Here is a 72,089-nt window from a genome sequence, read left to right on the forward strand (position 1 = left end):
TATTAAAGTTGAAGAAAAGACTATCACTTATAATGTTGATCCTATTGTTCCTACCGCTTATATTGAGAAACCACCTTTGCCTGCTAGAATAAAGGATCATGCTAAAGCTTCAACAGTGGTTCGTAAGAGTAATACTAGAACACCTGCACCCCTTGAGCAAATTAAAGTTGAACCTAGTATTGCTATGGTTAAAGATCTCTTGGTCGATAATATTGATGGGCATGTTATTTACTTCTGTGATGAAGCTGATAGAATTGCTAGACCCGATACTAAAAATAAACATAGATCTGTTGTAGGCATGTCTGTTATTTCTGTTAAAATAGGAGATCATTCCTATTATAGCTTATGTGATATGGGTGCTAGTGCGAGTGCAATACCTCATTCTTTATACGAAGAAATTATGCATGATATTGCACCTACTGAGATAGAAGATAATAATGTTACTATTAAGCTTGCCAATAGAGATACTATCTCACCGGTTGGGATTGTTAGAGATGTTGAAGTCTTGTGTGGGAAAATTAAATATCCTACTGATTTTCTTGTTCTTGCTTCCCCACAAGATAACTTTTGTCCTATTATATTTGGTAGACCCTTCTTGAATACTGTTAATGCTAAGCTAGATTGCAAAAATGATGTTGTTACTATTGGATTAGGGGATATGTCTCATGATTTTAATTTTGCTAAATTGTGTAGACAACCCCATGATAAAGAATTGCCTAGTAAAGATGAAATTATTGGTCTTGCTTCTATTGCCGTGCCTCCTAATGATCCTTTAGAACAATATTTGCTAGACCATGAAAATGATATGTTTATAAATGAAAGAAGGGAAATAGATGAAGTATTCTTTAAACAGGGACCTATTTTGAAACACAACTTGCCTGTTGAAATTCTAGGGGATCCTCCTCCACCCAAGGGTGATCCCGTGTTTGAGCTTAAACCATTACCTGATACTCTTAAATATGCTTATCTTGATGAAAAGAAGATATATCCGTTATTATTAGTGCTAACCTTTCAGAGTAGGAAGAGGAGAAATTATTGAAAACTCTGAAGAAGCACCGTGCTGCTATTGGATATACTCTTGATGATCTTAAGGGCATTAGTCCCACTCTATGCCAGCACAAAATAAAATTGGAGAAAGACGTTAAACCGGTTGTTGATCACAAATGACGGTTAAATCCTAAGATGAAAGAAGTGGTAAGAAAAGAAATACTAAAGCTTCTGGAGGCAGGTATAATTTATCCTGTTGTAGATAGTCAGTGGGTAAGTCTTGTCCATTGTGTCCCTAAGAAGGGAGGTATTACTGTTGTTCCTGATGATAAAGATGAATTGATCCCACAAAGAATTATTACAGGTTATAGAATGGTAATTGATTTCCACAAACTAAATAAAGCTACTAAAAAGGATCATTACCCTTTACCTTTTATTGATCAAATGCTAGAAAGATTATCCAAGCATACACATTTTTGCTTTCTAGACGGTTATTCTGGTTTCTCTCAAATACCTGTGTCAAAAGAGGATCAAGAAAAGACCACTTTTACTTGCCCTTTCGGTACCTTTGCTTATAGACGTATGCCCTTTGGTTTACGTACACTAGTAGAAAAAGGGTCAAATGTCAAGCACATTAGTGCCGGTTTGATTTTGAGCCGGCACTAATGTGTGCATTAGTGCCGGTTCCAACGGCTAGCCGGCCGCTCTCATTAGTACCGGTTCGTGGTGAACCTTTAGCACCGGTTCGTGCCACGAACCGGTACTAAAGTGAGTGGTGGCAGGATGTTGTCAGTCCGGGGCCCCTCCAGCACCTTTAGTACCGGTTTGTGGCACGAACTGGTGCTAAAGGTCATCCTACATAAACCCTTCGTCCAACCGAGCTCGCTCTGTTCTTCCCCTTTCCCCTCTCCTCTCTGTTCTTCCCCTCTTCCTCTCGAGCTCATCACACATTTTGCCCAAAATTTGTCAAGATTTGAACGCCCCCATCCATTCAAATGATCACAAAGGTTAGCAACTTTGTCCTTTCCTCTCTCATTGCTAGATTAGCTCTTGCAATGCTTTGTATATTGATTAATTTATGAGTTTAGTAAATTGGGAGGAAATATATGTGTTAGTATTTGATTTATATGCAATTTGAGGTCAAAAATAACACTTAGTTTGCATACTTAGTGCCTTCTAAATCTCCGTCGTAACCACAGTCGATCGCCTGCACCGTTCCATCGCCGGCACCACCTTGTGGTGAGCCTCTTGTTCATGAATGTTTTACATTACCAAATTGATGTTTGTGTGATTTGGATATATAGTTACTCGTATAATTATCTTACCCGTGCGTTGTTTGTTATACATAGTTCCATGGTTTTGATATCCGTCCCCGTCGGCCCTCGTCCTTGTTATGATTCGGATGTGGTATATTCTCTTTTAAAACTAGTTGTTGCATTTCGTGTTTATGACAAATTATGCCCATCAAGTTGACATAGATATTTTTGTCTAGGAGGTTTGTGAACCGGAAATTCCAACCGACCCTATTGTCGAGAGGTTAAATTTAGTTGAAAGAGAAAATGAGTATTTGAAAGAAAAATTGAAAAGAATTGAGGGGGAGAAGATGGAATTGGAGTTGCATGTTGCCGATGTCATCGATGAGCACAAGATCAAGATGGAGAAAATGCGCTTGAAGATTAGAAAATATGCCATTGATAGTGAGGCTTGGTATCATTATGCTGTTGGATCAATTATTACCTTAGTTGCGATCTTGATCGCATTTGTTGTTGCATTTAAATGCTTTAGTTAGAGAGTTATTCGTTTGTTGCATTTAAGTCTTGTATGAACTTTATGTATGAACTTGTATTAATTTGGTCTATTTGGTGTTGTGTAATGAAGATGAGCCGACAATGGATGTACGATGACCGATGCTCTCTCGAGTTCATTAATGGCGTGCAAAATTTTATGCTTGCGGCTGAGGCAAACAAGCGGCGGATGGTTTTATGCCTTGTCCATGTTTAGTCTGTAAGAATGATCACAATTACTCTATGTCAAGAACCATTCACGTCCACCTGTTTAAGTCCGGTATCATGCCCCACTATAATGTTTGGACCAAGCACGGAGAAAGAGGGGTTATGATGGAAGACAATGAAGAAGAAGAGGACGACGACAGCTATACTGGCCATGGGTTCCCTGAATATGATGATACAACAATGGGGGAAGAAGCTGAGCTGGCAATGCGGGAAGAAGCTGAAGAAGAGGCATCACATGAGCCCGCTGATGATCTAGGTCGGGCCATTGCCGATGCAAAGAGAAACTGCGCAAGTGATTTGGAGAAGAAGAAGTTGCAGCGCATGTTAGAGGATCACAAGAAATTGTTGAACCCGAATTGCGAAGCTGACAAGAAAAAGTTGGGCACCACACTGGAATTGCTGCAATGGAAGGCAGAGAATGGTGTATCTGACAAGGGATTTTGAAAGTTGCTGGTAATGATAAAGAATATGCTTCCAAAGGACAACGAATTGCCCGAGAGTACGTATGAAGCAAAGAAGTCTGTCTACCCTCTAGGGTTAGAGGTGTAGAAGATACATGCATGCCCTAATGACTACATCCTCTACCGCGGTGAGTACGAGGATTTGAACGCTTGCTCGGTATGCGGTACATTGCGCTATAAGATCAGGCGCGATGACCCTGGTGATGTCGAGGGCGAGCGCCCCAGGAAGAAGATTCCTGCCAAGGTGATGTGGTATGCTCCTATAATACCACGGTTGAAACGTTTGTTCCAAAACAAAGAGCATGCCAAGGCGATGCGATGGCACAGAGAAGACCGTAAGAAAGACGAAAAGTTGAGAGTACCCGTTGACGGGTCGCAGTGGAGAAAAATCGAGAGAAAGTACGGGAAGGAGTTTGCAGATGACGCAAGGAACGTATGGTTTGGTCTAAGCGCAGATGGCATTAATCCTTTTGGGGAGCAGAGCAGCAACCATAGTACCTGGCCGGTGACTCTATGTTTGTATAACCTTCCTCCTTGGTTGTGCATGAAGCGGAAGTTCATTATGATGCCAGTGCTCATCCAAGGCCCTAAGCAACCCGGCAACAACATTGATGTGTACCTAAGGCCATTAGTTGAAGAACTCTTACAACTGTGGAATGGAACAGGTGTACGTGCGTGGGATGAGCACATGGGGGAAGAATTTGACCTAAAGGCCTTGCTGTTCGTGACCATCAATGATTGGCCTGCTCTCAGTAACCTTTCAGGACAGACAAACAAGGGATACCGCGCATGCACGCACTGTTTGGATGATATCGATAGTATATATTTGGACAATTTTAGGAAGAATGTGTACCTGGGACATCGTCTATTTCTTCCGAGCAGGCATCCCATAAGAAAGAAAGGCAAGCATTTCAAAGGTGAGGCGGATCACTGGACGAAGCCTCGCCACCATACTGGTGCTGATGTACATGATATGGTCAAGGATTTGAAGGTAGTCTTTGGAAAGGGTCCTGGCGGACAACCTGTTCCGAATGATGCTGACAGACGCGCACCCATGTGGAAGAAGAAATCTATATTTTGGGACCTGCCCTATTGGAAAGACCTAGAGGTCCGCTCTGCAATCGACGTGATGCACATGACGAAGAATCTTTGCGTGACCCTGCTTGCCTTCTTGGGTGTGTATGGGAAGACAAAAGATACACCTGAGGCACGGGAGGACCAGCAACGTATGCATGGAAAAGACGGCATACATCAGGCTCATGCCAGCTACGGTCTTACCAAAGAAGAGAAGGAAATCTTCTTTGAATGCCTGCTCAGTATTAAGGTACCGTCTGGCTTCTCGTCGAATATAAAGGGAATAAGAAACATGGCAGAGAAAAAGTTCCAGAACCTAAAGTCTCATGACTGCCACGTGATTATGACGCAACTGCTTCCGGTTGCATTGAGGGGGCTTCTACCGGATACCGTTCGATTAGCCATTGTGAAGCTATGTGTATTCCTCAATGCAATCTCTCAGAAGGTAATCGATCCAGAAATCATACCAAGGTTAGAGAATGATTTGGTGCAATGTCTTGTCAGTTTCGAGTTGGTGTTCCCACCATCCTTCTTCTACATCATGACGCACGTCCTAGTTCACCTATGCGAAGAGATTAACGTTTTGGGTCCTGTATTTCTACACAATATGTTCCCCTTTGAGAGGTTCATGGGAGTCTTAAAGAAATATGTTCATAACCGTGCTAGGCCTGAAGGAAGCATCTCCAAGGGCCATGAAAATGAGGAGGTCATTGAGTTTTGTATTGACTTTATTCCTGACCTTAAGCCGATTGGTGTTCCTGAATTGCACGCTAGGAGGGAATCAAAAAATATGTATGGACGGACATTCTCTCACTAAAGCACACTACAAAGTTCTACAGAATTCCGCCTTGGTGGCTCCGTATATGGACGAACACAAGAATTTTCTACACTCCAAACACCCGGAGCGGTCTGATGACTAGATTACATGTGAACAAACCAGGAGTTTCGCCGGCTAGTTGCAGACACGTACCATGCATGACGCCTCTATTGAAGATGACCTGTACTCGATGTCCCAGTTACCATCTTCGAATATAATGACTTTCAAAGGGTACGAGATAAATGGTAATAAATTTTACACGATCGCCCAAGATAAGAAGAGCACCAACCAAAACAGTGGTGTCTGCTTTGATGCAACAATCAGGACTGAAAGGAAACATATTATGGTTACATAGAGGAGAAATGGGAACTTGACTATGGATGTGGTTTGAAGGTCCCTTTGTTTCGGTGCAAATGGGTCAATATCACACGAGGCGGGGTAATGGAAGACCCGCAGTATGGAATGACAACAGTGGATCTCAACAGGTTTTCTATGATGTGGCACAAGTTTTCTATGTGAAGGATATGTCTACCAAGCCGAGAAAAAGAAAAGATAAGGAAGCGAATGCATCATACGACGAGCCAAAGCGCCACATAGTTCTTTCTGGGAAGAGAAACATCGTGGGAGTGGATGACAAGACAGACATGTCAGAAGATTGTGAAAAGTTTGATGAAATTGCTCCATTCACAGTGAATATTGACCCGAGCATCTAGTTAAATGGTGAAGATTTTCTATGGCTACGGTGCAAAGGGACACACGTGAAGAAAAAGTTTCACACCCAAAGATCTGGGATGTGATCGGCTTCACTATCATCACTTTCTTCTGTGTTTCACACCCAGGAGGGAATCTCTGTAATAGTTAGGGTAGTTATGTGTTTTGGCATTTGAAACGCGAAGAAATTTTATGTGCAAACAAATTCTTTCATGCATTTACTGATTTTTTCAGCTAAATGACCCTGAAATTGAAAAGCATTTCAAATGAACTCAGAAAAGGTTGAAAGTTGGCATGGTATCATAATTTCACCCACATAGCATCTGCAAAAAGTAGAGAGGGTTACCGCAAAAAACTGGATGCACTTCGTGTACAAAATGGACAATCTCTTTCGAAGTATCAGGGTTTCGGAAGAAAACTCATCCGTTACAAAGGCATTTCATTTTTTAAATAACCTAAGCATTACCAAATTGAATATAATGATAAAACACACTAATATTAAACATAAGAAAAAAGAATCATTGAAAAATCTATTTTCAAAGTTAAGTTATTCACAAACTAATGATTCACACAAATTTTAAATAATTCAAAATGTAAACTATTCAAATTTGTAAACTACCGGCACTAATAGAAAGTTTGTAATTTTTTGTACCTAAAGCAAAAATATTCATAAAGAAACTCTAAATACAGCAAAAAACAACTCAAAAATAAATAAAACAAAAATAAATAAAGCAAAAAAATAAGAAAATAAAAAAGCCCGCCTACTGCGGCCTGCATACGACTAGAAACCCAACCTGTTGTTGGGCCAGGATGCAGGCCCGCAATGGCCCAGTAGGCCCACAGGGCAGCACAGAACATTTAGGCCCAGTAGGCCTGCTTTGGAGAGGAGCTCGAGAGAGCTACCGCACTGGGGCTTATAAACCAGTGCGGACGCCCGTCGGCTAGCGAGGTGGGACTAAACATGACGCACCGCACCTGCGCCAGCGCACCCCCTTAGTATCGGGTGGTGGCTCAAACCGGTACTAAAAGGGGATCTTTAGTACCGGTTGGAGCCACCACCCGGTACTAAAGGGTGTGCGCTTCCCGCCGCTTGGCCTGGCCAAAACAGACCTTTAGTACCGGTTGGTGGCTTCAACCGGTACTAAAGGTTGTTCTATATAAGGAAACACTTCAAAAAAACTCAGTTTCTCATCTCTCCCTCAGCTTCTTTCTCCTCTGCCCCGTCGCCGCCGCCCCTCGCCGCAGCCCCTCATCGCCGCCCCCCCTCATCGCCGCCCCCGTCGCCGTCGCCGTCCCCGTCCCCGTCGTCCCCGTCGCCGCGCCCCGCCCCGTCGTCCCCGACCGGCCCGTCCCCGTCCCCATCGTCGCCGCCCCGTCCCCATCCCCGTCGTCACTGCCCATCTCCGTCCCCGTCGCCGCGCCTCGCCGGTGAGCTCCTGCCCCGGCCGCCATGTCCACACACACACACACTGTTATAGAAATGTTATCTATTTTTCTATTTTTTTGTTAGAGAAATGTTAGTTATATAGAAATGTTATAAAAAATTTCTATTTTTTAGTTATAGAAATGTTAGCAATTTTTCTGTTTTTAGTTATAGAAATATTAGAAATGTTAGTTATATATATAGAAATGTTAGAAATTTTAGAGTTAGTTTTAGCTAGATGAATTAGATTAATGCCAAATTGTTAGAATTTGCATATAGAATTTTAGTTATCACAATCCAATCATTTAAAAAATGTTACTTTTTGCAGGCATATAGTATTTGTTCTCGATGATGACTGGCCCGCATCCTCGCCGTCGACCCGTTCGCCACGACGTCCGGCTGACCCATGCCCGAGACTGGGCTCCGCCGGGCTGGCACTGGGAGGTGCTACCTGGAGGGCGCGCCGCTTGGTGAGGAACCCGGCCTCGGGTCCCGTTGTCGACCCTGATCTCCTTTGGTGGCGTTCGCGTGGGCCACATTCGGTGCAGAGGGAGCCGGCCCCGCCGGAGGTGGTGCATCATCGTGTCAGGGAGCAGGACGAGCACGTCCATGGCTACATGGCTGCTATGGACGTCAGGTTCTCCAATACCTGGAAGGTTCTTTGGGCAGATGACCGGAGATATGATCCTGTGATGGTTCCTTGTCTTTGGGTGTCCACCGCCCGCGCCCCAGGAACCGCGAGTGGCCTAGATTCTTCTGTAGTATTCGATCTTTATTAGCTACCTAGCTAGTGATGTATTCGAGATTATATATTATTCGAGACGATGTATTCGAGATTATATATTATTCGAGACGGTGCATATTATGTACTCTATGATTCAGTTTTTCCTTATTGATTGCATCCATGCATTGTAATTTGAATACTAAATTGTTTTATATTTCTTCTGTATTAGTTAAATAAAAGCTATGGCGGACAATACCGGCAGAGAGGGAGAAGAGGCCCTGTTCGAGATCATACGCAGCCCTAACAGGCCAGATGATCTGAATGAAGCAAATGACGGCTCCCAATATCTGAACGATACCGGGGAGGGTGATGATACGATCTCGACGACCGAGCTGATGAAGTCATGAACTATGATTATGATTATGATGACACAGACAATGATTATGATGATGAATATAATGTTGATCTTGAAATAACAAAGACTACCGGCGAGGTATATTTATATAAGCAGGCATCTAGTGATCATCACATGTTTTTTTATTTGAAGATATATTAACGAATCGATCTTTCTTCTTTCAGCCCTCCGGATCGAGCAAATCTGCTTCTACAGACAGCAGGACAAAGGGCGGCCCGGGCAAAAAGTTGAAGGAGGGTGTAAAGTACAACATCGATTCCATCAAAGCTAGTGGCGAACCCCTCACGCCTAAGAACATTGCAAACAAGTTCGTTCGTCAGTGCGGAGTTCTTGTGAAGGACCAACTCCCGATCTCCATTCAAGAATGGAAAGAGCCAAAAACTAAACGCCCATATTTTCTTGGGTCGACGACAGAGCAAAACAAAAGCTTTGGGAATCTCTGATGGAACATTTCACCCTACCAGATTATTTCACTGATGCAGATGTGCAGAAAGTCCAGGACGGTGCTCTTAAGAAGATGGCAATTGCATTCAACGCCCACAAGAAAACTGTATGGTCCAACTACCTCGCTGCAGAAAGGAAGACTCCAGAATTCAAGGGAACACTAGAGAAGCAAAGAGAACACTGGCCCGCTTTCGTGAAATTCAAGGAATCATAATTATCTAAGGAACGGTCGAGAAAAAACAAGGCCAATGCCGCAAAAAGACGCAGTTCCATAGGCTGGGTCCAGGTGGCTACGCGGTGGCAATGCCTAAGTGGGATAAGTCTGAGCAAGAGATGGAGGATGCAGGGGTCACTCCTGTTACTAGGAGCTGGCCCCACAGGTGTAGAACTTGGTTCTATGCGCATGGGGGGCGTTGGACCCGAAGACAGGCCTGGTTTCGAAGAAGGCAAGTCTAAAAGGAGACGAACAAAAGTTACTTGACGCAATAGAAGATGCTCGAAAGGGGGTGTTCACGCCCAACAGAGAGAACGACGAGCTTACGCGCGCCTTGGGAAATCCTGAACACCCGGGAAGAACACGAGGCAAGGGCGTTATTCCCTGGTATGAGGGCTTTTCGGAATGGAACGACGACTACAGGACCTGTGCAAGAAAGAAGATGGAGGAGGAGAAGAAGAGGAAGCTGGAGGAGGAGCAGAGGAAGCAGGACGCAGAACGCCTTCAAGGCCTAGAAGCAAGGCACGCGGACTTGGCACTCAAATTCCAGCAGCAGTAGCAGCAGCAGCAGATCGACTCACTTAGCCAGGAAAGGGGGTCTCACCAGCGGCAGCAGCAAGCGGATGATCATCCAGCATTGGATAGCACCGTCCCATCCATGCCGAGAAGCAGCGTTGGTTCCGCCCCGGGCGACGCACTGCTGGATACATACCCTGTGGATGACATCATAGAGAACAGTAACTGTGAGCTACACTTCAAAATGAAGAACATATCCATGAAGGTGGCGGATGCCGTTGCTTTTACAATTACCCCCGAAGCAACCTTCCATTGCGCCCCAATTCCAGCAGGCTATGCTCGTGTCTTGGTTGATGAGGTGGTGGACCCATATTCGAGGCTACAGCTTGACATTCCTGGAGGTGACGACGAGCACACACTGGGAGAGGCCATACATCGTATCATCCTATGGAGAAAGGATTGCATCATCTTTCGAAGTCCACCGACACCGCGTCTGCCGACTCCTCCTCGAAGTCCGCCACCGTGTCAGCAGACTCCTGCTCCTCCAATTCCACGAACGCGTGAGCAGACTCCTGCTTCAAGTCCGGCACAGCGTCAGGCCACTCCTCCTATTTCAAGTCTGACACCGTGTCAGGCCACACCTCCTGCTTCAAGTCCGGCACAGCGTCAGGCCACACCTCCTGCTTCAAGTCCGACACCGTGTCAGGCCACACCTCTTGCTTCAAGTCCGGCACAGCTTCAGGGCACTCCTCCTGCTCCAACTCAGCCACGTCAACCGTCTCCTCCGCCTCAGCAATCGCAGAAGAGACACGCCGCAGCTATGGTGCGTAGCGGTACGAGTCGAGGTAGTATAGGAAGTACAGGCGGAGACAAGCGATATAAATATGGTCCAAGCAGCCTCGCTCCTCTTCCTCAGAGGCCTTACAACATGACCGAGGAGCAAAACGATGCCATAGTGCGAGCCGAATTGGACGCCCATTTTGGACCGAAACCGGCACCGCCGCCGAGGGAGAAAGTGCCTGAGGAAAAGATTAACCACTTCATTAGTATGGCTAGACCACCAGCTCCCAAGCCTGTTGACTCAGACTATGAGCGCCAAATCAGGAAGGCACATCAAGCACGACTACAGAAAGAAGCGAGCTCGAGCTCAATCCAACAAGCAGCTGTCAAAAAATGCGGGAAAACCGTTCCCTAGCTTGGAGAACAGGCGGCGCAATCTACCCCCCCGCTTGTTGTGCCAACAACACATGAGAGTACGCGCGCCCAATATTATTGTGGGCAAACCGTTTACGTTCCCGAGCTGGGCGATGTGGTAATAACCGAGGAGCATATAATGCAGGCTGAAATGCTCAAGATCACTGTTGGACAACTCCTCGATATCGAGCCCATGTCTTCGCTGAGAGAGGAGGAAATAAAACAGAAATATGTCCGGGGCCAACCTTTGGTCGAGCCCGAGGAGGTCAAGAACCTCCCAACGAGAATGTATGAATTGCATGATTGGTACATGAAAATTACCAAGAGTTCCAATCGAGAGCCCTCATGGTGCAAGTCGAGGAAGATCATTACTTCAATAAGAAAGCTCTGTCCGTTGAGTATTCAGAACTATTTCAGTTATTCAATCAAGATGCACTCAACAAATCTGTCGTCAGTTGCTATTGTCTGTAAGTGATTTCTTTCTGTAATTTAAGTCTCAAGCTAACTCTAGTGCTCATTGATTGATCATTAATTACCTATAATTATATATCCTCACTATATATTCTTTTCTATGGTATTATGCAGGATGAAGATGTATGAAATGAAAAAAGCTAGATGCTATGGCATTGGGTTCATTGACCCAAATACCGTTAATGAATACACATGGAAATTGGAATGGTGTAGACAAGATGTAGAGAAAAACATGCTAGAGTTCTTGAAGCACCTCAATAGCAATGAAGATATACTACTTCCTTACAACTTCGAGTGAGTCACACTGTCTTGTACTACAAATTCTATTTTTACTTACTAGCTAGATGTTAATAAGTGTATAGGGTTTAGGGTTATAGTTGATTAGTGTTATGCACATGCCCGCTTAATTTATACATACAAACGTATGCGCATGCAGGTTCCACTGGATCTTGTTAGACATTAAAGTTGACGAAGGAAAAGTTGAAGTACTGGACTCACTACCTCAAAAAGAAAGTGACTACACCATCGTGAAGGGGATAGTCAACAGGTAATTTCAATCATTATTAACTATATCTCGGCCTATTTAGTTCGTCATTTCCGGGTATGAACTATTTTTAATAACCCCTTTATTAATTTTCATTGCCGGCGGGCAGGGCTTCGGCAAAGTACATCAAGGTGACTCTTGGAAAATGGCGACAAAAGCTATTTTGATATTGACCCAAGGTGAGTAATTCAGTAGTACTAGCTAGCTAGCTACCATCTCTTTAATTCTTGTTTCAATACCATTAATTAATTATCATGCTTGATTAATTATTATATGATTAAATTCTATTCTCGTAAAGGCCCTGAAGCAGGCGCCGGGGACTGAAGTGTGTGCATACTACGTTTGCAAGAACATTCACATGATGGCGTCCGAAAGGAGCAGATCTGATAGACAGCAATGGGTACGTTTGCCAAACACTATTCACAAATCTTACATGATTGTCGATATCTAGTCACACAACTAATACACATGCATATTGATCTCCTTCTTAACAGTTCAAAGACGTGCGGGACCAGCTCCTACCAACAGAGCGCATACGAGCACTTCAAGAGGAAATAGCGGTATTTTTGCTCGACCAGGTCATAGATCCCAAAGGAGAATACTATTACCCGCTACCGCCCCCATGAACCACTTGTCATCATGCTCCGAAGGCACCAAGGCAACATGTAGGAGAAATTGTATATATATACATGTGTATGTGTGAATAATTAATGGTGGTTGTGAGACATTCGATTATATATATATGATCGGTTCTACGAGAAAATCTATTCATATATATGCATAACGTGTACAATATGTAGTATCGTAAAATACCAGCAAACAAAAAAGAATTAAATGGAAAACACAAAATTAATGGAAAAATAAAAATTGAAACCAACCCCCCCCCAAACATTTAGTACCGATTGGTGCTACCAACCGGTACTAATGGTCTACCAGCACCCGGCCTGGCTCGTGCCACGTGGTGGCACTTTAGTGCCGGTTCGTGCCGAACCGGTAGTAAAGGGGGGGCCTTTAGTCTCCACTCTTTAGTGCCGGTTGCAGAACCGGCACTAAATGCCCTTACGAACCGGCGCTAAAGCCCGGTTCTGCACTAGTGGTAATGCACCTGCTACCTTTCAAAGATGTATGACTGCTATATTCTCTGACTTTTGTGAAAAGATTGTTGAGGTTTTCATGGACGATTTCTCCGTCTATGGAACTTCTTTTGATGATTGCTTAAGCAACCTTGATCGAGTTTTGCAGAGATGTGAAGAAACTAATCTTGTCTTGAATTGGGAGAAGTGCCACTTTATGGTTAATGAAGGTATTGTCTTGGGGCATATAAAATTTCTGAAAGAGGTATTGAAGTTGATAAAGCCAAATTTGATGCTATTCAAAAGATGTCGTGTCCTAAGGACATCAAAGGTATAAGAAGTTTCCTTGGTCATGCCGGTTTTTCAAGGAGATTCATTAAAGACTTCTCAAAAATTTCTAGGCCTCTGACTAATCTCTTACAAAAATATGTTCCTTTTGTATTTGATGATGATTGTGTACAAGCATTTGAAATACTTAAGAAAGCCTTGATTTCTGCACCTATTATTCAGCCTCCTGATTGGAATTTACCGTTTGAAATTATGTGTGATGCTAGTGATTATGCTGTAGGTGCTGTTCTAGGACAAAGAGTTGATAAGAAATTAAATGTTATTCAATATGCTAGTAAAACTCTAGACAGTGCCCAGAGAAGTTATGCTACTACTGAAAAAGAATTTTTAGCAGTTGTATTCGCTTGTGATAACTTCAGACCTTATATAGTTGATTCTAAAGTAACTGTTCACACCGATCATGCTGCTATTAAATATCTAATGGAAAAGAAAGATGCTAAACCTAGACTTATTAGATGGGTTCTCTTGCTACAAGAATTTCATTTGCATATTATTGATAGAAAGGGAGCTGAGAACCCCGTTGCAGACAACTTATCTAGGTTAGAGAATGTTCTTGATGACCCACTACCTGTCGTGGATCTAAGGCTGACAGTAGAATGGGGGGTAGGTATGAAGAGGAAAGATCCTAGCTATGGCGAAGTTGTACACACGAGTTTTACGAGTTCAGGCCCTTCTCAGAAGAAGTAACAGCCCTACGTCTCGGAGCCCGGAGGCGGTCGACTGGATTATGTGTTTGTGTGCTACAGGGGGTGCGAACCCTTGTGCCAGAGGAGGAGGGTGGCTTATATAGAGTGCTCCAGGACCTCAGCCATCCTCGGTTACCAAGAGTTCAATGTACATAAAGAAGGAGCGTTACAGGTAACTAGTAGTGCTGATCATAACACCTCTATTAAGATGCTTAAAGAAGTTATTTTTCTGAGGTTTGGAGTCCCTAGATATTTAATGACTGATGGTGGTTCACATTTTATTCATGGTGCTTCTCGTAAAATGCTTGCTAAGTATGCTGTTAATCATAGAATTGCATCTCCATACCATCCACAATCTAGTGGTCAAGTAGAACTAAGTAATAGGGAGATTAAATTAATTTTGCAAAATACTGTTAATAGATCTAGAAAGAATTGGTCCAACAAACTTGATGATGCATTATGGGCCTATAGAACTACACATAAAAATCCTATGGGTATGTCTCCGTATAAAATGGTTTATGGAAAAGCATGTCATTTACCTCTCAAACTAGAACATAAGGCATATTGGGCCATTAAAGAGCTCAATTATGATTTCAAGCTTGCCGGTGAGAAGAGACTATTTGACATTAGCTCACTCGATGAGTGGAGAACCCAGGCCTATGAGAATGCCAAACTGTTTAAAGAAAAAGTTAAAAGATGGCATGACAAAGGATACAAAAGCGTGAGTTTAATGTAGGTGACTATGTTTTGCTATACAACTCTCGTTTAAGATTTTTTGCAGGAAAACTTCTCTCTAAATGGGAAGGTCCTTACGTTATCAAGGAGGTCTATCGTTCCGGTGCCATAAAAATCAACAACTTCGAAGGCACAAATCCGAAGGTGGTGAACGGTCAAAGAATCAAACACCATATGTCAGGTAATCCAATAAATGTTGAAACTAATGTTATTGAAACTGTAACCCCTGAGGAATACATAAGGGACACTTTCCAGAACATTTCAGACTCCAAAAAGGAATAGGTATGTGGTACGGTAAGTAAACCGACTCCAAAACAGTTCTAATAGCAATTTTTCTCTGTTTTGGAATATTTAAGAAAATAGGAAAATAAGAAGTAGTCCGAAGAGGACACGAGGCATCCACGAGGGTGGATGGCGCGCCCTACCCCCTGGGCACACCCCCCTGCCTCGTGGGCACCTCATGTGCTCTCCGGACTCCTTTTCTTGCACAATACTTCTTTTGGTCGGTAAAAATTCATTATATAATCTCCCGAAGGTTTTGACCACCGTATCACGCAAATATCCTCTGTTTTTTGTTTTGAGTTGTTTCTACCGCAGATTAGAGCAAGATGTCTTCTCAAGAGTCAGTCGGGGAGAGTCGGGTGTCTCATCCGACACCGGGACTAGGAGCAAACAGTGATGCTGACCACTTTGGGCCATCAACGAAGGAAGAGATGGAGGCCGACTTGAAAAGGATGGATGCCATGGAAGAGGATCAAGAAGTAAATTCTCGTTTCCTGGCCGGGTTCATGATGGGGGAACTACAGAGCTCAGCTATTCCAAACTCGGTCATCCCTTCCAATGTTAGATTTCTTTCTTATGAAAATATGAAAAAGAGGGTTACTTGTTCTCGCACAGCTATGCAACATCCATGGGTGAAAGGAGCTTTAGCCGTCACGGGCAAGCTCCATAAGGAAATAATGGACCTCAAGCAGCCAGTCAATAAGCTCGAGGAAGAGAATTGTATCCTGAGGGGCATCATCGCCAAGAATATCACATCACCACCTCCAAAGAAAGAGACATAAACACATGGGTATGGGCACTCCCCTTGGCAACTGCCAAGCTTGGGGGAGGTGTCCCGGTATCGTATCACCATCACACTTTTACCTTTACCTTTTTCTTAGTTCGATCCTTTTGGTAATATCTTGATCTAGTGGAATAAAGTTTTAGTATGATCTAGTTTTGAGTTTTGCTTTATGATCCTTCTATGTAATCGAGTCCGTGAGCTATATATAATAAAAATTAGTTTTGAGTCAAGGGCTTGATTATCTTCCTATGATCTTGAGGGAGTAAAAATAAAAGAGAAGAGAAAGAGTAAAAAGAATTACACAGATCATAATGATCTTATGGAGAGTAATGACTTCACATATAAAGAGTATGATGAATAAAAATTGTTGAGAGTTGACAAACATAGTTTTGGTCATCGTTGCAATTAATAGGAAGTAATAAAGAAAGAGAGGTTTTCACATATAAATATACTATCTTGGACATCTTTTATGATCGTGAGCACTCATTAAAATATAAAATGCTAAAAAGTTGATGTTGGACAAGGAAGACAACGTGATGGGTTATGTTTTCTTATATCTGAAATAAAGTATATTGTCATGGATCATCCAACATGTTGAGCTTGCCTTTCCCCCTCATGCTAACCAAATTCTTTGCACCAAGTAGAGATACTACTTGTGCTTCCAAATATCCTTAAACCCAGTTTTGCCATGAGAGTCCACCATATCTACCTATGGATTGAGTAAGATCCTTCAAGTAAGTTGTCATTGTTGCATGCAATAAAAATTGCTCTCTAAATATGTATGATCTATTAGTGTGGAGAAAATAAGCTTTATACGATCTTGTGATATGGAAGCAATAAAAGCGATGGACTGCATAATAAAGGTCCATATCACAAGTGGCAATATAAAGTGATGATCTTTTGCATTAAGATTTGGTGCATCCAACTATAAAAGCACATGACAACCTCTGCTTCCCTCTGCGAAGGGCCTATATTTTATTTTATTTTCTTATACATTGTACAAGAGTCATGGTGATCTTCACCTTTCCTTTTTACACTTTATCCTTTGGCAAGAACATTGTGTTGGAAAGATCCTGATATATATATATATATATATATATCCAATTGGATGTAAGTTATCATAAATTATTATTGTTGACATTACCCTTGAGGTAAAAGGTTGGGAGGCAACACTATAAGCCCCTATCTTTCTCTGTGTCCAATTAAAACTCCATACCCATAAGTATTATGTGAGTGTTAGCAATTGTTAAAGACTAAATGATAATTGAGTATGTGGACTTGCTGAAAAGCCCTTATATTGACTCTTTTGGATGTTATGATAAATTACAAGTGCTTCAATGACCGAGATCATAGTTTGTTAGTTTTCAATGAAGTTTTTGATTCATACTTGACATTTTGAATATATTGTTAGTTTAGCATAAGAAATCATATGACAATATATATATATATATATGTTGTTGTTATAAGAATGATCATGATGCCTTCATGTCCGTATTTTATTTTATCGACCCCTCTATCTCTAAACATGTGGACATATTTTTCGATATCGGCTTCCGCTTAAGGACAAGCAAGGTCTAAGCTTGGGGGAGTTGATACATCCATTTTGCATCATGCTTTTATATCGATATTTATTGCATTATGGGCTGTTATTACACATTATGTCACAATTCTTATGCCTATTATCTCTTATTTTACAAGGTTTACATGAACAGGGAGAATGTCGGCAGTTGGAATTCTCGGCTGGAAAAGGAGCAAATATTAGAGACCTATTCTGCACAACTCCAAAAGTCCTGAAACTCCACGAAAGTCAGTTTTGGAATATATAAAAAATATTGAGCGAAGAAAGCTCCAGAGGGGGCCACACCCTGTCCACGAGGGTGGGGGCGTGCCCTACCCCACTGGGCGCGCCCCCTGCCTCATGGGCCCCCTGGCAGGCCTCCGGTGCCCATCTTTGGCTATATGAAGTCTTTTGCCCTGGGAAAAATCAGAAGGAAGCTTTCAGAACGAAGCGCCGCCGTCTCGAGGCGAAACCTGGCGAAACCAATCTAGGGCTCCGGCGGAGCTGTTCTGCCGGGGAAACATCCCTCCGGGAGGGAGAAATCATTACCATCCTCATCACCATCGATCCTCTCATCGGGAGGGGGTCAATATCCATCAACATCTTCACCAGCACCATCTCATCTCAAACCCTAGTTCATCTCTTGTATCCAATATTTGTCTCAAAACCTCAGATTGGTACCAGTGGGATGCCGGGGCACCTCCCCCAGGCTTGGCAGTTGCCAAGGGGAGTGCCCATAACCATGTGTTTATGTCTCTTTCTTCGGAGGTGGTGATGATGGAATTTTTGATGATGTAGTGTCGCACATCGAGCGTAGGAGATCCTCCAATTTGCGGATAATGCCCTTGAGTGCGGTGATATGCTCGTTCAACAAAATATTTTCATGTGTGAGATACTTGTTTTGTATGCGGGCTAACTCAATCATCTTGAAAGCCTCAATCTCAGTTGGGGTGAGAAGATTTTAATGAGGTTGAAGGATGTCTTCTTCTTCTGCTGCCGGAGCTTGATCCTCCGGATCCTATCGTCCTTGTTAATCTCCCCGGGTTCTTCTCTCTTCAGCTCTATCTTCATTAGCCAAGCATCGTTGCCCTCATTGTTCGAGGAGGGGGACGACATGATGCCTAGCCTTGACAACTCTGGCAGAAAACAGCTCGAAACAAAAACAGGGGATATTTGCATGGTACGAGGGTCAAAACCTTCAGGAGATTATATTATGAATTTTTACCGACCAAAATAAGTATCATGCAAGAAAACGGAGTCCGGAGAGCACGCAAGGTGCCCACAAGGCAGGGGCGCACCCAGGGGGGTAGGGCATGCCCTCCACCTCGTGGATGCCTCGTGTCCTCTTCAGACTACTTCTTATTTTCCTATTTTCTTAAATATTCCAAAACGGAGAAAAATTGCTATTAGAACTGTTTTGGAGTCGGTTTACTTACCGTACCACATACCTATTCCTTTTCGGAGTCTGAAATGTTCTGGAAAGTGTCCCTTATGTATTCCTCCAGGGTTACGGTTTCAATAACATTAGTTTCAAAATTTATTGGATTACTTGAGATATAATGTTTGATTCTTTGACCGCTCACCAACTTCGGATTTGTGCCTTCGAAGTTGTTAATTTTTATGGCACCGGAACGATAGACCTCCTCGATAACGTAAGGACCTTCCCATTTAGAGAGGAGTTTTCCTGCAAAAATCTTAAACGAGAGTTGTATAGAAAAACATAATCACAGACATTAAACTCACGCTTTTGTATCATTTTGTCATGCCATCTTTTAACTTTTTCTTTAAACAGTTTGGCATTCTCATAGGCCTGGGTTCTCCACTCATCAAGTGAGCTAAATGTCAAATAGTCTCTTCTCACAAGCAAGTTTGAAATCATAATTGAGCTCTTTAATGTCCCAATATGCCTTATGTTCTAGTTCGAGAGGTAAGTGACATGCTTTTCCATAAACCATTTTATATGGAGACATACCCATAGGATTTTTATATGAAGTTCTATAGGCCCATAATGCATCATCAAGTTTTTTGGACCAATTCTTTCTAGATCTATTAATAGTCTTTTGCAAGATTAACTTAATCTCCCTATTACTTAGTTCTACTTGACCACTAGATAGTGGATGGTATGGAGATGCAATTCTATGATTAACATCATACTTAGCAAGCATTTTACGAAAAGCACCATGAATAAAATGTGAACCACCATGAGTCATTAAATATATAGGGACTCGAAACCTCGGAAAAATAACTTCTTTAAGCATCTTAATAGAGGTGTTATGATCAGTACTGCTAGTTGGAATAGCTTCTACCCACTTAGTAACGTAATCAACAACAACTAAAATAGGTGTATACCCATTAGAGGAAGGAAACGGTCCCATATAATCAAAGCCCCAAACATCAAATGGTTCAATAACAAGTGAATAGTTCATAGGCATTTCTTGATGTCTACTAATATTACCAATTCTTTGACATTCATCACAAGACAAGACAAACTTACGGGCATCTTTGAAGAGAGTAGGATAATAAAAACCGGATTGCAATACCTTATGTGCAGTTCTATCTCCAGCGTGGTGTCCTCCATAAGCTTCGGAGTGACACTTGCGTAGGATCTATTCCAGTTGATGCTCAGGTACACAACGTCTAATAACACCATCTACTCCTTCTTTATAAAGGTGTGGGTCATCTCAGAAGTAATGTCTTAAATCATAGAAAAACTTTTTCTTTTGCTGGTATGTGAAACTAGGTGGTATAAATTTAGCAACAATGTAATTAGCATAATCAATATACCAAGGAGCAGTACAAGAAGCATTTATGACAACTAATTGTTCATCAGGAAAGCTATAATCAATAGGTAATGGGTCATCAAGAACATTCTCTAACCTAGATAAGTTGTCTGCAACGAGGTTCTCAGCTCCCTTTCTATCAATAATATGCAAATCAAATTCTTGTAATAGGAGAACCCATCTAATAAGTCTAGGTTTAGCATCTTTCTTTTCCATAAGATATTTAATAGCAGCATGATCGGTGTGAACAGTTACTTTAGAATCAACAATGTAAGGTCTGAACTTATCACAAGCAAATACAACTGCTAAAAATTCTTTTTCAGTAGTAGCATAATTTCTCTGGCCACTGTCTAGAGTTTTACTAGCATATTGAATAACATTTAATTTCTTATCAACTCTTTGTCCTAGAATAGCACCTACAGCATAATCACTAGCATCACACATAATTTCAAAGGGTAAATTCCAATCAGGTGGCTGAACAATAGGTGCAAAAATCAAAGCTTTCTTAAGTATTTCAAATGCTTCTACACAATCATCATCAAAGATAAAAGGAACATCTTTTTGTAAGAGATTAGTCAGAGGCCTAGAAATTTTTGTGAAGTCTTTAATGAACCTCCTATAAAACCGGCATGAGTAAGGAAACTTCTTATACCTTTAATGTCCTTAGGACACGGCATCTTTTCAATAGCATAAAATTTAGCCTTATCAACTTCAATACCTCTTTCAGAAATTTTATGCCCCAAGACAATGCCTTCATTAACCATAAAGTGGCACTTCTCCCAATTCAACACAAGATTAGTTTCTTCACATCTCTGCAAAACTCGATCAAGGTTGCTTAAGCAATCATCAAAAGAAGTTCCATATACGGAAAAATCATCCATGAAAACCTCAACAGTCTTTTCACAAAAGTAAGAGAATATAGCCGTCATACATCTTTGAAAGGTAGAAGGTGCATTGCATAAACCAAAAGGCATACGTCTATAAGCAAAGGTACCGAAAGGGCAAGTAAAAGTGGTGTTTTCTTGGTCCTCTTTTGACACAGGGATTTCAGAGAAACCAGAATAATCGTCTAAAAAGCAAAAATGTGTATGTTTGGATAATCTTTCTAGTATTTGATCAATAAAAGGTAAAGGGTAATGATCCTTTTTAGTAGCTTTATTTAGTTTGCGGAAATCAATTACCATTCTATAACCTATAACAATTCTTTGTGGGATCAATTCATCTTTATCATTAGGAATGACAATAATACCTCCCTTCTTAGGGACACAATGGACAGGACTTACCCACTGACTATCAGCAACGAGATAAATTATACCTGCCTCCAGAAGCTTTAGTATTTCTTTTCTTACCACTTCTTTCATCTGAGGATTTAACCGTCGTTTGTGATGAACAACCAGTTTAGCTTCTTTCTCCAATTTAATTTTGTGCTGGCATAGAGTAGGACTAATGCCCTTAAGATCATCAAGATTATATCCAATAGCAGCACGATGCTTCTTCAGAGTTTTCAATAATTTCTCTTCTTCCTGCTCTGAAAGGTTAGCACTAATAATAATAGGATATATCTTCTTTTCATCAAGATAAGCATATTTAAGATTAGCGGGTAATGGTTTAAGCTCAAACACGGGATCACCCTTGGGTGGAGGAGGATCCCCTAGAACTTCAACAGGCAAGTTGTGTTTCAAAATAGGTCCCTGTTTAAAGAATACTTCATCTATTTCCCTTCTTTCATTCATAAACATATCATTTTCATGGTCTAGCAAATATTGTACTAAAGGATCGTTAGGAGGCACGGCATTAGAAGTAAGACCAATAATTTCATCTTTACTAGGCAATTCTTTATCATGGGGTTGTCTACAGAATTTAGCAAAATTAAAATCATGAGACATATCCCCTAAACCAATAGTAACAACATCCTTTTTGCAGACTATCATAGCATTAACAGTATTCAAGAAGGGCCTACCAAATATAATGGGACAAAAGTTATCTTGTGGGGAAGCAAGAACAAGAAAATCGGTAGGATATTTAATTTTTTCACACAAGACTTCAACATCTCTAACAATCCCAACCGGTGAGATAGTATCTCTATTGGCAAGGTTAATAGTAACATTAATATCCTCTATCTCAGCAGGTGCAATATCATGCATAATTTCTTCATATAAGGTATAAGATATTGCACTGACACTAGCACCCATATCACATAAGCCATGATAACAGTGATCTCCTATTTTAACCGAAACGACAGGCATCCCAACAACAGGTCTATTTTTATCTTTAGTATCAGGTTTAGCAATTCTAGCAGCTTCATCACAGAAGTAAATAACATGCCCATCAATATTATCAACCAAGAGATCTTTAACCATAGCAACACTAGGTTCAAATTTAATTTGCTCAAAGGGTTTGGGTGTTCTAATATTACTTTTGTTGCCCATAGTTGAAGCTTTAGCATGATCCTTTATTCTAACAAGGAAAGGTGGTTTCTCAATATAAGCGGTAGGAACAATAGGATCAATATTGTAAGTGATAGTCTTTTCTTCAACTTTAATAGGTTCAACTACTTTTACTTCAATGGGAGGATGATATTTAAACCACTTCTCCTTAGGAAGATCAACATGAGTAGCAAATGATTCACAGAAAGAAGCTACTATCTCAGAGTCAAGTCCATATTCAGTGCTAAATTCACGGAAAACATCAGTATCCATAAAGGATTTAACACAATCAAACTTAGGTGTTATACCTGACTCCTTACCTTCGTCGAGTTCCCAATCTTTAGAGTTGCGTTTAATTCTTTCCAATGAATCGCATTTGAATTCAATAGTCTTCATGATAAAAGAACTAGTACAAGAAGTATTGAGCATGGAGCGATTATTTAGAGAAAGCCGAGCATAAATTTTTTGAATAATAATTTCTCTTCAGAGCTCATGATTGGGGCATGAATATAACATTGACTTAAGCCTCCCCTAAGCTTGAGCAATGCTTTCTCCTTCACGAGGCCAAAAATTATATATATAATTACGATCACGATGAACCAGATGCATAGGATAAAACTTCTGATGAAATTCCAATTTCAATCGGTTGTAGTTCCATGATCCAATATCATCACATAGCCTAAATCATGTCAATGCCTTTCCCTTCAAAGATAAAGGGAATACCTTCTTCTTGATAACATCCTCGGGCATACCTGCCAGCTTAAATAATCCACAAACTTCATCCACATAGATTAGGTGCAAATCGGGATGTAATGTTCCATCTCCTGTATGAGGATTAGCTAGCAGTTTCTCTATCATACCCGCAGGAATTTCAAAGTAAACATTTTCAGTAGGTTCAGTAGGTTGAGGAGCAACTCTTTGCTCTACTGGTCGGGGTGAAGATACCCCGAACAAGGCCCTCAAAGGATTATGTTCCATAGTAACAAGTGACAGTAAATTTCAGCACACTATATGAATGTTTCCTTACCAAATTCCACCTACCAAAGGCGCTTCACTCCCCGGCAACGGCGCCAGAAAAGAGTCTTGATGACCCACAAGTATAGGGGATCTATCGTAGTCCTTTCGATAAGTAAGAGTGTCTAACCCAAGGAGGAGCAGAAGGAAATGACAAGCGGTTTTCAGTAAGGTATTCTCTGCAAGCACTGAAATTATCGGTAACAGATAGTTTTGTGATAGAGTAATTTGTAACGGGTAACAAGTAATAAAAGTAAAAAAATGCAGCAAGGTGGCCCAAACCCTTTTGTAGCAAAGGATAAGCCTGGAAAAACTCTTATATAAAGGCAAACGCTCCCGAGGACACATGGGAATTATCGTCAAGCTAGTTTTCATCATGCTCATATGATTCGCGTTCGTTACTTTGATAATTTGATATGTGGGTGGACCGGTGCTTGGGTACTGCCCTTCCTTGGACAAGCGTCCCACTTATGATTAACCCCTCTTGCAAGCATCCGCAACTACAAAAGAAGTATTAAGGTAAACCTAACCATAGCATGAAACATATGGATCCAAATCAGCCCTTAAGAAGCAACGCATAAACTAGGGTTTAAGCTTCTGTCACTCTAGCAACCCAACATCTACTTATTACTTCCCAATGCCTTCCCCTAGGCCCAAACAATGGTTAAGTGTCATGTAGTCGACGTTCACATCACACCACTAGAGGAAAGACAACATACATCTCATCAAAATATCAAACGAATACCAAATTCACATGACTACTTATAGCAATGACTTCTCCCATGTCCTCAGGAACAAACATAACTACTCACAAACCATGTTCATGTTCATAATCAGAGGGGTATTAATATGCATAAAGGATCTGAACATATGATCTTCCACCGAATAAACCAACTAGCATAAACTACAAGGTGTAGTCAACACTACTAGCAACCTATAGGTACCAATCTGAGGTTTTGAGACCAAGATTGGATACTAGAGATGAACTAGGGTTTGAGAGGAGATGGCGCTGGTGAAGATGCTAATTGAGATTGACCCCCTCCCGATGAGAGGATCAATGGTGATGACGATGGTGATGATTTCCCCCTCCTGGAGGGATGTTTCCCCGGCAGAACAGTTCCGCCGGAGCCCTAGATTGGTTTCGCCAGGTTCCTCCTCGAGACAGCGGCGCTTCATCTCAAAAGCTTCCTTCTGATTTTTTCCAGGGCGAAAGACTTCATATATCCAAAGATGGGCACCGGAGGCCTGCCAGGGGGCCCACGAGGTAGGGGGGCGCGGCCCCACCCTCGTGGACAGGGTGTGACCCCCCTCTGGTGCTTTCTTTGCCCAATATTTTTTATATATTCCAAAACTGACTTTCGTGGAGTTTCAGGACTTTTGGAGTTGTGCAGAATAGGTCTCTAATATTTTCTCCTTTTCAGCCCAGAATTCCAGCTGCCGGTATTCTCCCTCTTCATGTAAATCTTGTAAAATAATAGAGAAAATGCATAAGTATTGTGACATAATGTGTAAAAACAGCCTATAACGCGGTAAATATCGATATAAAAGCATGATGCAGAATGGACGTATCAGGCCTCGTATGGGTCGAAAGACGTCGTGGGCCATGTATGGGCCAAAAATGAAACGGGCTGGTATTATACTGGACGGCCCACATGGCGTTGTTGGGCCGATTTCGGGAACGCCATAACGGGTCGTGAGTTACCGGGCCATAAAATGGGCTATACACAAATAGACTGTTAACAGACTTTTCGTGGACCGGCCCGCTAGCTTTTGACCAAGTCAAACGAGTCGGCCTTTGTAAGCTAAATGGACCAGTGTTATGCCATCACACGTGTTGACATATCATATGAGCCTATCTAACCCAATGACGAGCTGACACGTGTTTCCTCTGGCCAATGAGAATTTTACATGTGGAAAATTGCCATTGGTCGTTGCTGTTAACGAATTATCGGATCCAAAACCAAACCCGATAGCTTAACAGCGACCCGTTATGGTGGATGCCATGTGTCGTTTACCCTTGAGGAAAGCACTTCCATGACGCGTCATTTATCGTCATGAAAGTGAACACTTCCGTGATGATAATTTTGGTATTGTCATGGAACACTTCTACGACAGCACATGTATGACTATCTTGATTCTGCCATAAAATTATCATGGATTTACATGCATGACAGAAAATGTGACCTACTATGACAAACACGTATCATCACGGAGGTGTATTATTTTAGTGATATCGGTCCCTATGATTACACAAATGATATTCGAGTGAACCTTCGGATATGATGTGATGTTCCCTTTGCTTCGCGATACTTTACAAACCCGGTGTGTGATACGTCCATTTTGCATCACGCTTTTATATCGATATTTATTGCATTATGGGCTGTTGTTACACGTTATGTCACAATACTTGTGCCTATTCTCTCTAATTTTACAAGGTTTACATAAAGAGGGAGAATGCCGGCAGCTGGAATTCTGGGCTGGAAAAGGAGCAAATATTAGAGACATATTCTGCACAACTCCAAAAGTCCTGAAACTCCATGAAAGTCATTTTGGGAATTAATAAAAATATTGAGCGGAAGAAATACCAGAGGGGGCCCACACCCTGGGCACGAGGGTGGGGGCGCACCCTACCCCCTGGGCGCCCCCTGCCTCGTGGGCCCCCTAGTGGCCCTCCGGTGCCCATCTTCTGCTATATGAAGTCTTTCGTCCGAGAAAAAATCATAAGCAAGCTTTCGGGACGAGACTCCGCCGCCACGAGGCCGAACCTTGGCGGAAACAATCTAGGGCTCTGGCGGAGCTGTTCTGCCAGGGACACTTCCCTCCGGGAGGGGGAAATCATCGCCATCGTCATCACCAACGCTCCTTGTAGGTTGCTAGTAGTGTTGATTACTCCTTGTAGTTGATGCTAGTTGGTTTATTTGTTGGAAGATCATATGTTCAGATCCTATATGCATATTAATACTCCTCTGATTATGAACATGAATATGCTTTGTGAGTAGTTACGTTTGTTCCTGAGGACATGGGAGAAGTCTTGCTATTAGTAGTCATGTGAATTTGGTATTCGTTCGATATTTTGATGAGATGTATGTTGTCTCTCCTCTAGTGGTGTCATGTGAACATCGACTACATGCCACTTCACCATTATTTGGGCCTAGAGGAAGGCATTGGGAAGTAATAAGTAGATGATGGGTTGCTAGAGTGACAGAAGTTTAAACCCTAGTTTATGCGTTGCTTCGTAAGGGGCTGATTTGGATCAATATGTTTCATGCTATGGTTAGGTTTACCTTAACACTTCTTTTGTAGTTGCGGATGCTTGAAATAGGAGTTAATCATAAGTGGGATGCTTGTCCAAGTAAGGACAGCACCCAAGCACCGGTCCACCCACATATCAAGGTATCAAAGTACCGAACCCGAATCATATGAGCATGATGAAAACTAGCTTGACGATAATTCCCATGTGTCCTCGGGAGCGCTTTTCTCTATCTAAGAGTTTGTCCGGGCTTGTCCTTTGCTACAAAAAGGATTGGGCCATGTTGCTGCACTTTATTTACTTTTGTTACTTGTTACCCGTTACAAATTACCTTATCACAAAACTATCTGTTACCGATAATTTCAGTGCTTGTAGAGAATACCTTGCTGAAAACCACTTATCATTTCCTTCTGCTCCTCATTGGGTTCGACGCTCTTACTTATCGAAAGGACTATGATTGATCCCCTATACTTGTGGGTCATCAAGACTCTTTTCTGGCGCCGTTGCCGGGGAGTGAAGCACCTTTGGTAGGTGGAATTTGGCAAGGAAAAAATTTATATAGTGTGCTGAAATTTACTGTCACTTGTTACTATGGAAAGTAATCCTTTGAGGGGTTTGTTCGGGGTATCTTCACCTCGACCGGTAGAGCAAATAGTTGCTCCTCAACCTACTGAACCTACTGAAAATGAAAATGTCTACTTTGAAATTCCTTTGGGTATGATAGAGAAACTGCTAGCTAATCCTTTTGTAGGAGATGGAACATTGCATCCCGATTTACACTTAATCTATGTGGATGAAATTTGTGGATTATTTAAGCTGGCAGGTATGCCCGATGATGTTATCAAGAAGAAGGTCTAATTTTTGGCCTTGCGAAGGAGAAAGCATCGCTCAAGCTTGGGGGAGGCTTATGTCAATGTTATATTCATGCCCCAATCATGAGCTCTCAACAGAAATGATTATTCAAAAATTTTATACTTGGCTTTCTGACAACAATCGCTCCATGCTCAATACTTCTTGTACTGGTTCCTTTATGATGAAGACTATTGAATTCAAATGGGATTTATTGGAATGAATTAAACGCAACTCTGAAGATTGGGAACTCGATGAAGGTAAAGAGTCAGGTATAACACCTAAGTTTGATTGTGTTAAATCTTTTATGGATACTGATGTTTTCCGTAAATTTAGCACTAAATATGGACTTGACTCTGAGATAGTAGCTTCTTTTTGTGAATCTTTGCTGCTCATGTTGATCTCCCTAAGGAGAAGTGGTTTAAATATAATCCTCCCGTTGAAGTAAAAGTAGTCGCACCCATTAAAGTTGAAGAAAAGACTATCACTTATAATGATCCTATTGTTCCTACTGCTTATGTTGAGAAACCACCTTTCCCTGTTAGAATAAAGGATCATGCTAAAGCTTCAACTGTGGTTCGTAAAAGTAATATTAGAACTTATACACCCCCTGAGCAAGTTAAAGTTGAACCTAATATTGCTATTGTTAAAGATCTCTTAGCTGATAATATCGATGGGCATGTTATTTATTTCTGTGAGGAAACTGCTAGAATTGATAAACCTGGTGCTAAAGATAAACATAGACCTGTTGTAGGCATGCATGTTATTTTTGTTAAAATAGGATATCATTGTTATCATGGCTTGTGTGATATGGGTGCTAGTGCTAGTGCAATACCTATTTCATTATATCATGAAATTATGCAAGATATTGCACCGGCTGAGTTAGAAGATATTGATGTTACCATTAAGTTTGCCAATACAGATACTATTTCACCAATTGGGATTGTTAGAGATGTTGAAGTCTTGTGTGGAAAAACTAAATATCCTGCTGATTTTCTTGTTCTTGGTTCCCCACAAGATAGCTTTTGTCCCATTATATTTGGTAGATCCTTCTTCAACAATGTTAATGCTAAGATAAACTGCGGAAAGGATGGTGTTACTATTGGTTTGGGTGATATGTCTCATGAATTTAATTTTTCTAAATTTCATAGACAACATCGTGAAGAGGAATTGCCTAGTAAGGATGAAATTATTGGTCTTGCTTCTATTGTTGTGCCTCCTAATGATCCTTTAGAACAATATTTGCTAGACCATGAAAATGATATGTTTATGAATGAAAGAAGAGAAATAAATGAAGTATTCTTCAAACAAGGACCTATTCTGAAACACAACTTGCCTGTTGAAATCCTAGGGGATCCTCCTCCACCCAAGGGTGATCCCGTGTTTGAGCTTAAACCTTTGCCTCATACTCTTAAATATGCTTATCTTGATGAAAAGAAGATATATCCTGTTATTATTAGTGCTGACCTTTCAGAGAAGGAGGAATAAAAATTATTGAGAACTCTAAAAAAGCACCGTGCCCCTATTGGATATACTCTTGATGATCTTAAGGGCATTAGTCCCACTCTATGTCAACACAAAATAAATTTGAAGAAAGACGCCAAACCAGTTATTGATCACCAACGACGGTTAAATCCGAAGATGAAAGAAGTGGTAAGAAAGGAAATATTAAAGCTCCTTGAGGAAGGTATAATTTATCTCGTTGTTGATAGTCAGTGGTAAGTCCTGTCCATTGTGTCCCTAAGAAGGGAGGTATTACTGTCGTTCCTAATGATAAAGATGAATTGATTCCGCAAATAATTATTGCAGGTTATTGGATGGTAATTGATTTCCGCAAATTAAATAAAGCTACTAAAAAGGATCATTACCCCTTGCCATTCTTAGATCAAATGCTAGAAAGATTATCTAAACACACACATTTTTGCTTTCTAGATGGTTATTCTGGTTTCTGTCAAATACCTATGTCAGCTGATGATCAAGCAAAGACCACTTTTACTTGCCCTTTCGGTACTTTTGCTTATAGACGTATGCCTTTTGGTTTATGTAATGCACCTGCTACCTTTCAAAGATGCATGATGGCTATATTCTCTTATTTTTGTGAAAAGATTTGTGAGGTTTTCAAGGACGATTTCTCCGTTTATGGATCCTCTTTTGATGATTGCTTGAGAAACCTTGATCGAGTTTTGCAGAGATGTGAAGAAACTAACCTTGTCTTGAATTGGGAGAAGTGCCACTTTATGGTTAATGAAGGCATTGTCTTGGGGCATAAAATTTCTGAAAGAGGCATTGAAGTTGATAAAGCTAAAGGTGATGCTATTGAAAAGATGCCATGTCCCAAGGACATCGAAGGTATAAGAAGTTTCCTTGGTCATGCCAGTTTTTATAGGAGGTTTGTTACGGACTTCTCAAAAATTTCTCGGACCCTGACTAATCTACTACAAAAAGATATTCCTTTTGTCTTTGATGATGATTGTGTAGAAGCATTTGAAATACTTAAGAAAGCATTAATTTCTGCACCTATTGTCCAGCCACCTGATTGGAATTTACCCTTTGAAATTATGTGCGATGCTAGTGATTATGCCGTAGGTGCTGTTCTAGGGCAAAGGGTTGATAAGAAATTAAATGTTATTCAATATGCTAGTAAAACTCTAGGCAGTGCTCGGAGAAATTATGCCACTACTGAAAAAGAATTCTTAGCAGTTGTATTTGCTTGTGATAAGTTCAGACCTTACATTGTTGATTCTAAAGTAACTATTCACACGGATCATGCTGCTATTAAATATCTTATGGAAAAGAAAGATGCTAAACCTAGACTTATTAGATGGGTTCTCTTGCTACAAGAATTTGATTTGCATATTATTGATAGAAAGGTAGCTGAGAACCCCGTTGCAGACAACTTGTCTAGATTAGAAAATGTTCTTCATGACCCACTATCTTTTGATGATAGCTTTCCTGATGAACAATTAAATGTCATAAATGCTTCTCGTACTGCTCCATGGTATGCAGATTATGCTAATTACATTGTTGCTAAATTTATACCACCTAGTTTCACATACTAGAAAATAAAAAGGTTTTCTATGATTTAAGACATTACTTCTGGGATGACCCACATCTTTATAAAGGAGTAGATGGTGTTATTAGACGTTGTGTACCTGAGCATGAACAGGAACAGATCTTACGCAAGTGTCACTCCGAAGCTTATGGAGGACATCACGCAGGAGATAGAACTGCACATAAGGTATTGCAATCTGGTTTTTATTGGCCTACTATCTTCAACGATGCCCGTAAGTTTGCCTTGTCTTGTGATGAATGTCAAAGAATTGGTAATATTAGTAAACGTCAAGAAATGCCTATGAATTATTCACTTGTTATTGAACCATTTGATGTTTGGGGCTTTGCTTATATGGGACCGTTTCCTGCCTCTAATGGATATACACATATTTTAGTTGATGTTGATTATGTTACTAAGTGGGTAGAAGCTATTCCAACTAGTAGTGCTGATCATAACACCACTATTAAGATGCTTAAAGAAGTTATTTTTCTGAGGTTTGGAGTCCCTAGATATTTAATGACTGATGGTGGTTCACATTTTATTCATGGTGCTTTTCGTAAAATGCTTGCTAAGTATGATGTTAATCATAGAATTGCATCTCCTTATCATCCACAGTCTAGTGGTCAAGTAGAATTGATCAATAGAGAGCTCAAATTAATTTTGCAAAAGACTATTAATAGATCTAGAAAGAATTGGTCCAAGAAACTTGATGATGCACTATGGGCCTATAGAACTGCATATAAAAATCCTATGGGTATGTCTCCATATAAAATGGTTTATGGAAAAGCATGTCATTTACCTCTCGAACTAGAACATAAGGCATATTGGGCTATTAATGAGCTCAATTATGATTTCAAACTTGCCGGTGAGAAGAGGTTATTTGACATTAGCTCACTTGATGAATGGAGAACCCAAGCCTATGAGAATGCCAAGTTGTTTAAAGAAAAAGTTAAAAGATGGCATGACAAAACAATACAAAAGCGTGAGTTTAATGTAGGTGATTATGTATTATTATACAACTCTCGTTTAAGATTTTTTCAGGAAAACTTCTCTCTAAATGGAAGGTCCTTACGTTATCGAGGAGGTCTATCATTCCGGTGCCATAAAAATCAACAACTTCGAAGGCACAAATCCGAAGGTGGTGAACGGTCAAAGAATCAAACATTATATCTCAGGTAATCCTATAAATGTTGAAACTAATGTTATTGAAACTGTAACCCCGGAGGAATACATAAGGGACACTTTCCAGAACGTTTCAGACTCCGAAAAGGAATAGGTATGTGGTACGGTAAGTAAACCGACTCCAAAACAGTTCTAATGGCAATTTTTCTCTGTTTTGGAATATTTAGAAAAATAGAAAAATAAGAAGCACTCCGGGAAGGACACGAGGCCTCCACGAGGGTGGAGGGCGCGCCCCCTGCCTCGTAGGCACCTCGTGCGCTCTCCGGACTCCGTTTTCTTGCACGATACGTATTTTGGTCGGTAAAAATTCATTATATAATATCCCAAAGGTTTTGACCACCGTATCACGCAATTGTCCCCTGTTCTTGTTTCGAGCTATTTTCTGTCAGGGTTGTCAAGGCCAGGCATCATGTCGTCCCCCTCCTCCAACAATGGTGACAACGATGCTTGGCTAATGAAGATAGAGCTGAGGAGGGAAGAACCCATGGAGATTAATAAGGATGAAGGGATCAAGAAGGCCACGGAGGACCAAGTTCCGGCAACAGAAGACATCCTTCAACTTGATCACAATCTTCTTACCCCAACTGAGATTGACGCTTTCAAGATGATTGAGTTAGCTCCTATACAAAACAAGTATCTCACACGTGAAAATATTTTGTTGAAGGAGCATATCGTCGCGCTCAAGGGCATTATCCGCAAATTGGAGGATCTCTTACGCTCGATGTGCGACTACCCATCATCACCACCATCTTGTTCACCAGCAAAGGAGATATAATCACATGGGTATGGGCACTCCCCTTGGCAACTGCCAAGCTTGGGGGAGGTGCCCCGGTATCGTATCACCATCAGACTCCTATCTTTACAGTTTTTCTTAGTTCGATCCTTTTAGTAATATCTTGATCTAGTAGAATAAAGTTTTTGGTATGATTTAGTTTTGAGTTTTGCTTTATGATCCTTCTATGTAATCGAGTCCGTGAGCTATATATAATAAAGATTAGTGTTGAGTCAAGGGCTTGATTATCTTCCAATGATCTTGAGTGAATAAAAGAAAAAGAAAGAATAAAAAGAAGTAAAAAGATCATATTGATCTTATGGAGAGTAATGGCTTCACATAGAGAGAGTATGATGATTAAAAGTTGTTGAGAGTTGACAAACATAGTTTTGGTCATCGTTGCAATTAATAGGAAGTAATAAAGAAAGAGAAGTTTCACATATAAATATACTATCTTGGACATCTTTTATGATTGTGAGCACTCATTAAAATATGACATGCTAAAGAGTTGACGTTGGAAAAGGAAGACAACGTAATGGGTTATGTTTTCTTATATCTGAAATAAATTATATTGTCATGGATCATCAAATATGTTGAGCTTGCCTTTCTCCCTCAGGCTAGCCAAATTCTTTGCACCAAGTAGAGATACTACTTGTGCTTCCAATACCCTTAAACCCAGTTTTGCCATGAGAGTCCATCATATCTACCTATGGATTGAGTAAGATCCTTCAAGTAAGTTGTCATTGGTGCAAGCAACAAAAATTGCTCTCTAAATATGTATGACTTATTAGTGTGGGAGAAAATAAGCTTTATACGATCTTGTGATATGGAAGAAATAAAAGCGACGGACTGCATAATAAAGGTCCATATCACAAGTGGCAATATAAAGTCACATTCTTTTGCATTAAGATTTCATGCATCCAACCATGAAAGCGCATGACAACCTCTGCTTCCCTCTGCGAAGGCCTATCTTTTACTTTTACCTCTTACCCTTATGCAAGAGTCATGGTGATCTTCACCTTTCCTTTTTACATTATCCTTTGTCAAGCACACTGTGTTGGAAAGATCCTGATATATATATATTCAATTGGATGTAAGCTAGCATGAACTATTATGGTTGACATTACCCTTGAGGTAAAAGGTTGGGAGGCGAAACTATAAGCCCCTATCTTTCTCTGTGTCCAATTAAAACTCCGTAACCACAAGTATTGCGTGAGTGTTAGCAATTGTGAAAGACTAAATGATAGTTGAATATGTGGACTTGCTGAAAAGCTCTTATATAGACTCTTTCCAATGTTATGATAAATTGCAATTGCTTCAATGACTGAGATTATAGTTTATTGGTTCTCAATGAAGTTTCTGATTCATACTTGACATTGTGAATAGATTATTACTTGAGCATAAGAAATCATATGATGATATCTATATATGTTGCTGTTATAAGAATGATCATGATGCCTTCATGTCCGTATTTTATTTTATCGACACCTCTATCTCTAAACATGTGGGCATATTTATCGTTATCGGCTTCGGCTTGAGGACAAGCAAGGTCCAAGCTTGGGGAAGTTGACACGTCCATTTTGCATCATGCTTTTATATCGATATTTATTGCATTATGGGCTGTTGTTACACGTTATGTCACAATACTTATGCCTATTCTCTCTTATTTTACAAGGTTTACATAAAGAGGGAGAATGTCGGCAACTGGAATTCTGGGCTGCCAAAGGAGCAAATATTAGAGACCTATTCTGCACAACTCCAAAAGTCCTGAAACTCCACGAAAGTCATTTTGGGAATTAATAAAAAATATTGAGCGGAAGAAATACCAGAGGGGGCCCACACCCTGGCCACGAGGGTGGGGGCGCGCCCTACCCCGCTGGGCGCGCCCCCTGCCTCGTGGGCCCCCTGGTGGCCCTCCGGTGCCCATCTTATGCTATATGAAGTCTTTCGTCCGAAAAAAATCGTAAGCAAGCTTTCGGGATGAGACTCCGCCGCCACGAGGCGGAACCTTGGCGGAACCAATCTAGGGCTCTAGCGGAGCTGTTCTGCCGGGGACACTTCCCTCCGGGAGGGGGAAATCATCGCCATCGTCATCACCAACGCTCCTCTCATCGGGAGGGGTCCAATCTCCATCAACATCTTCACCAGCACCATCTCCTCTCAAACCCTAGTTCATCTCTTGTATCCAATTCTTGTCTCTAAGTCTGAGATTGGTACTTGTAGGTTGCTAGTAGTGCTGATTACTCCTTGTAGTTGATGCTAGTTGGTTTATTTGGTGGAAGATCATATGTTCAGATCCTATATGCATATTAATACTGCTCTGATTATGAACATGAATATGCTTTGTGAGTAGTTAAGTTTGTTCCTGAGGACATGGGAGAAGTCTTGCTATTAGTAGTCATGTGAATTTGGTATTCGTTCGATATTTTGATGAGATGTATGTTGCCTCTCCTCTAGTGGTGTCATGTGATCGTCGACTACATGACACTTCACCATTATTTGGGCCTAGAGGAAGGCATTGGGAAGTAATAAGTAGATGATGGGTTGCTAGAGTGACAGAAGCTTAAACCCTAGTTTATGTGTTGCTTCGTAAGGGGCTGATTTGGATCCATATGTTTCATGCTATGGTTAGGTTTACCTCAATACTTCTTTTGTAGTTGCGGATGCTTGCAATAGGAGTTAATCATAAGTGGGATGCTTGTCCAAGTAAAGATAGCACCCAAGCACCAGTCCACCCACATATCAAATTATCAAAGTACCGAACGCGAATCATATGAGCGTGATGAAAACTAGCTTGACGATAATTCCCATGTGTCCTCGGGAGCGCTTTTCTCTATATAAGAGTTTGTCCAGGCTTGTCCTTTGCTACAAAAAGGATTGGGCCATCTTGCTTCACTTTATTTACTTTTGTTACTTGTTACCCGTTACAAATTACCTTATCACAAAACTATCTGTTACCGATAATTTCAGTGCTTGCAGAGAATACCTTGCTGAAAACCGCTTATCATTTCCTTCTGCTCCTCATTGGGTTCGACACTCTTACTTATCGAAAGGACTACGATAGATCCCCTATACTTGTGGGTTATTAGTGTGCATCGGTATCCTCTAGAGTCATCACCATGCTCACTATATCGTTGCTCCCATTACCGATTTTGTTCTTCTTTCTCGTTGATGTGTTCCGGCATCCCCGTGCCCTTGTCACTTGTGTCTGGCCAGACAATAATGGATGCCATCAAATCGAGAGGGCCCTAAGAATATCTCTCCATCGTCGGAGGAGCAAATCCCATTCTCGTGTTGTCCAGTCACTTGTCAAACTTTCTGGTGAGCCTGAAAGTCATCGTTATGATCACCTTGTTACAGATGACATTTGAGCAACCCCAAAGCGCGCAGTCTAGTAGGAAGTGACCGAGACACTCTCATGGTCTGAGGAAATAAAACACATGCTAACACTTTGTGTTATAACAGATGATATTAGACACTGTAATCACATATTATAACATACAAGTATTGGGTCGATTTAATATGATCGTTCTTCTAATGTCATACCCTCATTGTTGTTTTAGGACTATTGTTGCTCTTAACAATATCCTAAGATCCGGAAAACATGATCACCAACAACACTTGAATAGGTCTTGGAGACGAGACCGAGAACCTATTGTTTACTGTTTATCATTCCACATGTGCATATGAGTTTTCCACTGAGTCGCATATTCTAGGATCATATCAGTTATGGCATGGAATATAAACTCTTAACTATGAATGATGGAAATATAATAATACAATATTATTGCCTCTAGGGAATATTTCCAACAGTCTCCCACTTGCACTAGAGTCAATAATCTAGTTAGCACTTTTAACTTTTACACCAATGGCAATCCGGTGTCAGTCCATGCTTTGCTTGTGGTATAGACTGCGCCATATCGAATCTGACAACTTCAGATCCGTGTGTATCATTTGCATTTCTATGCATCTATAATGCTTTCACAAGAATTTGTAATTTGTGTGAAACCGGCTTTGTATATATATTGAATCACCGGTAGAACCTTTGATTCCTTAGACTGACTTATGGAACCCCTATTAAGAATAGTGTTCCAATGATACAATCATCTAGAAACCATACCAAGCTCATGAATGAACTTCCGATTCATCACCCTTCATTTTTTCTTCTAAAGCAATAATATACTTAGCCTTTTGTTATAGAATTCACCACAGTAACTTTTTGGACCAATTCCAACTTACTGTGCCACCATAAATCCCTTTTAATTTGAAATTGAATACTCACTTGGAGTATAGATGAAGATTCTATTGATGTACTACTTAGAAAGAGCCTTCATTGATGTAACTCCTTACAACAATCTCTTCATTTTCTCCGTGTGTGAGAAACATGTCGTTAATCCTTAACGACATATTCATTGTTGTCCTATCACTACTGCAGGATGCTGCTAACGCGACACTACCGTCAGAGACCCTTCGAGAAACTGTGTGCGATGCAATAATCACAAACGGTGCTATATGAAAACCGTCAGAAATGTATAAAACGTTTTCGATGACGGATGCATCAAACACGGTTCAGGTTTTAGTTGCGTGTGTGAAGTTCAATTAACTGTTTGCGATGAGGAGGAACAAAAGAAACGGGCAGCCAGATGAAGGCGTGCGCGATACATAGCATATGGTTCACTCGGATGAACTGCTTGTGATTAGGCAACACAAAAGAAACGGTCAGTCAGATCAAGGTGCGTGCGATATACGGCATGCGGTTCACTCGGATGAACTGCTTGCGTTGACACATGAGAACATAAACGGTTCAACCTAACAAGATGTGTGTGATACGCGGCAAACAGGTCTGTAATCAGAAATGTGTGTGAAGGCCGTTAATAACACAGACGGTTGCTGCTAATAAGACGTGTGTGTTGTGCAATGGGATTGCATACAGAACAACAACATATATATATACACACTTATAAGGACATGCTTGCATAACCAAATTAAACATCCACTTACATAGGTGGCTACTACAACCATGGCATTTGCACACACCAAAGTAAACTATTACATGCATAATTACATAGGTGGATACTACACACATGACATTTCCACACACCAATAAATTAAACTATATATTACATGCATGATTAACTAGCATAAACGATAATCTAATCATCATCTACTTCTTGTGACGCTTGCTCTGCTTGTGGCTCGATCCGGGCTCGTCGATTTGGGTAACGAGGCACTTCCTCATGTCAACGATCCACATGTGCATCTCGTAGCATGTGTACACGCTCTTGGCCGAAAAGCTGAGGTGAGGTTCATCCAGTTGTCGCATCCAGGCCACGTGCCAGGATACAGGACTTGTTCTCTGGTCATCCTGCTTCATCTTTTCGTAGTAGGGGTCAATGATGGCCGAGGCGAGTTCGACCAGGGAGTCCTTCTTCGTGCTGCCCAAGACCCTGTAGTGGTCAAGGCTTTCGACGAGGTTCTTGCAGGCCAAGCCCGTAACACTGAGCGCTTTTACATCGTTGGTGGTATCCACCGTGGCGAACTTATAGTCAGTGCTGTTGACAAACCTGTTGAAACAGTCGCAAGGCTCTGTGGCGCACGCACAACTGGGCGACTGCAACCTTCTGATCTATGCCGGGACGACCGGCGGTGTACTGGAGGTCGATGCCGACCACCTTGTACTTGTCTCCAGCAAGCAACTGCTCAACGTTGTTGATGTAGTCGTCCACCATGGCCGGGTCAATGGTGTACACCACCGAGAGATCCGTATCCCTCGCGTGGGTCTCCACTCTATGCTCGTCGAACTCCATTGGAGCGCCGCCGGACATCCCCTCTCTATGTGTCATCGTGGGTGTGCCTGTTGTGTTGTGGGGGGCGATCGAAAGGTTGAAGAGACTAAGGTTATAATGGCCATGAGAATTAAAGGGGAAGCCGGACAGCCAGGAATATCAGCAGGCCCTGATGGCAGTTCTAATTTGCAGCGCATAACTCCATCGTGCCGCATATAACTGCATCGCGTGGGAACGCGTGTGGCACAACCGCATGCATATGGGGGCCCTGACGTGATTGTGCGCACGCCCAACCGCTGGCAGACCGTGCGTGGAGGGACGCGAGCAGAGCGCTCCGTGGTCGCCTCAAGGAAAAGATGTCCACAAGCCGAGCGCGCCGACGGACGCAACAGAGTGCGCCGCGGCGCCTAACGGCGAGCAGAGCTTGCCGAGGGACGCAAGCAGAGGATGGCACAGTGATACGTGGCAAATAAGACGAACTGTGCGAGCGATGTCGGAGACATCAAGCACGAATCAGATTAGAGTTGCGTGTGTGATATGTGGCAGACAGTTGATCCTTCTGAGCTGTTTGTGATGGAATAAGCCGTGTGTGTTGCGGGCAAACGCTTGCTGGTGTATAACCTTAAATTTAACCGAAAAGTGTTAATGCATGTTACAAAAATTGTATAGCTGGAAATTATGTTCAAATACGACTCCAACGATATAATCTATGGCGACATGCATTCGTACTTTATTAGTTAAATCCTACTTATAAACCAGGACCGGGGAATAGTAGGTAATTAAATCGCAAACATTTTTTTATTAACTATATGTGTACGTGTCCTCTCGTCCTCCTCTCGCACGTGTTGTCACCCCGCTGCCGGTGGCGCCAATGAATCGTCGGTGAGCCCGTTCCCACACAACCTCGCAGGTCCCCGCGCAAGCTTCCCGCCCGACTTGGTGAAATCCCCCAAAATCCCAATGCTTACCGGCCTGCTATAAAAACCCTCACGGCCGGCGAGTCATGCGTCGCATTTTCCCCTCCCTCCCTGTAGCTTATTTCGTCTGCTTCTCCCACAATCGCCAATGGCACCGGTCCGTTGTTGTCGCACAGCCACTCCGCCGTCATCAGAGGATAGCTCCAGCTAGGAGGCTACACCGTGGCGGCGGCGCAGTCCCCGGCGTAGTGTAGTGCGCGTGGCATCCCTGTTGGGTGTGCGTGGAACACCTACCACATGCTCCGCCGCTGCTGCCTGTCGGCAGCTGTTGCCGGTTGCCGTTGCCGCCACACCACCATTGAAAGCCAGGGCCATCTCCCGCTCCGCCACCGCGGCACGAAGGCGTCAGCTGGCCGTCGTGGCCGCCACCCCACTACCGGCCACCGTGGCCATCACCCGCTCCGCCACCGCGGCCCGAAGGCGGTAGGTGGTGGTCGTGGCCGCCACCCCTTCGTCGGCCGCCGTGGCCGCCAGCCCACCGTCGACCGCCGGGATCATCACCCGCTCCGCCACCGCCGCCCGAAGGAGGGAGGTGGAGGTGGAGGCCCGCACGTGTGTCAGCGACCTTGCGCGCTACATCGAGTTCTTGCGAGAGGAGGAGGAGCGCCTCGTCGAGCATAAAAAGAGCCTTACCGTAGCCGTGGCCGTAGCACACACCGACGCAGAGGTGAGGAATCAGGAGATCTACGAGCAGTTCGGCCGCTTCGAGAGGGATCGTCTGGAGCGGCAGTGGGCGTTCGAGCTGGCGAGCATCGTTGAACGTGCAGCAGCGGCAGGCACCATATTGCATTTGTCCAGCTCGTCAGTAGGCTCCTCCTCCTCATCTGCCTCTTACTGAGCGTGCTCGGCAGAGGAGAGGCTGCCGGAAGTAGCACAAAGCCCCTCCGTGGTAGTAGTAGTATTTAGGGGCTATTTTGTTCAGTTCATCTGACTATAGATGTGAGGTTGAACTGTACAACTTACTTAAAATTAGCTAGTATATAGTTGAACTAGCTATTTCAGTACATGGTTGGCAACAATTGGGGATAAGTTTGGTCGGTTCAGCTGTCAAGTTGAACTTTTTGTATAAATTAAGAACGACTGCTTAATCTATGAATGAAATCTATGCTTAATTACTGAATTTTAGTTGCAAAAATTACATAGTGCTAATGATTTCTAGCTGCATATTTTGACAAATCGCAGTGTTACAAGGATTGACAAATGGCAACGTTACTCGATCAACAAATGTAAATCTTTCCAGTTTGACAAATGGCAACATACCCAATATGACCGATGCAAATCTTACCAAATTGTTTGTACGTGGTTGCACACGGGTCATCCAAAACAACTGTTTGCGTTGAAGGGATGCACAAATCATGCGCTGCTCTCACTTTGCATACGAGTGTTCTATCTAAATCGTTTGCGATCAAGTGCTGCAGAAATCCTGCTCGGCACATTTTCTCTTGGCTTCCTGTGGAAGTTATCGGTTTTCATACGGGTGTTCTAACTAAAACGTTTGCGATGAGTGTTTTATATTTAAAAGCAAATTAAACTGCGGCTTGGGCGCCATTAATGGAGAGGATGCGAGCAAGGCAGGCAGCCATGGAAGTCAAAGGGCTCGCTTCCCAGTGAGCCTGCACAGCGTATAGCTCGCACGCTACCCGGTGAGCCTGCGCACTCGAGGACAGCTTGCATGCCTCTCGGTCAGCCTACGCACTGGACGGCGCTCGCACGCCTCCCGTTCAATCAAGGTCAAGCAGCTGTCCGCACGACACCTCCTACAGCCATTAAAACCAGGACACATGGCTTCACGTGAATGGTTAACAGAATTTTTGATTTACTAGAATTTAAAAACCAGGCAGCTCAATGTTTTGCCGGCAATCAACGGTGCCCTGGTGTTTGAAATTCACTCCCATTTCTTGCATGGGACCTAAGCATGCACCCAAGGACACAGATTTGATTTTTTAACCAATTTATATGCACTGGAGCATGTGCATGTAGTTCAAATTTGAATTATGCACATAAATGCATTAAAAACTCAGTTAATGCATAAAAATGTCCAAAGGAACCCCGAAAAATCACAAAAATTCACACAACAGTCCTGTTGTTCTGTGTTGACACGAGAAAAAAATTAAAAGCAATAAGAGGCAATGGATATCGTTTCGTCCCCAAAGGTGGGACGTTCCCTACTGAAAACCATCATGCTTGTTGTGAGAAGCTCCGGTTTGTGAGAAGCATATACCCAAACCTGCCCCAAATGGGACAAAATTTGTACCACGGCATGTTGATGCCGCTCCATGATAGCATGCCAAGTTTCATGAATTTCAGACGAGTTTTGGATTTAGTAGAATTTAAAAACCAGGCATCTCAATGTTTTGCCGGCAATCAACCCTGGTGTTTGAAATTCATTCCCATTTCTTGCATGGGACCTAAGCATGCACCCAAGGACACAGATTTGATTTTTCAACCAATTTATATGCACTAGAGCATGTGCATGTAGTTCAAATTTGAATTATGCACATAAATGCATTGAAAACTCAGTTAATGCATAAAAATGACGAAACGAACCCCAAAAAATCACAAAAAATAACACAACACTCCTGCTGTTATATGTTGACACGAGAAAAAAAATTTGAAAGCAATAAGAGGCAATGGATATCGTTTCGTCCCCAAAGGTGGCATGTTCCCTACCGAAACCATCACGCTTGTTGTGAGAAGCTCTGGTTTGTGAGAAGGTTATACCCAAACTTACCCCAAATGGGACAAAAAATTTACCCCGCCATGTTGATGCCGCTACATGATAGCATGCCAAGTTTCATGAATTTCAGACGAGTTTTGGATTTACTAGAATTTAAAAACCAGGTATCTCAATGTTTTGCCGGCAATCAACGGTTCCCTGGTGTTTGAAATTCATTCCCATTTCTTGCATGGGACCTAAGCATGCACCTAAGGACACAGATTTGATTTTTAACCAATTTATATGCACGGAGAATGTGCATGTAGTTCAAATTTGAATTATTCACATAAAATGCCAGGAAAACCTAGTTAATGTAAAAAATGTCCAAACGAACCCCGAAAAATTCCAAAATTGAACACAACACTCTTGTTGTTCTATGTTGACACTCAAAAAATTTTGAAAGCAATAAGAGGCAACGGATATCATTTCGTCCCCAAAGGTGGCATGTTCCCTACCGAAACCATCACACTTGTTGTGAGATTCTCTGGTTTGTGAGAAGCTTATACCCAAACCTGCCCCAATTGGGACAAAAAATTTACCACGGCATGTTGATGCCGCTATATGATAGCATGCCAAGTTTCACGAATTTCAGACGAGTTTTGGATTTACTAGAATTAAAAAAACCAGGTATCTCCATGTTTGTGGCCGAGTGATGGTGGCAGGATGTTTGAAATTCATTCCCATTTCTTGCATGGGACCTAAGCATGCAACCAAGGACACATATTTGATTTTTCAATAAGTTTATATGCAATGGAGCATGTGCATGTAGTTCAAATTTGAATTATGCGCATAAAATGCCTGGAAAACCCAGTTAATGTATAAAAATGTACAAATGAACCCTGAATAATTCTAATTTTTTGACGACACATTGCATGTTCACTGCAGATAAAAGTTATAACAATTCAAACACCATCCTTTGTAGCTGTGACCCCATTACGTAATTGAAATGATCAAGATGCTAAATCAAGTAGATCGCACATAGTTTATTATCACTAACCGTGTGAGATGCAGCACAAAATATCTTGGAGCACCGTCGGTGTATAGTACGTGCATGGCTTACGAGAGAAGGTGCGTCGGCTGCAGTCCACAGCCAGCGTGTCAAGCACACTAGCTCACTCTCCAAATATCATTTCACTGTTCATTCGTCGCCGATGAAAGATGGGGACATGGACCCACGTCGTGAGGGCAACTTCGGCAGCCCACTCCGGCGAGAGCGCGGCCGCAGCCGCCAGGCGCGTGCTAACAAGCTTCGTGAGGGCAACCGCAGTCTCCATCCTGGCGGCCAAGGCAGCCCAAACGGCCGTTGTTGCTTCTCAGACGGGGGCAGCAGCATCTGCCTCGGGGATAGCAACTGGCAAGAGCGGCACAGCAGCTGTCCGTTCCGCAGCGGCGGCCTTAGCCCTGCTGGAGGCCGCCCACTACCATGTTGAGGTCGTCCACGCCCAGCTCGTGGCGGTCACCGTACAAATCAAACGAAGCTTCTCCGACAACGGTCAGCAACCCACGGCCGAAGAGCTGGCAATCGCCGAGAGAGTTCGAGCAGCCGTTCGTTCCTGCGCGGCATACCTTGCCACGACGGAGCCTGCCAGAGCCCAGATCATGGCCGCCCACGCCCAGCTCGGGGCGGCCTATTCCAAAGATACGGCGGACGCGGATGGCGAGATGCCTGCCGAGTATGGTGCAATTGATGCCATGGAGCCCCTTCCCCAGGAGACCGTCGGGCGCGAGCTAGACATGGAGGCAGCGGCGGAGATCGACGAGCACCAGCCGTAGTAGTACTCTTTGTTTTGTTTAATTAAGAGCACCAGTCTTTAATTTGTTAGAGTAATGTTTAGGTCAGCTAGCTCTGTTTAATTGCTGAACTTGCTCGATTAAGAAGTTAGTCTCCTTTGTGTACCCAAATTATGCAATGACGTGGATGACCACTGTAACCAGGGAAATTCGAACCAAAATTTTTGACGTTCAAACTCAACACACATGGGTTAAGCTATCTGAATCGTTTGTGATGTTCACATATCGTACACAGTTCTGAATAAGGGACTATGTCTGATGACACTTTGCACGCCAGTTTTTTGGCTGAAGCGATTCCAAATTTTTGGCTTCCACGGAAATATCTACTTCCCCGCCCCCTCCCCCTTACAAAAAGCCACATTTACCTCTTTCCGCCTTCCTTTCCAAGTTGAAACCATCACTCCTTCCTTGCAGCATCGCTGCCTCCTCGCCGATGACGTTCCTTCACGCTCCTCAGCCTCGCCTATCCAGGCAGGTAATCCACACTCGACTCCCATCCTCCTCCTCCTTCCACATCCCACATGCCCCTACCGCCGGCGCGAGCTCGACACCTTCCACCCAAATCACCGACCCCTCCACCAAATAAGCGCCGGCCTAAGCCATGGTGCACGCAGTATAGCCAGGACCTCAAGGAGCATTTGGCAGCGGAGAAGCAAATCGCGGCCGCACGTGCGGATGAGGTCGCGATGGCTGCCATTCGTACCGACCCCCAGATCTTGAAGGAGCACCTTGCCATTTGCTAGATACGTCGGTTAAGCATGCTCGGTTTACCCGTTGCGTGTGCTGCTCCTGCCTTTCCTTCACAAATTCTAGTGAATTGTGCTATCTAATTTTACCATGCAATCTGTTGCTCTAGTGTATATGTTCTATATGTCATGCAGTGTGGTGCTCACTTATTAACTGTTTTGTCAATTAGTTGTCGTCTTCAGTTAACTGTTTGGTTCAATTCTACAAATGTGATGTTCAATTCTTCAGACTACAATTTTGTATTGTCTTCCATGTGAGAAATAAATCGAATTTATCTTTACAAAATTGTGGGTGCATTCTGTTATTGTATACCATGTGAGGAATAAATTGAATTTGGCTGTAGTAAATACATGAGAAACAAATAATTTTGCTACAATCGGCTGTAGTTAACTGTTTGGTTAACTGTCTGATCTTCTATTTGGAGTATGTTATATTGTGCAATGTGGTGCTCAGTTAATGTTTGGTTCATTTGTTGTGGTGTTTAGTTAACTGCTTGGTTCTATTCTGCAATGCGATGTCCAATTGTCGTGGGTAGAATTTTGTATTGTTGTGCATGTGAGGAATAAATGAATTTGGCTGCACTTAATACATGAGAAACATATACAAGTGCTATATTTCCTAGTTCTTAATCATGCTTGGTTTAGATAAATGGGTTTTCCGTGTGGCTTGAATTAATCTGATGAATCTGCAATGTGATTATTTTTCATCAACATATTTTACTGATAGCATGCGAACCCTTACTTACCTGATGACTAACTACCTTATATGTGTTGCAGGGAAACAATGGGACGCACTGAGGTTTACAATCGAGGTTAGCACGTGCATGGTCCGTTGTCTAATAGCACATTATCGTGCAATTGCAGGAACCATTCTAATATTTAGGTTTTTAACAATTTGGTCTTGCACATGTAGGTCCTGCTGTTAGAGGTTTTGACCCACTGTTCGACCCTATTTGAATATGGGGAAATGAGTTGTCCATGAATATCAGTCAAGTCAAGAAACTCAGAAAGATTATTAGGATAAAGAAATTAGCAACAAAAAACAACAAGATCTTTGTCTGCACAATGAAGAAGACATCGGTTCACTACACGATGGTACTAACTATTATACCTTGCCTTTTTTATTCCTTTGCCCCATTCCCAATATAGAGAAGATATTTATGCACATCCTTATTTTCTGGCCTTTCCAAAGCATTTCACTGATGATTACCTCTCAAACCACCTGTATGGTCAGGAGGCGAGGAAGGTATTCATACAACACCCACGGTTCAATATTGAAGTGTTCCTGAAGAGGACGAAGGATGGACGGTCAATCATCCACAGGCACTGGCCTAAAGTTACAAAGACCTTCAACATCAATGAAGGCTCAATATTCGCCTTCTGCTTCAGTAGTTTTCCAGATGAGATACATCGGTCTATGTACGGTCTATGATGCTAATTTCGAAAGGTTATAGATGTTGCATGTCAAACTTGGTCCTGGTGTAGTTGTGTAATGGGGTAGCTGAGTGCTGAAGCTATCTGATGTTGTACTCACTACAAAACAAAATACACATCCGTGACATTTTGGGCCGAACAATAATTGTGACAAAACCCGGTATCATCATAGATGTGGTGGGGTCCTACTTCTATGACAAAAAATCATGACAGAAAATGGGCTTTTCGTCCTGGGAGGGCCGGAGATGCAGCTGCATGACATTCTTTGGGCCGTCCATAACGGAAAAACCGTGGTAGAAGCGAGGACGAGGAAAATATCGGGGTGTTCCCGGTTACGGTGGGTGGTCGGGGCCGAGCGATGCGCGTTTCTCTCATACACGTACGCGCGTGGGTGCGAGGCGTTGGGCTCTAACTGAACCCGGGCGAGGCATTGGGCTCTAACTGAACCCGAGCGATTGCACTGCAGGCTACGCGTTACTGAACCCGAGCGATCGATCGATGGCTGTTAACTGAACCCGATCGAGCGATTTCTTCGCTACTGCTACTAACTGAAGCCGATCGATGCTGCCTCTAGATGAACAGTGAGCGTTGCTGGGGGGTTTCGATGAACAGTTCCCGGTGGGGGTTGATGAACAGGACCCCGTGGTGTTGCCTCTGGATGAACAGGACCCCGATCGATCGAGCCGGTTGGGGCTGGATGAACAGGACCCCATGGAGGGCTGGATGAACATGACCACCCCGTGGAGGGCTGGATGAATAGTAGATGGTGGAGGGCTGGATGAACAGTAGCCCGTGGAGGGGTGGTTGAACAGGAGCCCGTGGAGAGGGCTTATTGAATAGTAGCCGGTGGAGTAGCGTGCGGTGGAGGCTGGATGAACAGGAGCCCGTGGATGAATAGTCGCAGGTGGAGGCTGGAGGAGGTCGACAGTGGATGCACAGTAGCCCGTGGAGGATGGAGGGGGTCGATGGTGGAGACGAACAGTATCCTGTGGAGTCTTTTTTTTGCGGTACGCCACACCCCTCCCGATTAACAGGACCCCCGTTTCGACCGTAGCACTACAACACAAGTTTGTTTCCTTCGTTTTGCAGTATGCCACACCCCTCCCAATCAACACGACCCCCGTTTCGACCATAGGTGGTCCGTTTCCTCCGTTTTGCGGTACGCCAGACCCCTCCCGATGAACAGGATCCCGTTTCGAATGTGGTCGGTCGAACACAAGGTCGTTTCCTCCGTTCTGCGGTACGCCAGGCCTCATTTCCATCGGCTGTTCCGTCCAAGCCGGTTGGCTCCCTTGCGTTCCGTTGCCTCCCGATGAACACGACGCATTCCGTTGCCTCCCCATGAACACGATGTCGATGCAGTTTCTCCGTTCCGACCCAGCCATGTACACGAGCCCTGGCCGTACGTATGCGCGAGTAGGCATTCGAGACCCTGCCCATATGTATGTACGTGGTCGTATTTTCTTTCTTGCACACTGGCCGTTGTACGTACGTGTACATGCTACGTGCGCGCCTCTACTACGACACGTGCGCGCCTCTACATCGACCAGTATGTGCGTACACATTCGCGACTAGAATGACAACACTACGTACGCTTCGACCAGGTGGGTCCCGACTGTTAGGCACTTCACTGCCTGCGAAGATGTAGCTGGTGGGTCCCAGCAGTCAGGGGCGAATCATTTTTTTGCCCGGACGCACTTCCTTGTGTGCGAAGATGTAGCTGGTGGGTCCCAGCAGTCAGGGGGAAACATTTTTTCATGAAATACGGTGGGTCCCTGCTGTCAGGTGGAGTAATAATTATTTTGCGCGTAATAAGGAGGCACTTCCTTGCTGCGGCCGTGGACCCAGCTGTCAGCCTCTCCACGTACAGTCCACGTCCGATGGAAGCCGTTCCTTGACCACGTTGACCATGCCGCGCCGAGAGCACCAGGGCGGTGGACGACGGCGAGGCCTAGGAAGGGGACGATGCGGAGCCGGGGAAGATGCGGCAGTGGATGCCCACGCGTAGAGGAGTATGAGGGTTCACTGGTTCGCTGCGGTGTGAGGCTGCCGTTGCCGCAGAATAACAGGGGGTGTGGGTGAGTAGAGGGATGGTCTGGCCGGCGGTGGGAGTATTAGGGGGGCGGTGAGGCCTCCGCTACATCGCAGCCGGCCACGGGAGGCAGGAGCATGAGGCACGACCGACGCTGGTTTGGGCGGCTAGAGCAGAAAGACCAGAGGTTGAAGAAGCACTACGGCCGTTGGATGGACATCGTACGGTCACTAGAGCTAGAATCGTGCATATTGACTAAGTTCACAAAGCCCTCCGTCCCCGTCAACTTAGTAGGCCTACAAGTCAGCCTGCGACTATACTGGCTCCCTGCTAGCAGGGGGAGTATTCATTTTTTTGTGCGTAATAAGGAGGCACTTCCTTGCGTGCGAAGATATAGCTAGTGGGTCCAAGCTGTCAGCGGCGGTAACTTTTTTCGCGAAATACAGAGGCCCTTTCGGTGTGTCCCAGATGTCAGGTGGAGGAATCATTATTTTGCGCGTAATAAGGAGGCATTTCCTTGCGTGCGGCCGTGGACTCAGCTGTCAGCCTCTCCACGTACAGTCCACTTCAGATGCATGTCGGTCGTTGACCATGTTGACCAGGCCGCGCCGAGAGCACCAGGGCAGTGGACGACGGCGAGGCCTAGGAAGGGAACGACACGGAGGCAGGGAAGACTCGGCAGTTGTTTCCCACGCGGAGGGGAGTACGACTGTACGAGGGTTTATTGGTTCGTCTACCATCGCCGGAGAATAACAGCAGGTGTGGGTGAGTAGAGGGATGGCTAGGCCAGCAATGGGAGTACGATGGGGTGGTGAGGCCTGCGCAGCAGCACAGCTGGCCGCGGGGAGGAGAGAGCAGGCAGTCTCGCCGGCGCTTGTTTGAGCGGCTGGAGCAGGAAGAGCAGAGATTGAAGAAGCACGACGGCCGTTGGATGGACATCCAACAGTCACTGCTTGTGCGTCAACCTTTTTTTTAGGAAAGCCTCAAATCTGTGGAAAACATCATACAGCCCATCTTCCATTATTTCCAATAATTTACAGCCCATTTGCTAATTCTTAAGGTTTTTTTGGAGCCCATATTCTTTTTGTTAGCATTACAGCCCATATTGTGGCCACGGTTAAAAAATTATACGAAATTTTGCATATTTCGGTGCGGCCCAAACTGTTTTTAATCTTGAAATTTCGAGTCACATTCAAACTGATTTTAAAAATAAATGTATATCAATATAAAATCCAACAAATTGTCCACGCATAAAAATCAATGCAATTTAAAATCTCGAAATGAAAAAAAGAAATTTGAAACTAATTGCCGGTTTGATGTGTTTTAAAAATGTACAGCCCATTTCTCATTACTGATAGGCCATTTTCTCGGCCAACCGAATGAAGCTCTCCTCGTCTTCAAAGATTTGCAGCCCAACAGCCTGACAAGGCGACTTACTTGGCAAATCACAAAAAAACTGGGTTGTGGCCGTGGACCAGCTGCGGCCGTGGACCCAGCTGTCAGCCTCTCCACGTACAGTACTCTTCCGATGGAAGTCGGTCGTTGACCACATTGACCACGCCGCGCCGAGAGCACCAAGGCGGTGGACGACGGCGAGGCCTAGGAAGGGGACGACGTGGAGCCGGGGAAGACGCGGAAGTGGATGCCCACGCGGAGAGGAGTAAGAGGGTTCACTGGTTCGGCTGCGGTGTGAGGCTGCCGTCGCCGCAGAATAACAGGGGGTGTGGGTGAGTGGAGGGATGGCCTGGCCAGCGGTGGGAGTAGTATGGGGGCGGTGAGGCCTCCACGGTAGCATGACCGGCGCTGCTTTGGGCGGCTGGAGCAAGAAGACCAGAGGCTGAAGAAGCACTAAGGCCGTTGGATGGACATAGTACGGTCACTGGAGCTAGAATCGTTCATATTGACTAAGTTGACAAAGCCCTCCGTCCTTGTCAACTTAGTAGGCCCACAAGTCAGCCTCCCACTGTGGTGGGTCCCAGCTGGCTGGGGGGTATTCATTTTTTTGTGCGCAATAAGGAGGCACTTCCTTGCGTGCGAAGATATAGTTGGTGGGTCCAACCTGTCAGCGGAGGGAATGTTTTTTCACGAAATACAGAGGCCCTTCCGGCAGGTCCCAGATGTCAGGTGGAGGAATCATTATTTTTGCGCGTAATAAGGAAGCATTTCTTTGTGTGCGGCCGTGGACCCAGCTGTCAGCCTCTCCATGTACAGTCCACTTCCGATGGATGTCATTCATTGACCACGTTGACCACGCCGCGCCGAGAGCACCAGGCGGTGGACGACGGCGAGGCCTATGAAGGGAATGACACGGAGCCGGGGAAGACACGGCAGTAGCTGCCCACGCGGTGGAGAGTACGAGGGTTGACTGGTTCGGCTGTCGTCGCCGGAAAATAACAAGAGGTGTGGGTGAGTAGAGGGATAGACAGGCCAGGGATGCGAGTATATGATGGGGCCGTGAGGCCTGCCCGGCTGCACAGCCGTCCACGGGAGGCGGGAGCAGGCGGTTCCGACGGCGCTGGTTTGGGCGGCTGGGGCAGGAAGATCAGAGACTGAAGAAGCATGATTGTTGTTAGATTGACATCTAACGGTCTCACGCTGGTAGAGTCGATTGTTGACTAAGTTTCTTTTTTGATAAACCTTGTGTACGCATGAACTTAGTAGGCCCACAAGTCAGCCTCCAAATCTGTGGCAGACAACATAGAGACCATTTGCTATTTTTTAATAATTTGTAGCCCATTTGCTAATTCTTAAGTAATTTATTGCAGCCCATTTTCTGCCGAGGACCACGGTCAAAAAGTTCAACCTTATTTTGCATATTTCGATGGAGTCTGAACTTTTGTAATCCCGAAATAATAAACTTTTTTTAAGAACTTATTGATTTGCCAAAAAAATTGTTTTGTTTTTGTAAGCAAATAAGACGTGGGACAATTGAGTTGGTTTAAGGGAAAACCAGTGGTAAAAAAATCAGCACTGGGAAGGAAAACAACAACAAAAATAAGGATGTAAATATGAAAAGGGAATTTTATGTATTTTCAATATAATGATACATGTATATGAACTAGTAAAACTATAGGTAGAGATTAGAAAACAGATGTAGGACATGTGTTTCAAGAGGAAAATAGAACTGGGTTGTGTGTTTTATTCGGTAAAAAAACTGCCTGCGGATGTTGTAAGACAAAATATAACTAACGCTGGCGGGCCAAAGGCTAGTAGATACCTGCTGGATCTTTGTGCCCCGTTGTCGTCACGGGTTGGGCCTGTTAAAAACAAAACCAAGCCTGGGCAGTCTACAGCCCAGTTGAAACTTGCTCGACCTGAAAAAACAATATACGTGCTCAATAAACGAGAGAATTCTACAAGTATAGACTGATAACTGGGATGCATCAGGGATATTGTTTTTTCATCGTGATAATAAGAGCATGCACTTGTTTCAAAAAATTTGGAGAACTGGGAATTCGAACGGCAGGTGCTTATGATACCCATCAAATGAAAATCAGGTGCCTCAAAATTCGTTTCGAAACAAATAATTCAGCTTTATATCCAGGTCGACCCTCGGCATGATGGTTGGAAGCAAATGCCAAGTTCATACCAAAAGATCGTTAACAACAATGCCAACTTGCGGACGACAAGGTAGTACAAGTACCAATACCAAACTAACTTATAATCTTTTTACTCCTGGCCCTAGTGTTCGTCTGGTAGAAAATCTTGCAGAGGACCAGCTCCCGCTCCTTCTCTTGCTCCAGGTCCCCGAGGTGGTACTGGTGCATCACGCAGTTGGTCCTCTGCTGGTCGAAGTTCTTGTTGGTGTGCAGCACCAGAACCTTTTTGCTGCACGTCTGCCGGCCGTTGACCATCACCGGCAAGGTATTGCCGGTGTTGTGCCACATCGCGTGCATGCCGCACTCCGACTGTATCTTGCGACGCTTCCACGTGCCCCTTTTGAACACCCTGGAATTGCGCTGGAAGAAATGCTTGCTTAGGCCACTCAGTGTGATACCTCCAGTATTGTCGAATACAGGTTTTAGTGTACGTAGTTGGCATTTTCATAACATCTTTGGCATGTTGCAGTCACTTGTTTCACTTTTTATTAACTGTCAAATTGTAATTGCTTCACCAGGTCTGCGTCTAAAAAGAAAAATAGAGCCATAAACAAAGGAATATGTTTGTGCAAGTAGACGGCCGATCAGTGTCTTACCTGGAAGTTTCTCAGGATGGGTGTAGCATATGTCGTGCTCGCTGTCGATGGTTGGTATGAACAAATCGATGAGAGGGTGAGATCTCGCGCTGTCAGCACTCATTTTGGCCTCAAGGTGCTCGATCAGCTCCTGATCCGTGGGATCGAACTTGACGCCAGCCGGAAGCACCGGCCAATCCTTCTTCGACTAGCATGGGTTAATTCCAGTTATATGGTACTCAATGTATGATCAATCGACTGTTTTAAGTGAATGATGAAAGATTTCGACAGACAAGTGGTACTCCAAATCTGAAGTCCAGAATACCCGAACACGCCACCGGGATTCTTGTGTCACCTCACGCGTAGCGTGTTGTCACGTCAATTCAATGTGTGGACATGATGAATAATTTGATCGACGTATACTAGTACTGCTACTATACTACTTACTAGTCGTATTTAGTGTCACATTTTAACCATAGGTTTAACTAACAAGTACGCACTTGAAGCCTAAGTGAGATATATATATCAGTACATCCTGCACAGGTGAGTTAGGATGCACTTGATCCCAGAAAGTTATCTATCCTTCAAACCAGAGAAGTGCTTCAAAGTAACAACTATACATAATATCCAACAAAAGAGGGTCGTGCTACAGCAGTAGAATACATGGCTCAATCTACATATCAGTACGAATCAAGTTGTGCATATTTGCCGTTGGCATGAACCACATCGCCGCATGTCGGGTTTGCAAAAGCCATCCATCGCATGGAAGCTTGATGCCTTTCACACACTAAAGATTATCTGGCAACAAGCTGTGTCGAAGAATCTCTGGATATGGTGATTCATGAAACCCATGGTATGATGTGTAAACACAGTCCCCCCTGGCGAATGGAAGTTGCATAGCACGGTAATCATCGCCGGTGATATGATCGATGATTGGTTGGATGATCGGATAATTTAGCCCGAGGAACATGGAGTGGTTGCCGAGGCTGTAAACCAGCCTCCAGTTGAATACGCCTGGCCCAACGGAGCTGGGATCTTTCTCGAACACGAAGCAGCCATAGCCATAAATGTCACGAACGCCCCAGGCATTGTACTGCATGTGGTTTGATGAAATGGTTTGGTCAATTTGGTACATGCAAATGAGCATCAAATGACCACCGTCAGCTGAACGAGCGATAAACCACCATCGATCGGCTGGTGTGATTCCAGGTCCTGGAATTATGAAGGCCGGCGCATTTGCGTCTACTGCAACAATTCAAATTGGAGACCAAAAGGACAAAAATAAACAATCATGTTCAGAGTATGTGTGGAATTAAGATTAGTATAACAGTGACACATATCATAGACAGAGAATTGCAATGTCGTGGTCATAATCATACCCCAAGTTTAAAAAAGCCAATGGCTTTCATATTCTAGCAATATATCATGGTTCAAACATCATGTAACAATGAGAGGAAAACAGATATGACAGGGCCTACTCATATTCTACCATAGCACTTACTATAGTTATCATATCAACTCTAAGCAATAACATGCGTTGTTATAAAAATCCTGGAAATGAGAGTAACATATAGCAATCATGAGGTTATACTCATAATATCTATTCTAACAATCATTAGATACCAATTGTTCTCATATCAACTCTAACAATAACATGTGTGGTCATAAAAATCTAGGAAATGAGAGGAACATATAGCAATGATGTGGTTATAGATATACTATATATTCTAAATTTGTAACAATGAATAGGCAGTCGTATTCTTAAGGTAAAGATGAGACGAGATAGAACAATTACATGATGATAGATTCCACCAGTATAGGCAGCCAATCTGTGCGTCGACCGCATAAACGATGCCATCATGCACTATAGCATTAGACACAAGTGTTGGTAAAGAGGATCGACGATGAGCCATAACCATGTATGGCGATCGGATTCCAGATAGACTAATCCCATGTTGAACACGGCAATGAGCTTGTAATCCATGTAGTCTTCTGATGGTGTGGGCACTTCGCAGATTACAACCTTCAGCAAACAGAGGTCGAGCCAAAAGCTCGACGCGTCTCGTGCGTAGTAGGCAGGAGTGTCCGGCGGGCCGCGAGGCTCGATGGCGGCTTATCCAAAGATGGAAGGGTGATCTCTCGCTGGGTGTAGATATCCACGAGACGCCACGGACTACCGGATTGGTGGATGAGGACGATCCAGTTGGCCTTCATGCCCGCCCAGTAGTGGTCGCGCTTGAAGGATAGGTGGACGGGTAGTGGTAGCATGTCGAAGGGCACCATGGCAACCTCCGTAGGATCGTCAAGTCGGTGTTTGGGCGACCTGCAGGGATCGGTCATCAGCAAGCAGGGTGTCTTGAAAAGAGCCTGCCGGTTGCAGACGAGTACATGGTACAAAGACACCGAGCATGCGGCCAGACGGACGGTGCTGAGTAGGTCCATACGATTACAAATCTGCTCCAAGAGAACATCGGGGAGGGAATTCCAATCGCGGCGCTGCGTTTCAGTCGGTTCTGCCATTGGGGTTTTCGGTGCCTGTGAGCCAGCAGGGAAGTGGATTCGGGCGGGCGAGCGAAGAAGCTTCTCCTCGTGTGGCCGAGCAGTGAGCGGGGGGATATGGTACGCGCAAGCTACCAAGGAAGATAGCGTGGGCGGGCAAGCAGTGAGCGGGGGGGAATGGTGTGCGGCCGACGATGGGGAAGAGAGGAGGAAGCAGAGTGGAAGACCGGGAAGAAAGTGCATTAAATCTCAATTCTACTACTACTACCAGGATATACCGTCCTTCGGAGTGTAAATATACACCGATGACATGTGGGTCTACCACAAGAGGGCCCATATGTCAGTTAATGGAGGACAGAAGTGTGCTCTACTGGAAAACATGATGGCAGTACTAGGTAAGGCTGCTTTAGTAACACCAACATGCTGGTTCAGCTATTAATTAAGTGTCCCATCTGCTGCAGCGTGTATTGTCACTTCACTGCGAAGACTAGTTCAATAGTTCTCTCTGACCGAGATGGGGAATAATGGATCGCGAAGACTTCGTTTCTACATTATCCCTATGCCTCTACGCTCACTTCACTCATTTTGCTCCATACGTAGTCACTTGTTGAAATCTCTAGAAAGACAAATACTCCGTATTTGGGAACAGAGGGAGGATTTTACTCCGTATTTGGGAACAGAGGGAGGATTTACTCCGTATTTGGGAATAGAGGGAGTATCACCATATGGAGGGAACAGAGGAAGCTTGAAATATGAACATGTCAATGGGAGGGAGTAAGCCCCATGCATGCATGCATGCAACATGCAACACTCACACGTACACATGGACGCACGCAACACTCAAGCACCCATGCGGCACACAGCACATGATGCAACACACATGCTCACGCTCAAGTGCTCAACCTACTCCCTACGTCTGTGAAAGACTGTACATTTAGAGATTTACACATTGACTAGGGCATAATTAACATCCAAAAATAGCAGACTTATGTGTGCATGCGACCATTGAGAGAAGAAGATTAGATGAAGGTCGTTGCATGCTGTAATTAAGGATAGACATGTAGCCTATACCTAGAGCACAAGTTGGTGCATTAGTCAATCAATATCGATTTAGATTAAAGGCTAAATGCATTGGAAGTGTAGATGTACTAGACTCTTTGTTTTTAGCTGATTTCTTTGCTCTGCCAACTGACAGGTGGGACCCAGAAACTAGGTGACAATTTAACCAGTCAACAAAGTGTCACGTCGACTATGTGGCCGGTCAGTAGGGTGCAATACGGTGCTCTACGATGAGCTAGTGATCGTATAATCACCGCAAAACTATATATAGTGACCGTAAAGAGCGTATTGTTACATACGTTGACCACCAGTGTATTTTTCTCGTTTCAAATTAAGCCATATTAACCGGAAAGGAAGCAGTATGGACTAGTACTAGTACTGCTTTGATGTGTCCTGTCAACTCGCCGAACGAGGAGAAGCTTTCTTACTACGCCTCTCCCTCGCGCACGCGTGCGGTGGTTCGCAGGACGAGGAGAGGGTTTTGACTACAGCGCCCTCTCCCTCTCCCTCACCCTCGTGGTGGACGTGCAACAGTTCAATTGGTGTCAGATTGCCAGAAGCATAATGTGTACTGTAGTATCATCATTGTTGGACCTTCTGAAGAGGCGAAGAGCCAAGTGCAAGGTTCACATGAGTACGAACTGTTGAACCTCTCGAAGAGGCAAAGAGCCAAGCGCAAGGTTTTATAGGAGTTGTCGTCCTAGTAGGAGCGTACTACAACTATAGCGAACGATGCTACTGTATGATGCCGCCACATCATCCAAAGTTGTGCCACCTTTTTCTCAAAGAGCGTGTTGGAGCCCGTGCAACAACCACACAAGTTGCACGTACACATAACACATTTACTAGTAATAAATTCTAAATGAAAAATGCCAGTATGCCACACAAGTTCATCTCCAATTCATGTGATAAATTTGTGCACGACTAGTCTACATATATTCAGAGCCCTACCATTCACAATTTACCGTACTCCACTTACACGTTATAGATGGGCTACATGTCATCCTCCAGGTTCCAGTCCCAGGTGTTCTTCATGGATGGAACGATCCATAGCGGTGGGCAACAGGAATCATTGTCGCAGCTTTCTAGTCTGGTTCCACACGATGGAGACTCATCCAAGCTGAAGCGGCATAAATCAGGGATAGCGTGCCCCAGCATGTCGTTCATCCGGCGGTGCGCACTGAAGACACAACCATGCTTCATGAACGGCAGGCCTTTCGTGTCGTGCACAGAAGGTGGCATCCGCTTCACAATGGGGTAGCTGTCCCCAATGAAAAGCGAGTACTCTCCAAGAGTGTTCCTCGGCACCCACGTAGCATCACGGGGGCCGGACTCGGCGCCATTCATCTGGTACACGCGGCATCTCAGATCTGGACACATGGTGATGTACATAGTCAAGGTCCATGCATAATAATGTTGTGCTCAAATATGGCGGTCAGTAATACTGTGCAGCAAATAGTACTACTCCGGTATAGAGGAAGTAAAATAACCGGCTTATTATATATAGCCACTCTTGGCTACATGGATGAGATAGTAAGACATGGAAAAACAAAAATGGTGGCAGCTAGTGCGTTCAAGTCTTCAAGGGCCTAGCTAGCTATACACGTCCTCCAAGGTAAAAAGTACTCCTACTAGTACATAAGTAGAGTACTAGTACAACAATGAAAGAGATGGCGAGAGGGTTAAAAAATGGAATAGCTGGGTAGATGGTGACGGTCCGATCGTGGTAGATTGTGTGACCATGTTGCACATCAGTGGTACCATGGGTAACGACTGCTAAGATAGTTGACCCCAATATGCCAAAGTCAGCTACAAGGTTCCAGGTTAGACCGAATCGCGGATGCAAATGCACATCCAGGATCGGCGATCTTATTTTGATCGCGGGATGACTGGTCCCTGCAAAATAATGGAGTACCGTTAGGGATGCAAATGATGGTTTGTGCATTCTGTTTGTAATCTCCCGTACCGTAGGATGGCAACCAGATGAAACAAGTCCCCTGGCTTGTCACTGCGAAGATGCGGCCTAGATGGCGAACGGCATCTTCAAACGTGTAGGGGTACAAATCTGCCGCCGCCAACATGTGCCAGCCTCTACCGTTACTGCCTCTTGCATTGATGGCAATCCTTATGTCGAACACCGAGATAGTAATCGTCGTAGTCGCGTCGCTTTGTCGGCAGGTCCGCTATCTTCTTCAATCTCATGTAGGCATCGTCATACGTATTCAAGCCCAGCCAGTCCGGAAGGCCGATCCCAATGGTGGAGAAGGGGTCTACCGGAACGGCTGCACTGTTGTGGATGTTGTGCAAAATGATGGTGGTATCCGGCCGGAGGTATGCAAGCCAATCTTCGTTGGCACCGACCCAGACCTATATATAAGACGGTGGGCAGCAGAGAAATTACGGGATGGAAATGGAATAACTAAGTACTACATGATCAAACTCCATTACTGACCTGCTCATCGGACAAAATCCGACTACCTCTCAACGTCGGCAACTCTAGCGGAGTCAACGTGCAACCATGGCCAGGGAGCGGTGGACTGTTCGAAGGATTGTCCCATAGAAGAACCTTCTCCTCGAGGACGCATGGAAGACCAACAAGCATGGCCTTTTCCCAAGCCATTTTAAGCACCGTCTTGAAAAAGTTGGTGCAGGAAGCACTGAGTCTTGCGGCGGTGAGGACATCGGAGCGGCGTGCAATTTCTCCCCGAGGATCGTCGTCCAAGGTCTCCCAGCCCCAACGAGGAGGAGAACCGCCTGGAAAATCCATGGGAGCAGCGACGAACTGCCTTCTCTTCGGGGGGAGGGGAACTGGCGAGGAGGAGATAAGAGCGTAGTAACCGCAGGGCCTCGTCCCTTCCAACTGTGGATCGTTCCTTAGCGAAGGGGTGAGGCTATTATTTACTACTAGTACTAGCATTATGGGACGTTATGGGATTGCATTATACTGTAAATAATAGCACTAGTAAGAAATTTTTGGCACTAGCTAGTAGTTTTTGGCGTGTATTAAGAAATTTTGGGTATGTTTTTGCTATTTTTTGTACACGCCAACTAGTGTCAAAAAACGTCTTACATTATGTGACGGAGGAGTACGTACTCGTACTGTAGAAGTACTAGTACTACTTTCTCAACTAGTAGTGCGATGTACTGTACTTCTAATATAGTGCACCAGTTTTGAACTCTTGAATCTCAGGGCCAAGGAGCTACAGTTGGAAGTGGAGGGTACTAGAGGGTGCTTGGATCCAAGGGACTTATTTTAGTCTGACTAAAAATAGTCTCTTTAAGAGGCAAAGTTTCAAGCAACCCTGACTAAAGAGAGGCTAAAACTAGTCTTGAGACTAAACTTTTTTAGTCAGCGGTACCCCTACTAAAATGTGGATTAGTCCTCTCTCTCCTCATTTAACTCCTCTCCTTTAACACAGGCAAGTTCTGGATTGGAGGGTTTGGAGGATAATAAATGCTCATTAACTTTATTTTAGTCTCTTTAGTATTTGGATCCAAGCATGGGTGAGGCTAGCAAGTTTTAGTCCCACTACTTTTAGTCATGAGACTAAAACGTATCCAAGCACCCTCCTACTGTTCTCTAGAACCATCGATGTACTATCAATGCAGGGAAAGTACACCTGCGTAGTGGCCTAGTGGGTACTCTCGGTGCTCTATTCAGCTGCTCCTCTCACGTAGCTGGCCTACTCAGCCGCTCCTCTCACGCACACACTAGCAGCCTGTTTATCAGCGACGGTTACTGCGGGGGCAGAACATTTGAGTTATTCGATACAGCGAGACTAGGCTTTTCGCTTCCATTTGTGGAGGTATAATGGATCTCGTCGAACTTTGTTAGTAGTTCCTTCTTTATAATGAGATGAAGCAAAGCTTTTGCCTCTGTTTCAAAAAAACACGTCAAGAGGAATTTCTTTTATAGTAGAGCCGATAATGGAGTGAAGTCCATGCGTGCAACGCCACAAGCTACAGAGTAGTAGTAGAGCACTTTACGTACAGAGCCATATTGCACAGTTCCCAATGCCCCGCCAGGCTTTTCCGGCTCCTCGGGCTTAATTGGGAGGCGCTAGTTAAAATATGCTACTAGCTGATGAGGAAGCTGCAAGCGCGATGCGGCTAGGGCGAGGACGCGAGCCACGAGATGCTGGGAAGGAAACCCCGTTCACGTGGCTAGGCTATCCAGTGCACCCAGATTGTGGTGCCGCACGTCCGTGGTAAAATATTGGCTCGCAGCGAAGTTACTATTAAAAAAAGGCCGCCGTGCGTTCGGCCGGGATCGAACCCACAAAACGAGGTATACACTCCCACGACCACTAGTAGTACTCGTTGGAGTACAACGCAACCTAGAATCGCCTTTTGTCGCTAGTAGTACATTGTTCCTTACAAGAAACCCCTAATAATGCAAGAAACCACTAATAATGCCAAGAAACTACTACCACTTGCATACATGGCAGACTTAAGATAAGACTACCTTATCAACCATTGTACATGCTCTTACCAACCAGCCCTACCAAGAAACGACTACTCTACAAAGTGTCGTTATAGGCACATTTCAACCCATGTCCCTGTTTGGATACATTTGTTGTCAATCTAACCCTGCCATCCAAACACCACTTTGGTTATAGTTAGCTCAGGGTTAGAATCTAATCTCTGACTTAGAGTATCCAAACAGGGCCCCTATCGCCCATTAAGTCAACACCTTCTATTCGACCCGGCGTTATGACTTGTGGGACCTACATGTCAGTCTGCACAAAAATCCCCGAGTGACCTCCTACCTCCGGCCCGTCCACCTAGTCATCCTCGGCCATGGGACGCAGCTACCGCCGCCGGCAGAAGGCGAGGTCAAAACCGCCGGCGGTGCGGAGCCCATCTTGCGGCAGCCCGGATGCCAGCTCCGTCCGACGCTCATGGCCGCTAGCTAGCGAAGATAGCTCCGTCCAGCTGCTTGTCTGCAAGGTTTGCTAGCTAGATTGGCGCGGCGGCATGCTCGCGCGCGCCTCGCTAAGGCCAGCCATCTGGCTCGAGCGAAGGCCAGCGCGGCGGCTTGCTCGCTCGTGAGTCACGCTCGGGCCAGCCTGCCAACCCGTGCGGAGGCCAGCGCGGCGTCCGGCCCGTCCGGCGGAGCGGCGGCCAACTCGGTCATCACCGGCGCCACCGACGAACACGCATCAGTACTGTTTGAAGTAATGTTCAGGAAAAATAATGATTTGAGGGGGAATAACAGGATAGAAGGTCAGATGTGGGTCCCTCGTGTCAACGGTCAAACAAAATGTGTTGGTTTAAGCTGCCTCGTCAGCACGGACGTGTGGGCCAACCCTATCATAAATGGGTTTAAACTAACCTAATCGGTAGGTAGTAGTTTTTGGCGTGGATTAAGAAATTTTGGGTATGTTTTTGCTATTTTTTGTACAATAGATTCTTCCTAGGGCTGGTTGAAAGTGGTAGTTTTTTGTTAAATACTCTACATATTGTAAGTAGGAGTGAAAGTTAAGCTTTGGAACCCAATAAGCAAGGCTAGTTACATAGTGCATATGTGTACATGATTGAAAGTAAATATCAACAATGAGTGACTAATATCTTGATGGAAAACTTGAAACTATGGAATACTAGGGAAAAAATTGCATGGTTGGAAATACTAGCAATGTTCATGTGCGTTGCAACGAATCATAATTAGAATAATACTTATTCACAAACTTGATACAAAACACTCTAATTTTGATATACATATATCACTAGAGATATATTATGTTTCAATTAGAAAATATTCCTTGGGCTGTTTTGGTGAGGTCAGGGAGGGATGTGGTTGGTTTTATGATACTAATTATGGGTTTTTCTACATATTGGTAGACAAGTGGGATGTTTGTGAGAAAAGGCAACAACTTACCTCACAGTCGTTAGATGTAGATCTAATGGTCACAAACAACGGATGGTAGACACACCATCATCACCAACTTAGTCTTATGTAGGAGTACTAGTAAGATCCGTGCATTGCACGGAACATCAAGATGCATTTTTTATAAAAACACTCGTTGTGATTGACCCATGCGGGAGTAATCCCATGTGTAAAAACTAATGATATCTCGAGAAATAGGAGATAAGGTGAAGAGGAGTGGGGCATGGTGGTGATTGGTGGTCGGACTGAGCGGAGGCATGGGGATTGACGACGCCGGCAGCGGCCACCAGGCCAGTTTGTTCTAGAGTCTTCCTTTCTTAATTGCTCAACAATGAGGTTGTTGGAGATAAGGATGAACGAGGGAAGCCTTGGCTGCAAATGTGGAGAGGGGTGCGGGTATCTTTTAGTTTAATTTCCATCAGTCAGATATAGATCGGACGGTCTATATTGCAAGATGGCACGCTTACCATCATCACCAACCCGGTTTTTTATAAGTGAAGAAATATAAATATGGAGATACAAACGTATTATCGATACTTGTTTCCGTAAAATAGCATCTAAATTCTATTCAACGCCTTAGCATGTGAGGCCTTAGCCCAATGACTTCTCGACTGTGTAAAACAAAGGTTTTCACGTCGCCGATAAGGAGGGGGTGACGGCGGCGCCCTTTTTGGCTTGCTCTAGTCCTAGTAGTCATACTAGGTGGTCTAAGCACGTGTAGATTTATTATTTTTCACGTCTCATGTTCACCGTACTGCCACGACTGTTGATGAATAGACGGTAAGTTATTCACGGGGAAATCCTTGTTGAGCGTGTTTGCGAGAGAGAGAGAGAGAGAGAGAGAGAGAGAGAGCGTGTGTGATATGTCTAGAGACTGAGGCAATGATAACAGATTCTTTGTGTCTATGTGTGTGGAGGATAGAGAGAGACATGTACATGGGGCTTTGTGTTGTGTAACGTGGAGACACATATACATAATTAGAGTGAGTGTGCGAGATAAACATGCGGACATGGGGAGAGATGAGGATCCAGATTAATGGGTGTTTGTGCATGTCTGTGTGTGTTTGTGCGCGCGTTTGTGTGTGAGAGGGAGTGTGTGTATGTGGAGTAGAGAGACCATTAATGATGTAAACCTAGTATAAGGGAAGGGGGAATGGTGTGACATGTGTAGTAGCGGGATAGCATGGGTGCGGGCAGGGGGAGCAGACTATTTGGAAGAGACATCGATTGTGTGTGGGAGAGGGGTGTGAGAGAGAGCGAGAGAGAGAGAGAGCTAGCGATGGAGAGAGAGAGAGGAAGAGAGGGGGCGGGAGAGGGGGCGTTTGTGTCCATAAATGGCGTATAGATAGGGAGACAATGTTCATGTTGTTTGAAATTGGCCTATGTACCGAGACGCAAGGGAAGCGAGTCATCATGTGTGTGATAGGGACTTCATGAGAGATCTAGAATAGATGGTGTAGAGAAAAATGTGCGAGATTGTAACGCCCCGAGACCGATGCTCCAGAAGCCTTCCATGTTTTTCATTGTTGCCGTGTGATTTATTTGTTTGTTGCATTCATCATTGCATCATCCACATTGCATCGGCACTCCGTTGCTGTCTTGTCGTTTCTCCCTTTGCCTTAATCACCTTCTTTCGGACCCCTTGCCTTCGTTGACCACTGCGAGACCAACCGGGTTTTTGAGTCCCTCTTGTCTGACCGTTTGACCCTCTATACATTTTACTCAGATCCCTCGCGTGCGTGTCCGAAACTTCTCCGAATCCGACCCGGGCTGTCGTTACCGGTGGGTCTGGACCATCCCCAAATCATCATGGGTTCCTTGTTAGACCACCCGGAGCCGTCCGATCCCGATCCAATGATCCAAATGCCCCTGCTACCTACCACCTACTATATATACCTAATCTAGTCTAACCCTAAAACCTAGGAGGTTTGTCCCATCCATCCCATCTCGCACTGCCACTCCACCAAATCCCCCTCGGGATCCCCTTCGCACCAACCAGCCACCACCGAGACTTCCAAATCCATCGATCCAACCTCTCCTCTGCCCAAGCGCCGAGGGCACCCATCCTCGCACCGGTGGCCCTCGGCCAGCAGCAGCAGCCCCGCGCGCTGCCCGAGCCTCCCCTGCATCCTCGTCGTTGTTCGCGCCTCCCGCACCTGAGGCACCGAGCTCCTCCAGCTCAACCCCGTCCGCCGAGCTCCCTGCCGCGCTGAAGTCCCGTCACTTCCCTTGTCTGCGTCGACTGCCCCAAGCTCTGCTCCATTCCATCGCCTACACTCCAAGTTCCTGCCGCCTGCTTCTTCTTCGACCGGCCACGGAACCGCCTGCGCTGAGGTCCAGCCGGATCTGGACGCCGGTGCCCCATCCCGGACCTCCTGCGATGCCCGTCGCCGGAGCTCCTCCTTGCCCGGTGAGACGCCCTGTCACCGCTCCTGTGCTTTGCCCCTTCACCTTCTCTGTCTCACGTCTCTCTCTCTCTTGGCTTCCCGATGCAGCGCCCGGAGGACGCCGAGCTGTCGACGCACCTCCCCAACCCTCTGCATCCCTTGGATCCGGATGGGTCCATGCCTCCCCTGCCGCCGGCGCCGCCAAGTCCTGCTGCAGCCGCTCCCCTGCTTCCCCTGCACTTCTGCTACCGCCGCTTCCGCTCGTGCGAGACGAACGAGTGCTTCGTCCGCCTCCCCAAGCCGCCGCCCTGGCCTCGGATCCGGCCGGTTCCCGTGCGCCCTTGCTCCGCCAAGTCCCTCTTCAGTCTCCTGCAGACCGCCGTGCCTCTGCTTCATGCGTGCGGCGGCCGCCTTGGAGACCCGCGTCCCCATCGAAACGGCGTTTCCCTTCGTCGAAAAAACGCGCCAAGATGCCGTCTCCTGCCTCCGCCAAGTCCCTACTGCCGTCCCCTTCTACTTCGTCATCGCACCCGAGGAGGACGACCCCAGCGCCAAGTCCCGCTTCGCCCCTGTGCCTCAAGTCCCGCGTCGCCGCCGCCTTGCTCCGTCCCCGTCGTATCCCATCGACGGCCTCCTCATAAGCCCCGCGCCACCAAGCTGCTTCCCTGCTGGATCTCGCTGCCCCGCCATGAACTCGTCCATCCTCGACCTCCAGTGCGCGCCACCGCTTCCCCGCATCGACTGAAGCCGCCCGCGTGTCGCCCCTCTGTCTGCTTCCTCTACGTCGAGCGAGACCAGCGCCAGCGAACGGGTCAAGCCCGCGTTGACCGCCCGCTCGCCCGCGCCGTGGACGCGTCGTCCTGCTGCGTGGGCTGCCTCATCCCAGCGCCCTGGCCCAGCTCCAGATTCAGCCTCAAGGCCCAATGTGAGCAGCCCCGCTTCAGTCCCTCTCCTGTACACTATTGGGCCAGCCAGATTCGGCCCGCGTACGTTTTTTTATCGTCTGCGATTTTGTCTATTTTCCAGAGTACTGCAGTTTTACAGAAAAACCCCCTGTTCTTCATGCATTTAATAACTAATAAATTGTGCATCGGATTAAAATGATAAGAAATTATATATGTAAAATGATTAGAATTGCATCTAGTTTCACAATATTCAACTTTCATGCATGTTTAAAATGTTTAACATGCTGTTTGCATTTAATTTGCTAAATGCCATGCTAAAATGATTTATTTCATAACTTAATAACCGTAGCTCCAAATTTAATAAACTTTATATGTAAATGGGGTGGAAAAATGCATAGTTTATCATGGTGCCGTTACTTTGCATGTTTAAAAACTCTAAAATATGGTTTAGAGCAGAACAGTACCAAATCCAAAATATGCACACGGGGATTTTCCGGAATTGTTGTTTGTTGTTCCGGCCTCATTTAAACTTGCCTAAATAGTTAGTTTACTTATGCTTCACCTCTTGCCATGTTAATCAACATTTAATATTGTTGGGTATATAAACAAGAGAGAACTAAATATTTGATGTGGTGTTTCGTCAATATGCAACTCGTTGCATATCGAGCTCCACTTAACTTGTAGTATTGTTTGTGCAAATTGTCATGCCATGCCTCATTAAACCGGACATGCATCATACTTGGTTATGCATCGTGCCATGTCTATGTGATGGTTGTTTACCATCTTGTTTGCTTCTTTTCCGGTATTGCTTCTTCTTGATAGTTCCGGTAACGTTGCGATTGTGAGGATTCGTTCGACTACGCCCGTTCGTTTCTTCATGGACTCGTTCTTCTTCCTAGCGGGATTTCAGGCAAGATGACCATACCCTCGGAATCACTTCTATCTTTGCTTGCTAGTTGTTCGCTCTATTGCTATGCCGCGCTACCTACCACTGGCTATATCATGCCTCCCATATTGCCATGTCAAGCCTCTAACCCACCTTTCTAGCAAACCGTTGTTTGGCTATGTTACCGCTTTTGCTCAGCCCCTCTTATAGCGTTGTTAGTTGCAGGTGAAGTTGAAGATTGCTCCATGTTGGAACATGTTTATGTTGGGATATCACAATATCTCTTATTTAATTAATGCATCTATATACTTGGTAAAGGGTGGAAGGCTCGGCCTTATGCCTGGTGTTTTGTTCCACTCTTGCCGCCCTAGTTTCCGTCATACCGGTGTTATGTTCCCGGATTTTGCGTTCCTTACACGGTTGGGTGATTTATGGGACCCCCTTGATAGTTCGCTTTGAATAAAACTCGTCCAGCAAGGCCCAACCTTGGTTTTACCATTTGCCTCACCTAGCCTTTTTCCCTTGGGAGTCGTGCATCCCGAGGGTCATCTTATTTTAACCCCCCCGGGCCAATGCTTGTCTAAGTGTTGGTCCACACTAGAGCCACTTGCAGCGCCACCTCGGGGAAACTTGAGGGCTGGTTTTAGTTGTACATAGTGTTCATCCGGTGTTGCCCTTGAGAACGAGATATGTGCAGCTCCTATCAGGATGTCGGCGCATCGGGCGGCTTTGCTGGTTTTGTTTTAACATTGTCGAAATGTCTTGTAAACCGGGATTCCGAGTCTGATCGGGTCTTCCCGGGAGAAGGAATATCCTTCGTTGACCGTGAGAGCTTATAATGGGCTAAGTTGGGACACCCCTGCAGGGTATAAACTTTCGAGAGCCGTGCCCGCGGTTATGTGGCAGATGGGAATTTGTTAATGTCCGGTTGTAGAGAACTTGACACTCGACTTAATTAAAACGCATCAACCGCGTGTGTAGCCGTGATGGTCTCTTTTCGGCGGAGTCCGGGAAGTGAACACGGTTTCTGGGTTATGTTTGACGTAAGTAGGAGTTCAGGATCACTTCTTGATCATTACTAGTTGACGACCGTTCCTTTGCTTCTCTTCTCGCTCTTATTTGCGTAAGTTAGCCACCATATCTTGCTTAGTCGATGCTGCAACCTCACCACTATACCCCTTCCTTTCCCTTTAAGCTTTGCTAGTCTTGATACCCATGGTAATGGGATTGCTGAGTCCTCGTGGCTCACAGATTACTACAACAACAGTTGCAGGTGTCGATGATAGCAGTGCAGGTGACGCAACCGAGCTCAAGTGGGTTTTCGACGAGGTCCTTGGTCGTTACTATGTTTCGTTTCCTGATAATCAGTAGTGGAGCCCAGTTGGGACGATCGGGGATCTAGCATTTGGGGTTGTCTTCTTTTCTTTTGGTTCCGTAGTCGGACCTATGAGTGTACTCTGAATGATGTATGTTTAATTCATGTATTGTGTGAACTGGCGATTGTAAGCCAACTCTTTACCCCTTTCTTATTCAGTACATGGGATTGTGTGAAGATGACCCTTCTTGCGACAAAACCACCATGCGGTTATGTCTCTAAGTCGTGCCTCGACACGTGGGAGATATAGCCGCATCGTGGGTGTTACAAGTTGGTAATCAGAGCCATCCCCGACTTAGGAGCCCCCTGCTTGATCGAATCGCTGACGTTGTTGAGTCTAGAACAAAAATGTTTTGAGTCTTAGGATTATATTTATCGGAGAGTAGGATTCTTTTTACTCCTTAGTCCCTTCGTCGCTCTGGTGAGGTCTCCTGGCGTAGAAGTTTTGACTTTCCTCTCCTCAAATTTCACTAAAAAAAAATTTAGGATCACGCGGGTATCTTGGAATCGTTCCGATGGTTTTGTGCCGAGAACATTGTTCTTGGTGCCTCCTGACATTTAGGGGTTGTGGCAGTGTCCCGGGGAGTTGAACTCCGAGGTGTTGTCGTGACAATTTTTCATTGCAGTTCTGGAATACCTGACTTTCGCCGACATCGAAAATCTCTTTTATGTAGTTGTTGGTGAGATCACCTCGACGCCACCCAGTACTGGGGCGGGAGTTCGGGAGTATTGCCATAACTCGTATAACGGATGCTTTTCGAAGGTTGAGGTACACGACTTCCGAAGATTTCTTGGTTATGTGTTGACGGATGGATACAGCTGGATCTAGGGATTGTTAGTTTGGGTGATATATTTTGTGTCCCCTATATCCCCAACACCAGATTGCATAACCAGAAAGTTTCGGGAGTTTATAAGTGGGAATTCAAGTAGCTCCTATAATATCTTTCCAACAGACACATGATACGATATGGGATCTATCATATGTTTGTTTCTGGCTTATTTTGCAAGCCAATCCTTTGTTTTGTTTTGAGTTGTGGTATTCGAGTTGCTTCGAAGTCAAGTGTTGATTCCATACCTTTCCTAAGCGGTGTTCTCATATTTCTATGTGAATACCAATCCTTCCCGATCATCGAGATTGTCATGCCAATTCTTTTCCAACCGACGTGCTCTTTTCAAGTGGATCCGATCATTTCAACATTCGCGAGATCAATTCTCAGTTCTTTGCAACGGTGTTTGCTTCATCCGTCCCAAGTTGTCTTTGTTTTCCCCGCCCTCCCACCCTTTTTCTTCAAGGACTCAGATATCTTAATCATGTATCCTTTTATTTGTGAGAAGTCTCTTCATTCTTTTCTTTCAATGTTTTATCCGGTGATTTCTCATGAAGACGTTAAGGAAGCTTCAACTTTATCATTGTTCCATTCTAATTTTCTTCTCCGGTGGATTTAATTCAAGCTTTCGGTGTTGATCATATCCCTTTCCTCCTTTATAATGTTTTCTCATGCCGGTGCATCTCTTAATCATCACTTCTCGCTATTCAATTGTTCCGGAGTGATGAAGATATCTCAGAAGATTCAAGTTTCCATTCTCAATTCACTCAAGTTCTTTTGAGGATGCTATCTCATTCAAGCCATTTAATTCAACCTGTGCAATCTCTCTTTTCAAGCAATCGTTCAACGGTGGTTCTTTTGAGTGGGCCCTAACCCACAGGTCTTTTCCCAGGATCTTACCTGTCTCTTCTAATTTTTCCCGGAGCTATTCCCAAATTCTTTTCGTAGCTTGACGTAAGAATGATTTACCATCAGTCAAATGTCTTTCTCCAAGATCTTTCAAATTATTTTCATCGTTGGTTCATCCTTTATATTTTTCATCCCGGAGTATCTCAACAATTGTCAGGGTGGTTCTCATCATCATTCTCAACATGTGAAGACCGAAGAAGAATTGCTCTTGAATCTTGGTCCGTTCTCTTGAAGATTCATGGTTCTAGCTTGATGCCATCCTCTCATAATTGTTTTCGATTGTGAGAATTCTTTTCACCCATCCGGAGCATTTCAGGAGTCTTTTCAGTTTGATTCTCTGGAGCCCATCATCTCAGAATTATTCATTCCAGCTTTCAGCTCTCGTTCTCCAAATCATACTGGTGCATCATTCAAGTATTATCTAATCAGCTCGGGATCTCTGCGTTCACTTGTATCTAAATTCTCTCAAGTATATTCGTTCATTTTCTAATTCTTCCCGGTGTTTCTTTATCTTTTCTTCATTCTTTTTCAATTCTTACGGTGGTTCATTCAAGATTTCACTTCCTTCGTTATCATATCAATTCATTCGTTGTTTCCAAATCCCACCGGTGGTCCCATCAATAGCTTCTCAAGTTTGCACTATATCTCTCTTAATCCTTTCTACGAGAATAAGTAGTATGCCAAATCCATTGCTTGTCATCAATTTAAATTGGTGAAGGATACGCATAACGTAATTCTTATTATTGTTTCATCCAAGTGATCTAGTTTCTTCTTTCCAGAGTTGTTCATCTTGTCACATTTCTCAGTTCGAGATGCTTCATCTTTTCCTTTTCCGGAGTTCCAAGTTTTCTCGGTTATATTGTCGTGAAGTTCCATCTAAATCATCGCAAGGCTTCACCTTGTGTTTTCAACTTCTCTTTCTGTTATCATCCTTCTATTACCGGAGTTCTTCATGGAGGCTCTACATGGTGGTTCGTCAAGGATTCCTTTCTTCTTCATTTGTTCTTCAAGATTTCTCTCGAGGTTATGATCCGCCAGTCTATACTCAAAATTAAACATGGTGTTCAACACATGTTTTGTTGTGAGGCGTTCAAGCATTCTTCATCTTGCATTCCAAAGTGCAATTCGTTCTACCTTATCATTTGAGGTGGTGTTATGTCATTCTTGACAATTTGAGTTCGCGTTTCATGATTCACATGTCGTCAAGAATGAGATACTTTAAATCCACCAATCTCTTCGTTGGATTTATCTTGTGTCATGTTTCACCTAAAGTATTCCCTAAGGAATGTTGCTAATTGTGGTGTCCATCAATGATCCAAGTTTTCTCCTATTCTCTCGGCGAGAGAAGTTTTCATCTCTTCGTTGATCTCAAGCAATCAATTGTTTTCCATAGTGGCATGTATACACCTCTAAGTTTTGAGTTGTTTCCATAAGCCCACTTCAAGCTTATTCTTTTCGTTGCTAGTTTTCCAACAACTCCGTTATAACCTTCTTGGAAGGGTGCTTTCCAAGCTCACTTGTGGCAGAAGTTGGCATTTCCTTCTCCATTCTGTTAGTCCAATGATCTATCTTCTATTCTTTCTTCCAGAGGCATTGTGATGTTGCTCTTTTCACTCATCATCTCGAAATGTGAGGATCGTGTTCTTCTCGTGCTTATCCTTTTAACCGGAGTGTTGTGATCACTTTCAAATTCTTTTCATCTTATCAAGTTTTCCTTCTCTTTTCTACCGGAGTGTTGTCTGAATTCTTTTCGCTCTCATTCCTTCTCTATTTCGTTTAAACCGGAGTGGTTTCAAAGTAATTCTCGTTCATTGATTTTTCCATTCATGTCTTTCAACCTACAAGGTTCTCGTGATGTTCCTTGTTCCTCTTTGCCAACAGAGTGTTTGCAATCTTATTTGTCTCTGTTGTATTCTTTCTTTCAAGTCGTCCAACCTCCCAAGGTTCGTGGTTTCACTCGTTTGTCAAAGAAGCAACTTAGTTTTACCTCTTCTCTTCCTCTTCCGTTTCCCTCCGGTGCCATCCTAGATCTCGGGACGAGATCCTCTTGTAGTGGTGGAGTGTTGTAACGCCCCGAGACCGATGCTCCAGAAGCCTTCCATGTTTTCGTTGTTGCCGTGTGATTTATTTTTTTGTTGCATTCATCATTGCATCATCCGCATTGCATCGGCACTCCATTGTCGTCTTGTCGTTTCTCCCTTTGCCTTAATCACCTTCTTTCGGACCCCTTGCCTTCGTTGACCGCTCCGAGACCAACCGGGTTTTTGAGTCCCTCTTGTCTGACCGTTTGACCCTCTATACATTTTACTCAGATCCCTCGGGTGCATGTCCGAAACTTCTCCGAATCCGACTCGGGCTGTCGTTACCGGTGGGTCTGGACCATCCCCAAATCATCATCGGTTCCTTGTTAGACCACCCGGAGCCGTCTGATCCCAATCCAATGATCCAAATGCCCCTGCTACCTACCACCTACTATATATACCTAATCTCGTCTAACCCTAAAACCTAGGAGGTTTGTCCCATCCATCCCATCTCGCGCCGCCACTCCACCAAATCCCCCTCGGGATCCCCTTCGCACCAACCAGCCACCACCGAGACTTCCAAATCCATCGATCCAACCTCTCCTCTGCCCAAGCGCCGAGGGCACCCATCCTCGCACTGGTGGCCGTCGGCCAGCAGCAGCAGCCCCGCGCTGCCCGGGCCTCCCCTGGATCCTCGTCGTTGTTCGCGCGTCCCGCACCTGAGGCACCGAGCTCCTCTAGCTCAACCCCGTCCGCCGAGCTCCCTGCCGCGCTGAAGTCCCGTCGCTTCCCTTGTCTGCGTCGACTGCCCCAAGCTCTGCTCCATTCCATCGCCTACACTCCAAGTTCCTGCCGCCTGCTTCTTCTTCGACCGGCCACG

Source organism: Triticum aestivum, chromosome 7D (genome assembly GCF_018294505.1).
Source record: "Triticum aestivum cultivar Chinese Spring chromosome 7D, IWGSC CS RefSeq v2.1, whole genome shotgun sequence".
NCBI lineage: Eukaryota > Viridiplantae > Streptophyta > Magnoliopsida > Poales > Poaceae > Triticum > Triticum aestivum.